We start from the raw sequence: 72,089 nt of genomic DNA, 5'->3' as shown, positions 1-72,089 counted from the left end.
ACGGTTTGTTCGAAAAATTAGCGGTTGGAGATCCCCCAATGGCTAGTTTCAACATTTTAGGGGGGGTTTAGAAAAATACCACCCCAACAGCTATAAACAGCTATATATAGGGGTATTTATATATTTTGACTTTGAAAAGATATAAAATGATAATAATGTCCCCAACAACTATATTATTTGCTAGTGTAGGGGGTATTTAGGTAAAGTTATAAATGACATTATAATGACCAAAATACTCCTCCCAACAACTAAAAAATAGCTAGTTTTTAAGGTATTTGTGGAATTAAATTATTTTCAATTCCTATAAATAGCCTTATCCTCTATTATTCTCATCACACAAATTCTCATAATCTCTTATAATCTCTCAAATCTCAATCTCTTCTCATACATCATACTCTCACATATACTCTCATACTCTCTCTACTCTCCAATTCTCAACTTGATTCAAGTTTCAACAAGAAAAAGGCTTGCTCGAGTATCTCAAATTAGTAATTTGGGAGACATGGAGGCTTCAACCAATAAAACCAAGTTGAAATTCTGAACTCACAATCCAGGTAAATGCAATTAAATTACTTTTTATTGTTTTATAATTAAAAAATGATCGGTTCCTCCTCTCACTCTCGACACCTATTCCTCAACATGGTCAATGTCGACGATGTCGATGTTCAGTCGCAATATGATTGTGTTAGTGTCAATATGGATGTTGTTGAACACTAGGTTGACTAGCCTGGTTTGGAGATTATTTAAAATAGAGGAGTTTGAGGCCGGGGAAAGGAAAGAGAGCCATTTGTCAACATTGTAAATCTGACTCTAGCTACTGCAATAGTAGTGTTACTGGTCACTTGTGCAGACATTTGAGATGCCATATGATGAAAGAAGAAGAAGGAAAACAAAAATCACAAGCACAAATAGGAAGTAAGATTTTTGTTACTTTTAAATATTCCCAAGAAAAAATGAGGCAATAATTAGCAAAATATATCGTGCATACTGAATATTAATTTTATTAGTTAAAGATACTAAACTTGAAAATTTTTTACGTATAAATACTATTAGAACAGATGCTTTAAAAATGTTTTATTCATATAAAAATGATTTGATTTCTATGTTATCAAATCATAATTCTAAAATTTCAATTAATTTTGATATTTGGGCATCTAGATTTAACATAAGTCATATTTGTGTTACCGGTCATTTTATTGATGAAAAATGGCTTTTACATAAATGAATTTTAAGTTTTACTAGGCTTGAATGGCCATATATTGGCCCAATTATTGCTGCAAGTATTTTAAATATTTTACATATTTATGGAATTGAAAATAATTTTTTTTCTATTAGTTTTGATAATGCTAGTAATAACGGTTCAACAATAAATATTTTAAAATCTCAATTAAAACCATGTTTAAATGGTAAATTATTTCATATTATTAGATGCCCATGTCACATCCTAAATTTTTGTATTTAAGATGCTTTAAATATTATTTTTCTTCATATTTCTAAAATTAGAAATTGTATAGTATATGTTAAAAGTTCTTGAGCAAGAAAATAAGAATTTAAATATTTATATCAAAATTATGGTTTAAAATATAAATATTTTGTATTAGATGTTCAACATAGATGAATCTCTACATATTCTATGTTAGAAAATTGTATTGGTTACAAACAAATTCTTAGTGATTTTTATAATGCAAAAATGCCACACGATCTTATACTTGAGGAAGATTGGGAAATAACAATTTCTATAAAAGATTTTTTACAATATTTTTATAATGCAACTAATGAATTTTCAGGTGTTTATTACTCAACTAGTTGTCTTTTAGTTAATCAATTATTTATAATTAGTGAATGTTTTGCAAAATATAGGAAAATTCACAATTTCAAAGTATTATTGAAATTTGAAATAATGGAAAATAAATTTAAAATATATTGAGAGAAAATCTCTTCCCTTCATTGCTTAGCTATAATATTATACCCTAGTATTAGGAAAGATGGTTTAAAAATTTTACTTGAATCATATTGTGAAAATATGAATATTGAAATTGGAAATAAAATACAAGTTAATAATTTATTATTTGAAATGTATAATTTATATGAATCTCAAGTGGTAGAGCATAGAAAATCTTGTACAGGTGCAAGTTCCACTTTTGAAACAACTAGTTCCAATAGTGGAATAGACAAAATTTAGTCTCTAATACATAAGAGGCAGAAACCTAATACTAGTTCATCAACAAGTTCATTTACTAAACTTAATTTTTATTTACAAGCAAGTATTTCTACTTCAACCGATTCCCGCGATGAGGGATAGGATAATTTTGATATTTTAGCATGGTGGAGAGGACATGAAAAAAACTATTTAGTCCTTGCCTCCATGGCACGTGATGTACTAACCCCTCCGATGTCTACAGTTCCATGAGAGTGTTGTTTTAGTGCATGTATTAGAGTATTGAACGACAAGAGAAGTTGTATGAATGATGAAAGTTTTGAGATGTGCACCTGCCTTAAAGATTGATTGGTTGATGAGGATTGATTACAAGACAAAGGAGGGCATGACATTACACCTGATGTTTCACCTGAAGCAGATGATGCCAATGAAGGAGGTGATTAGATGAAGATGCAGGTGGAGGTAGAACTTAAAGAAAAATGATGAAGTCAATATTTTTTTATTTTTTTGTATACTCAATATTTCATTATTTCAATTATTGTATTTTTTTTTAATTTTTAAAATTATTGTAGTTTTTTCAATTTTATTTAAATTAGTTGTTATTTTTTTCAATAATATATTGTTTTTTATATTTTATTCCATTGTCTATATTTCATTCATCCTTTGTCCATCGACCATTTTATTGTTCAAATTCAAGAAATAAAATTCGTACCTTTGTTAGATTTTATTTTTCCAATTTGTTTCCGAAGCTCAAAGGAATTATTGAATTAAGGAAAGTAAAATATTTTAGCAAAAAAAAATAAAATAAAATAAAATGTCAAAAAAAAAACAGTTTGGCTCAGGCCCAATGCCCAGCCCATAGTTCGACTTAACATAGGCCAAGCCCAAGGCATGACCTGCAACCCACCTAGCCTGGCACGGGCCCGCATGGGCTCGGGCCATGGGCCATACTGGGCCAACCGTCTAAAGTATCCCAAGGGAGGGAAGCACGGCTTAGTGTAGCCTGCGGGCTGACACGGCCAGCCAACAGTTTGCATAGGCCGCAAGCGGGTTGTACCGTACCGGCCCAATACAACCCAATTTACACCTCTAGCAATACCAATGGGTTGGATTTAACATTGGTTCACTTCATCTCAAACCAGGCCAACTCCAAAACCAATTCAATGTAGGTTTACGGTTTGCCTCTTAACCCAACCCACTAACATCCCTAGAGATGGTTTGTAGGATAAATCTATGACGCTAGAAAGATATGATAATATACCTGTTTCATGGGCCAAGTAGCCAGTCTGACCCATTCTACATCAGGCTTGGACAAATTTTTAAGCCCACAGACTCAGGCTTGAGCTCCAAACACCATACACAACTAACTATTTTTTAGGCCAGGCTCGGGCTTCCCAAATAAGCCCAGCCCAATAGTATTATATATAATAAAAAAAATATAAGATGTATTATATAATATTATGTAATAGTATTATTAGTAGAGAAAAAGTATTATATATTATAAAACTGTTGTTTAGATCAGGCTTAGCCTTTGGGCTTTATATAGGGTCGGGCTTGGGCTTAAGATCTAAGTCCAATGGTCAAACTAGGTCATTGTTTGTTTATAAAGAGGCAAAGCCGAACCAGGACCTAACCTACCTTGGCCCATGAATAGGTCTATATGATACCATAATAGCTTTGATGAATCAAAGTCCTCAATGAATTATCAAGTTTTTGATTGGTTATAGAATTTTCTCATATCATGTTTGTCTAGTATTTGAAGAGCAATGACCAATCAAAATTCTCCATGATTTTGATGAAAAACACTTAATTGGTTACCACTTCTATGATACCGGTTCATTGGTTATAAAATTTTTCGATCATTGTCAAATCCATATATATAACCTTGGCCAATGTAGGGCCCATTTGGGAGGGCTTCAACGTTAATTTAGTTGCATTGACTAAGTAAACCAGGATTATATTTACACCGAATCTATTTGCACTCCTATATATTTACACCAATGAAAATGAAATCCACGGTGCAAACAAATAGAGCCTGAAGAAATTAACAGTCACATTAAGAATAAAATTAAGCTTAATTACCCTTTCTTTCAATATATACCTGATCCTGTATGTTGGTAACATCAGATTGCCACCATAGAAGTCCTGCTAGTATGGCGACAACCACTATTTGAATCACTTTTAGATAAGAAAAGTACGCGTGTCTTCTTTCCTTCATTCCTCTTTTGACCAACACAGAGAATTGTTCTCCCCAAGTTGTGTTCCATTTGGGAGATTCCCCATCTCGTGCACTGTCTACACAATGATTTTCAGTACTCTACATCTCTGCTTTCAACTTTCCAACGATGTTCCTCTTATAAGCAGAGACCAAAGCTTGCTTCAGAGCTATCGGATCTTCCTCTTTATAATTTGAAAATGTACCCATATAAACTTGCTTCAGACCAAAGCTTGCTTCAGAGCTGGTCCACAGCTCGGCCTGGCCCAAGGCTTGGACCACAGGCCAACCTGGCCCGCGGAACAACATGATACGGAACAGGTCCGCATGGGCTAGGGCCATGGGCCTTGTCAGGCCAATCCCCCATGTTATTCCAGGGGTGGGTGGCAAGGCTCGGGATGGCCTACAAGCCGACATGGCATGGCTCACACTTTGCGTGGGCCATACACTCGTTATGGCGTGCAGGCCTGGCACAACCCATTTTACACCTCTAATTATGAATACATAGTTATCCTAACTAATGGGACTTGGAGAGTATTTTTGTTGCAGAACTCCACTTACAAGAGTATTTTTGTTGCAGAACTCCACTTAGAAGCATGCACAAAATCATTGTTCATTCTTTGACTAAGAACGCAAGAAGGGTTTGAGGAGGCATAGAATCTCGAAATCGTTGAAATACAAGTTCAGAGAAGCATAGGAAAGCTCCTTGCATGCATGAATCGATCGATTAGGAGAGGGGAGGATTCCTTTCAACGATTGGGAGAAGTACCCCGGGACCACTAATACTATTTCCATGCAGTTCGACCGACCATGTAGCAGACCGACATCCGAACTGCCTTCCAAATAGGAGCGTTCAGATCACCCATCATCAAGTACTGTCATCATTTGGAATTTGTTCTATTTTCAATTGATTTATTTTTACTACTATCTAAACAATGGGACTTGGAGATGCCATTAATAAGACATTTACGCATCCTAAAGGTTGTTAATAATGGAAGTTTTTATAATAATATATAGTAACATCATATGTAAATTTCCTATAAGAAGAAGGTCAATTTAAAACTAGGATTCAACTATGATGCAGGAAAGACATGACACTGTAGGAAAAACTTCCAGCCAATCAACCAGCAAAATTCAGGGGGACTCCTCTTCCTCAACGGTGCTACCTCCCTTGTCCGTGTGGGACTCTCCTTTTTGGTCACGCTTATCTATTCTGCATGATGTCGACATGGCTGGGGAGATAAGATGATCGTGGAGGCTACCATGTGGCATCTATGGCCAGCTTAATTATAACCCAAACACCACTCCCCCAGTTCTAAAGTCGAGGACTATAGTGCTCGGCCGCGGTTTGGCATAGAAGAGTTTTGTGGTCCTCGGTTGAAGAACTTCAACTTTTCAGTTGATTTCGAGTTTCCGAGTTGAATGGCCAGGGTGAAGTCAGTTTGCTAGGTGAACCAGTTGGATCGATGCCCATGTCATTTTCAATACAGGGTAGATGCATCATTTCGTCTTCCTGAGGCTACACGCGTACAAAGTGCAGATGCATCATTTCGTCTTCCCAAGCTGTTGTGCGTGCGGAGTGCAGCATTGAATCGACACTATTGATCTAACTTGATTCGGGCCATTGGTTGGCCTATAAAAGAGGGGTGAAGAGCCATTTCACTGTCATTTGCGAAGAGTTTGCTCCTTGGAGTTCGACGAGAAGTAGTCCTCGGCTAGTGCTTTCGCTTTCTGCGTTGTAGTCTTCATTTCGTTTGGTAAGATGTCCTCCCCTTCCTCGTATTCTAGTTCTTCTTGTTTGTCTTATTCTTTTAGTTTGTCGAGTAGTGAGTCTAAGAAGGGGTCTCATGTCGAGGCTATCACACTCATGGTCCATGAGGCCGATGGCCAAGGGGCCAAGGTTGACGGGCTCGAGTGTGAGGTTGAGGCGGTGGAGGAGGCCATGGTCTGGGAGACCGAGGTTGAAGCCAAGGTAGAAATTGTGTTAGAGGGGTCCAGCGCCCCTATGCAGCTCGACAACCGCTTTGCATCTACTCCTTATTGTTTGACTTTAGAAGATTTGGCTCGAATCAATGCCATGTATTGTATCCTTGCGGATTACGAACTTAGTTGTCCGAGTGCCAGTGAGTGGGCCACTTCAACTCGGCCTAGTGAACCTTGCATCTACGAGCACAACTTGATGGCTAGGATGAAGTTCCCATTGAGCAAGGGTATAGCCACGGTATTGTGGTGGTACCACATCCAACTACTCCAATTAATGCCCAATTCCTTTAGATACCTGGTCAACCTTCTCTACTACTATTTGGTCCATGACGTCAACATCACCCTGCCAATATTTACCCACTTCCTGCACTTGAAGAAGCACCGATAAGGCTACTATTGGCTCGGTAGCATAACAAAGTGTTTGTCAGGGCTTCCTCTTTGGTGAAGCACTAATAAGAGAGATTCTTCTTCGTGCGTTGTCTAGGAGGCGGGTCGTTCCCCGCCGAGCTTCTTGTTCTGAGGACTAAAGTGAAGGCACTGGCCAAGGCCGAGCTTTCTAGGGAGGAGTTGGCATCCATAAGGCGGATAGAGAGGATACACGTGCAAAGGAGTACACGTCGTTCTCGATGTTGAGCACTACTTGTCCAGTCCGTGGGTTATACTAGGTCTTCCTTTCCATTACTTTCCAAGCTCTTTACTTTGAATTGATTCTGTGGTGACTTATGCCGGAATGAACATGGCTAGTGTTGAGGAGATGACTCGGCGTACGAGGGTCATAGTGGAGAGGAGAGCGCAAGCAACTAGGACTCCAAGCACGCAACCCAGGGTCGTCAAGCAACATGGGTGTTTGGCGGAGCGCATGCCTCGACAAGGGAAGAGGCCAAGGCTCCTAGAGGAGGTTGTCATGGTTGACCCTGAAGTGGCCATGGCTCAAATCGATTGCCCATCGCTGTCGAGGGGGGAGATGCCAGAGCATGCCAGGGATGAGAGCTCAGCTGGGTTGTACATGCCGTAGTGGACTATCCCGCTGGAGGACACCCTTGAGATGGAAGGGGTGCCCGAGCAGATTGCCTAGGGTCTGATGCTCCTCAGCATTAGGCAAGAAGCCAGTAGTTTGACTAGCGGTTCCTTGGAGAGCGCAGCCATGCATTAGGCCATGGCGGTGACTTCAGTTTCTTTTGTTGTGGCTTATTGCTTTTTGTTTTTGGTACTAATAGTTTGTTGTCTTGTAGTTTGTCCGCTCGGTTGTCAGTCTCGTCGATCACCTTCGTGCACTGCGACGCCTATGTGCGGGAGGTAGAATACGAGCAGTTGAAGGTGGAGGCATCCGAGTTGAAGCGTGGTGTCGAGGAGAGGGACGACATCGTTCAGAAATTGAAGAGTTGTGTCCACGATCTGAAGGAGACGTGGGACACATTGAGGAAGGAGCTTGGGGACGTCGAGGCGAGGGTTCCTTGGGTAAAGGAAGAAGGCGTCTTCGAGTACAAGGCCTTGGAGGCTTATCAGAACGACCTGGATGACTTTGCCATTGAGTCTGTGCTGCTACGCTACCATCCTAAGGTGTGCTCGGTTCTGAGCCTCCTCTACCAGGTTGAGCTTTGTGTGGAGATCTTCACTATTTGTCTCGTCGTTGTAGAGCTCGATTCGGAGAGTGGGAGAACCAATCTCCACGAGGATCATCGCTTCGGCCCCATACACTAGGCTAAAAGGAGTCTCTCTGGTGGCTATCTGTGGTGTGGCTCTGTAAGCCTAGAGGATGCTGAGCAGTTCCTTGATCCATCTACCCTTGGCCTTGTCAAGTCTAGTCTCCAGGCCATGGAGTACAGTTCGGTTGGTCACTTCGATCTTTTTATTGCTTTGTGGCCGGTGGATGACTTTGGTCCGCTGGTTTATCTTCACCTATGCATAGAAGGCCTCTAACTTTTGATTGGTGAATTGGGAGCCGTTGTTGGTGGTGAAGACCTGAGGGATTCTGAAATGACAAATGATGTTCTACCATAAGAAGCTCTTAGCTTCTGCATAGTGATGCGTGCCTAGGGCTCAACTTCCACCCACTTTGTGAAATAGTCCACCATGATGAGAAGGAACTTCTTCTGCCCGGCCGGTGGGGAAGGCCCCAAGGATGTCCATCCCCCATTGGGTGAAGGGCCACGGACTGGTAATGGATGTTAGGGGAGATGTTGGCTGGTGATGAAGGTTTAAGTGCCTCTGACAATGGTCACACTTCTTGACAAGCTGAGTTGCATCCTTTTTCATGGTGGGTCAGAAGTAGCCTTGCTGAAGTGCCTTATAATCCAAGGTTCGGGCACTGGGGTGATCTCTACAAATACCCTTGTGCATCTCCTTGAGGACGTAGTTGGCCTCTACTGCCTATTGGAGGGAGACACCTCAGTTAGGGGAGAGTATGTGACCAGCGATAAAGTTGTCCTCGGATAAGGCCTAGGCTGACCTGTGGTCTTAACTTTTTTCTTTAGTTTGGTCGGTTGGGAGAGTGCCAACCTGTAGATACTGCAATATGGGGTCCATCCATGATGGCTCTTGCTGAACAGGGAGGATAAGTATATCTGTCTCTAAGATGTTGGGTTGTGCACGGGTGTCCATCCAAACAGTGGTGTTGAGGTCTATTCAGGGCCAGTTAGTAAGCTTTGAGAGTGCATTAGCTCGGATCTTCTTAGCTTTGGGATTTGTTGTATCGTGAAGTGTTTGAGCCATTGAATGAGCTCCTGCTCTTTTTGTAGGTAGCTCACCATAATTGGCATCCTTGCTACGAATTGGTTGGTGATCTGATTAACCACTAGTTGGGAGTCGCTAAAGGCCTCAACTCGTCTAGCTCCGAGGTCTAGGACGAACCAAAGTCCAGCTATTAGAGTCTCATACTCAGCCCCATTGTTGGACTCTTTGAACTCAATCCCGAAGGCGTCATCTAGGATGGTGTTGTTTGGACCGAGGAGAATGAACCCGACTCCATTGCCTTGCTTGTTCGATGACCCATCTACATGAAGAGTCCATGTTGGTGGGACCTCAACTGGATCCTGTGTTAAGATGGAGTACTCGGCTAGGAGGACGGCCAAGGCATGGGCTTTGATGGCGGGCCGAGGTGCATAGTCAATAATAAACTCGCTTAGCTCCACACTCCATTTGACCAGGTAGTTAGACGCCTCCTGCCTCTGTAAGACTTGCTTGAGAGGTTGGTTGGTTAGCACTCGGATGCTATACACCTGGAAGTATGGTCTGAGCTTTCTTGTCGAGGTGACTAGGGCCAAGGTGACCTTCTCTTGGTTTGAGTTCCACGTTTCTGTACCTGTGAGGGCTTTGCTGGTGTAGTAGATCAGCCTTTGGGTCTAACCTTGAAGGGATGAGAGATCCATCCTATGGACGCCCAAAGATTGCGGAATAAGGGGCGAATTTCAAAAATTTATCTCTCCCTTCAACTGGGAATCGTATTCCCTATTTAGAAAATCATATTTTCAAGGATCAATCTTGAACCATAAACTGAACCAGATCTGAACCAAAAGGAGTGGGAGAGGATTATACCTGATACGGAGAAATACTATCTCCCAATAGAGGTGTTCACGCCCAAGGAATGATCCAAAATCTGCTCCCACTAAAGATGGCGCAGTGAAGGATGGAGCAGAATCAACAACGTTCTTCAAAAGAACTTGACCCTTCGCAAGAATCAACTGGACGGCTTGTGAGTACAGCTCCAACCAATCTTTTCCCAAAAGATTGAGATCAAGATCAAATCTTGATTGCTCCCAAGAACTGGAGATCGAACTGAAGGAATGGCAATGGCAGGAAGGTGGCGGCAGGAGAGAATTCGTAGTATGTAGGAAATCTCTCAATCTCTCTTTCTTTAAGAGAAGAATCCTATTGATGATCTAAAAGGCTGCCGGCCCCTTCCCCTTTTATAATCTCAAAGGGATAAGCTCCTAATCAGATTAGGAGTTGCTAATCCAAATCATATTTGGGTTAGAAGTCCCTTAGTGATAAGGGATAATCCTTATCTTACCTGCAGATCAGATCAGCTGTCTCCTAATCTAATTAGGAGGTTTCCAGATCTAAATCTTATTTAGATCTTGGACTCTCTGAGTGGATAGGGTGTAAGCCCAATCCTTTTAGCTGACCCACTTCAGAATTCGCCCCCTTTAAATGACTGATCAAATCAGCCCAGTTTGAAATGGGCTTAAGGCCCATTTAAGGTTATGTACTCAAAAACCTTCCAAATTGCTGCCCAGTTGGGCTTCCTGGTATGGCGTGGGACCCAAGCATTGATCTACACATCAGCCACATGGGTTCAGCCCAGCCTTTGTTACAAGGCCTGGCCGAATGCACTGCTGAAGACAGTGTACCCCCTGAAACCCATCAAATGGGCTCTACGGGCCCAACACTTACCCTAAGAGGTCCCTGGGCCAAGCCACCTTGTAACACCCAGGGACTGTGGGCAGATGCAAGATTAGCCCATCAGGTATTATCCTCAATGGTCTTACACTTAACTTCTCAGCCCATAATGATCATACACTGCCCGACAAGAGAGGACCTCTCCCTCGGCTGCAAAGAACAGTGTTGCACTCTCCACTCATATGGATCCCGGGAATTAAAACCTTCTTGCAAACATTTTAGAAACCATATATATATTCTTTTATATCTTATATAAAATATATTTTGCAAAACAAATCTCAACGGTTGAAATCGGCTGCCGGCAGTCTTGGTTTCCATCAGTGAGAGTGCATCCCCGATCATAACCTTTGTCCGACAAAGGGGCTGATCCTGTCACTATGATCACCCACTCAGATGAATTCTCGGACTGTCCCAACATACCCAGGTTTTGACCCCCGCTAAGGATCTCACTGATTGGTACATCAAAGATAGCCCAATCCGACACCTAGTGCAGTATCATAATCGAGTCAAGGGGTCAGGTGTAACTTTCCAGTTTTGCCCATCAATCTCCAAGGTCCAGGGCAATACTGGAAATCTGGTCCAGTTCAAATATTCAATGAATCCTACACTGTATGTGCCTAGGGTCTCACCCTGGCAGCTGAGGCAAGCCACCCCAACCGACTTGGTGGTACTACAGTGTCAACCTTGTCAGGATAGGTCTCCCCAGACCGACCCACTGGCTGTGAACATTCTAAACTAACACGAGTCTCATTAAGTGTCTAGTTTAAGGGTATTACACAGAAACATACCAAGGGAACATGAATCAAATATGTATCTTTATTCATTTACAATAAACTCATAAAGTACATCATTCTGATTGAAGCTAAGGGCATACAAAACTGTCTAACAGCTCCCACTTGCACTTAGGTCTAATCAGGTACTAGCTGGAGTCCCATGCTTTCCACGTGTTTCTCAAACACTTTCTGTGATAGTGGCTTTGTCAATGGGTCTGCTACATTTTCCGCTGACGCTACCTTCTGAATCAGGACGTCCCCTCTACCAACAATCTCCCGTAGTACATGGTACTTCCTCTCGATGTGCTTCGACTTCGAGTGGGCTCATGGCTCCTTAGCCTGAGCAATGGCTCCATTGTTGTCACACAACAATGGGATGGGTGATGTGCTGGACGGAACAACTCCCAACTTGTGAACGAACTTCTTCATCCACACAGCTTCTTTGGCAACCTCACTTGCGGCAATGTATTCGGCCTCGGTCGTGGAGTCTGTAGTGGACCCCTATTTGCTGCTTTTCCAGCAAACAGCACACGATCCTATCGTGAAAACATATCCAGATGTAGACTTTCTATCATCTGGGTCTAACTGGAAATCGGCATCTGTATACCCTTGGATCTGTAGTGAGCTACCGTCGAACACCAGACAAAACTCTTTTGTCCTTCGAAGGTACTTAAGTATGTTTTTCACAGCAGTCCAATGCTCCTGCCCTGGGTTGGCCTGAAATCTACTTACTACACTCACTGCCTGAGCAATGTTAGGACGAGTGCACAGCATGGCGTACATGATGCTCCCTACGGCTGAGGCATAGGGTACGTCTTTCATGCCATCAATCTCCTCATAAGTCTTGGGAGACATCTTCTTGGAGAGAGTGACTCCGTGCTTGAAAGGAACATTTCCTTTCTTGGAGTTTTCCATGCTGTATCTTTTGACTATTTTGTCAATATAAGCAGATTGGGATAATCCAATTATCCGCTTCGATCTATCTCTATAGAGTCGAAGACCCAGTATATAGGAGGCTTCTCCAAGATCTTTCATGGAGAATTGCTGCGAAAGCCATACTCTCACTGTATTTAACATTCCTACATCATTCCCAATGAGTAGAATGTCATCTACATATAGAACCAAGAAGGTAACCTTATCCCCACTGTACTTCCTGTAGACACAGGGTTCATCTGGATTCTACTCGAAGTCAAACGATTTGACAGCAGAGTTAAAACGAATGTTCCAACTTCTAGAAACTTGCTTAAACCCATATATGGATCTGTTAAGTTTACATACCATGTTTTCCTGACCTGCAGCAATGAAGCCTTGCGACTGCTGCATATAGATATCTTCAGTAAGATCTCCATTTAGGAATGCAGTTTTGACATCCATCTGCCAAATCTCATAATCATGGTATGCTGCTACAGCTAGCAGGATCCTAATGGATTTAAGCATGGCCACAGGCGAAAAGGTTTCCTCATAATCGATGCCCTCTTTCTGAGTGTACCCTTTCGCCACCAGACGAGCCTTGAAGGTCTCAACTTTACCATCGGGGCCCTTCTTCCTCTTGTAAATCCATTTGCAACCGATTGCCTTTACCCCGGAGGGCGGATCTACTAGAGTCCAGACTCCATTAGTCTCCATTGAGTCCATCTTTGCTCTCATGGCCTCCACCCACTTCTGAGAATCTATGTCCAACATAGCTTCCGCGTAAGTCACGGGATCCTCCTCACTAGTCAAGGTTTCCACCAGGTAACTATCCTGATCATAACCATAACGGACTGGTGGCCTGGATGCCCGAGTGGATCTTCTAACTTGGTCACTACCTGGAACTTATGGGACATCTCCCACTGCTCCTGAGCTCTCCTCATCAAGAACAACTTCCTGACGATGGGTGTCCAAGATATAGTCGGTTTCCAAGAATTGCGCATTTCGACTGCAGAACACTTTCTGCTCACTTGGGTCATAGAAAAGGTAACCTACAGAGCCTTTTGGGTAGCCTACAAATAGGCAACGGCTGGTCTTAGATTCCAACTTGTCTGCACTCGTTCTTTTAACGTGTGCTGGACAACCCCAAATCTTCAAGTGTCTGACACTTGGTTTCTTTCCGGTCCAAAGTTCATATGGAGTATTCGGAACCAATTTGGTTGGAACCCGATTCAGCACGTAAATCGCAGTCTCTAATGCGTAACCCCAAAAGGATGTGGGTAACTCTGAGTGTATGAGAAGTGACCGGACCATATCTAATAAGGTCCTATTCCTCCTCTCTGAAACACCGTTAAGTTGTGGTGTAGCAGGAGGAGCTAATTGTGACACTATCCCATTGTCCTTTAAGTAGTCCCTGAATTCGTCAGAGAGATATTCGCCACCTCGATCTGATCGAAGGCCTTTAATTTCTCTCCCTAACTGTTTCTCGACCTCTTGTTTAAACTCTTTGAACTTTTCAAAGGATTCAGACTTGTGTCTCATTAGGTACACGTAACCATATCGTGAAAAATCATCTGTGAAGGTGATGAAATACACGTGTTGATTTCGTGTCCTAACACTCAGGGGACCACATACATCAGTATGTATTAGGTCAAGTGTGTCTGTACATCTTTCAGGCTTACCGTTAAATGGCCGTTTCGTCATCTTGCCTTGTAGACAAGGCTCACAGGTGGGAAGATCTTCTACAGCTAGAAAATCCAAAGGACCATCCTTTACCAACCTTGTGATTCGGTCAACACCGATGTGGCCAAGTCGGTAATGCCACAAACATGTGGGATTAACTGTATCACGGGCTCTCTTCTTGGGGATTTCAGCCGATGTAATTTCGGTTATGTTAGTTTCTAGAGAAGGATGTAGAACATAGAGACCGTTCTCTAGTTCCCCGTATGCGATGAATCTGTTATTTCTTTTAATAGTAATCGTATTACTAAAGAAGACAGAATAACCATCTGCACACAGTTTTGAGACAGAAATCAAATTTCTTCTTAAATTTTGTACATAAAGACAATCTTTCAGTACAATTATTCCTTCTCTAAAATATAATTCCACGGTTCCTATGGTCGTGGCTACAACAGTTGCAGTAGTCCCCAAGTAGAGTGTGACTTCTCCTTCACTCAGCCTTCTGCTTATCTTGAACCCCTGCAGTGAGTTACACGCATGAGTTGAAGCCCCGGAGTCAATACACCAGGACGCAGAAGCTACCAACAAATTGGTTTCTATAACACAAGTTTCGAAGTTACCTTTCTTGGATTCCAGGTAGGCAGGACAATTCCTTTTCCAGTGGCCGGTCTTCTTGCAAAAATGACAGGCATCTGATGCCTTGTCCTTCCTCTGTTTCTTGGGTTTGGCAGCCTTTTTCTGGGGCTTTCTCTTCGCCTTCCTTTTCTTGCCCGATTTGCCAGTTTCAACAAGCATGGCAATGGGCTCATCCTTTTTAATCAATTCTTCGGCCCTCTGCAACATATTGCTGAGTTCCTGCAAGCTGACGTTCAGCTTGTTCATGTTGTAGTTCATGATGAATGTATTAAAGGATGGAGGCAGAGAGTTGAGAATAGCATCGATCTGAGTTACCAGATCCAGCCCGGATCCAAGAGCCTCTAGTTCATTGATATAGCCCATCATCCGAAGACAATGGTCGTGAACTTGTTGGCCCTTGGACATCTGCACGATCATGAACTGTTTCAAGACCTTCTGCCGAGTAGAACGATTCTGCTCTTCGTACATTGTCCTAAGACTGTCCAATACGTCCTTAGCAAGTTCGATCTGATCGAACTGCCTCTGAATTGGATTGTCTAAGGAGGCAATGATATAGCAGCGGGCAAGGGAGTTTTTCTCCTCCCATTCTTGGTATTCTCTTCTTCGGGCCTCAGAAGCCCTATCTCCCAGACGATCCGGGGCAGGATTCTTTGCTACCTTGTCCAATTTCTCAGAGGTTAAGACCAACATAAGGTTCCTATACCAGTCAGCATAGTTTGGGCCCTTCAACTTGTTGTCATCAAGTAGCTTTGCAAATGATCCGTTTGCCATTTTCTGATAAAAAAGCAAACATCAGTCCACGACCTAATTCGATTCATGTTCATTTCATAGATATGGATTTTAATCTACGATCCATTTCCATTTATTCATCTCTGAGATTTCCCTCCTTTCTCAGTGACGGAGACTACGGGTTGTCTCTGGAAATGTGGGAAATCACATAGGGTGCATGAAGCCAACTGTTTCAGCTGCATAACCCCACCACCTTTCTGTGAAGGATCATATCCACTCATCATATGAGTTTTCCCTTTGGCCTCTGTCAGACAAGGTTCAGAGCCGTTTTCAGGTAAACCTTTCTGTCCAGTGAGTGCTTACCCATCATATTCGTGAACGCCAAGGTACCGTGAGAGAGTTCCCATTTTCTGGTGAAGTCCCTCCCACATCGGTCTATGACGCCCCTATCATCTTATGAAACACTTAGACAAGCCCAACAGCAAATGGATAGCCCATTTTCTGGTGCGTTTCCTCATTACTGAAGGACCCATCCTCGTGCTAATGATGGAAGGCCTTTAGAGAGTTCATCATATGAATCTCCCTATCACATGCACTCATATTATCCGGAGGGAACAGATAATTACGCCCCAGTTCTATCTTTAGGTCAAACCAAAGTGGCTCCCACTGACTTTCATAAAGCTAGATTTTGGTGGGCCTAAATCGGCTAGGGTTCCGCACGAGACCTCATGATGAGGTGTGGGGCCCACCACTGAGGGAGGTCATCCAATGACCAAAAGGGACACCATGGCAATGATGTGAACATTCTAAACTAACACAAGTCTCATTAAGTGTCCAGTTTAAGGGTATTACACAGAAACATACCAAGGGAACATGAATCAAATATGTATCTTTATTCATTTACAATAAACTCATAAAGTACATCATTCTGATTGATATGGATTTGGTCCAATCCAATCCTATCCAGCCCAATATGAATTCATTACAGATGGATCAGGTCTAATCCAAACCTATGAATACTTTGGATCATTTTAGATCGATCCAATTTAATGTATGGACTGTCTAATCTATTCAAATTGGTTTCTATTGAGATTGGTTCCAATGCAAACGGAGCCTTAGTAATGAAAAGCATTGCTATATCTCTCATACTGGTAAAAGGTCGGGTCAGGTTAAGGGCATGGACCATATATATATATGCTCCCCATCCCCAACCCCAATCCCCATATCCGAATCTGTAATTCTTTCTTATTTTTTAATTAAAAGTTTGTTTTGAAAATAGTATTTAAAAAAAATAATATTAATTTAAATTGGTTTGACACTTGACTAATATCTACTTAAGAACATATAATACCAATAATATCTACTTAATTCTTCTAACTTAAACTAATATCTACTTAATTCTTCTAACTTGACTAATATCTACTTAATTCTTCTAACTTAAACTACTTTCAATAAGTGGCCTACTAAAGGCCCATTAGTGGGTATGTGACATTCCCACCCATCGTTCAGTTATTCCACTTCGTCGTTCTACCCGTATCTTAGACCTCCTGACCGCTATAGTTTTCCTTCAAACCATAGTTCCTTTTTTGTTGTACTTTCGTCTACAGATATCCCTAGATCTTATTAGCAAGCCATTAGAAGTTCTCAGTAGAAAAAAGCTATGGATGCTGAAATTCAAGCTCTCCATGAGAACGACACTCGGGATCTTGTGCCAGCTCCTCCAAATGCTTCTATTGTTGGAAGTCATTGGGTCTATACTATCAAACTGAAATCAGATGGCTCTCTTGATCGATATAAGGCCCGATTAGTTGCCCAAGGATACAGTCAGGAATATGAGATTGATTATGAAGAAACATTTGCTCCGGTCGCTAAGATCACCACAGTTCAGACTCTTATGGCCATTTATGTTGTTTATTCCTGGACTAGATATCAATTAGATGTGAAGAATGCGTTCCTTCATGGCGAATTAAAGGAGACAGTCTACATAAAACCTCCACCTGGATATTGCAGCGATCCTTCACGTGTCAGTCTCTTGAAAAAGTTTTTATATGGTCTAAAGCAAGCACCCAGGGCTTGGTTTGAGTGCTTCCGGGATGTTGTTGTTGCAGCTAGGTATAATCAGAGTTCCTCTAACTACTCCCTCTTTGTTAAGAGAAGAACCTAGGGTATTATTATTCTTCTATTATATGTTGATGACATACTCCTAATGGGGGATGACTATGATGGCATTTGTGAGCTGAAGTCCTTATTTCATAACTCATTTCATATGAAGGACTTGGGTCCTCTCACTTACTTCTTGGGTTTGGAGGTTCATCGTAGCAGTCAAGGGTATTTTATTTGTCAACAAAAATACGCCTCTGATCTTGTCAAACTAGCTAGAATTACTAATGAGAAATATGTTGATACCCTCTAGAGCTGAATGTCAAGCTATCCAAATCCGAAGGCCTCATCCTTCCTGATGCCACCCTGTACTGTCAGCTTGTTGGCTCTTTGATCTATCTTACTTTGACCATGCCTGATATTTCACATGTTGTTTAGGTCATCAGTCAATTTGTCTCTGCCCCAAGACAACCTCATATGACTGCAGTTCGCTGCATCATCCGTTATGTTTGAGACACAACCTCTCAGGGACTGTTTTTCTCTTCTTCATAATCCATACAATTGAGGCTTTATGCTGATGCTGATTGGGCTGGTTGCCCTGACACTTGCTGATCCACCACTGGGTGGTGCATCTTCATGGGTGACTCTCTCATCTCCAGGAAGTGCAAGAAATAGCAAACTGTCTCTAAGTCTTCCACTGAAGCCGAGTACAGAGATATGTCTTTTGCATGTAGCGAGATTGTTTGGCTGAAGTCACTTTTCATTGATCTTGGGATTTCTCTTCCTACTCCTATCCCTCTATGTGTTGACAACACCAGCGCTATCAAGATCGTGTCTAATCCAATCTTTCATGAGAGGACTAAGCATATCGAGGTGGATTGTCACTTTATTAGAGACCTCCTTGTTGCAGGCTCTATATCTCTTCCTTATGTTGCCTCTCACATGCAGATTGCCGACATCTTCACCAAGGCCATGATTAAGAGTCGACATCTCATTCTTATGGGCAAACTAATGCTGATGTCTACGCATCAGTTTGAGGGGGAGTGTGAAGATATATCTTGTTGTAAATTACTAGATTAGTCCTAGTTATACAGTATCATAGTTCTTATTATTTTATTTGTTCTTTATATCTTTCAGCCCTATAAGGGCATTCTTGTAACTGTACATACGTTTTATCTCTTTAATATAAAAGAGGCTCTTTGGGGTGGGGGTTGACTATTCTGGACACCCCTAATTTTGTTTTCTCCTAGATCTGAATTTAGTTTACACACGTGGCGGCCTCAGCGGTCATCTTATCTCCTCAACCTATTGGTATCATGCGGAACAGATAAGTGCGACCAAGAAGGAGAGTCCCCCATGAACAAGGGAAGTAACTTCATTAGGGAAGAGGAGTCACCCCAAAGACCTCGGCGAACAACTTCATCTTGACTGCCCCAGAAGCCTCTTCTGAATACGACATGGATCTCTGGCTATAAATAGGTGATCTCCGCTCAAGGTAGGGGACTTTTGGACCTTTATACTTCTACTTTGCTTCTTGGGCCTAGACCAACACTACTCTTCCCTGCTCAGCCCGACCTCATACCCTTCCGCTCAACTAACTTGAGTGTGAGAGTGTATACCCGGGGAACAACTCCCCGGGCCTCTGATCTTCTTTCTTGATTACAGATCCCAGTGCGTGGCTTCATCCTTCCACCTTGGTTTCACCCAGTTGGCAAGATTATCTGATTGCGATCTTGGTTCGAGACACCTCAGATCGGACAACATCAAATTGGCATTATCTGTGCACCGGTGTTTTCCCTTCTTCAAGGCATTGAAAAAAGTAACAAACTTCTAGTGGACCAAAGAATGTGAACAGTCCTTCTAGGAATTGAAACGATACTTGAGTTTTCCACCATTTCTCACAAAGCCAAGCCCAGGAGATGTACTCCTACTCTACTTATTGGCTGGAGATGAGTTGGTCAGCTCAGTCTTGGTAAAGGAGGAAGGTTAGACCCAAAGGCTGATCTACTACACCAGCAAAGCCCTCACAGGTGTAGAAATGTGGTACTCAAACCTAGAGAAGATCACATTGGCCCTAGTCACCTCGACAAGAAAGCTCAGACCGTACTTCTAGGTGCATAGCGTCCGAGTGCTCACCAACCAACCTCTCAAGCAAGTCCTACATAGGCAGGAGGCATCTAACTACCTGGTCAAATGGAGTGTGGAGCTAAGCATATTCAATATTGACTATGTGCCTCGGCCCGCCATAAAAGCCCAGGCCTTGGACGTCCTCCTAGCCGAGTACACCATCTCAACACAGGATCCAGTCAAGGTCCCACCAACCTGGACTCTTCATGTAGATGGCTCATCGAACAAGCAATGCAATGGAGTTGGGTTCATTCTCCTCGGTCCAAACAACACCATCCTAGAGGACGCCCTCGAGTTCGAGTTCAAAGCATCCAATAATGAGGCTGAGTATGAGGCTCTAATAGCTGGACTTCAGCTCGTCCTAGACCTCAGAGCTAGACAAGGCCTCCAGTGACTCCCAACTAGTGGTTAATCAGATCACCAGCCAATTCGAAGCAAGGATGCCAACTATGGTGAGCTACCTACAAAAAGTGCAGGAGATCATTCAATGGCTCAATCACTTCACAATATAGAAAATCCCGAAGCTAAGAAGATCCAAGCCAATGCACACTCTCAAAGCTTGCCAACTAGCCCCGAATAGACCTCAGCACCGCTGTTAGGATGGACACCCACGCACAACCCAACATCTTAGAGACAACCCAACTAAACCTCCCTGTTCAGCAAGAGCCAACTTGGATGGACCCCTTCACTTAGGTCTCATCACCAACAACGACCAAACCAAACTGTGCTCCACGGCCTGAAGACCAGACTTGACAAGGCCAAGGGTAGATGGATTGAGGAATCGCCCAACATCCTCTAGGCCTACAGAGCCACACTACAGATAGCCACCAGAGAGACTCCTTTCAGCCTAGTGTATTGGGCTGAAGCGATGATCCTCGTGGAGATTGGTTCTCCCACTCTTCGAACCGAGCTCTACAACGATGAGACAAATAGTGAAGATCTCTGTGCAAAGCTCAACCTGGAAGAGGATGCTCGCAACCAAGCACACCTTAGGATGGTAGCATAGCAGCACAGGATGGCCAAGTATTATGACTCTAAGGTTCAGAGGAGGGAGTTCAAAACAGGAGACATCATCCTCTACAAAGTCATAGTACAGCACCAGGAGAAGGGAAGCTTAGGCCGAATTGGGAAAGTCCATATAGGGTGACTAGAGTCCTCGGCCCAAGCACCTACAAATGAGAGGATCTCAACAAGAAGCCAGTGCCGAGGAGTTGGAACAAAAAGAACCTAAGGATGTACTACCAGTAGCTCAGTTAATAAAGTTCTCTATTTTTCATCCAACTAGCAAGCGCACACTACACACACCTGCCCAGCAGAACTTTGACGGCTAAAGAGCTCAAACCGTCAACACACATCGCCCAACCGAACTCTATTGGCTAAAGAATCTAAGCACAACACACACTCGTCACTGCACACATCTTCACACAATGGCAACGCAAAGCTGACCTTGACCAACCTCAAACAGCCGAAGCCCAAGAGGAAATGATGTCCCCGCCCAAGGGGCAAGAGGACGGCCACCGAACTCCGCATACTCAGCTGACAGATTGTCAGAGCAAAGCCAGTTGAGGAACACAGCTTGCCCAAAAAGAGCATAAGGCTCCCCGAGACCAAGTGCCACCGAGCTCCCCAAAGGTATCAAGGGCTCGAAAGCACTTCGGCCAATGCAAAACCAAGGCCATGGAACCTAGGACTTCGGCTACTTGATACCTCGACCAACACAAGACCGAGGCACACAATAAACTTATTCACTAAGCATAACAATAAAAGTAAAGGAAGGACACAATGCTCAACAAAAGTTTGATTTTCCATTAATTGCAAGAATAATTACATGAGTTAAAAGCTCAGCATACCGAATCGTGTACACTATAACAAAAAAAAAAAAAAAAGAGAGAAAGTAAGGCACTTCAGTAGTTGGTAGGGGGATCCTCAACTTGCTCCTAGACCTTAGCAGCGGCATCCTCCCTGTCAAGCGTAGGGGGGTCAAATTGAATTCTCCAATTTGAAGTGATTCTTTAATAACCCAAATACATGATCAATGGGTGATAACAATGCAGCAGACACCCTTATTGACTTATTTTGAAACAGTCGTCCAATTACTACACAACATTTTGAATTATGTTTCAAGATTGAAACAGTCTTCCAATTCCCTACAGGCCCTTGTTGAATTATGCTTTGAAATTGAAATAGCAATCCAATAATATCATATTACTTGTTCATGTTTGCATGGTCAAATGCATGTGTGGTGAATGATGATATTCAAAAAGATAAGGTTTAAATTAAAGGATCGATATATTTGATGCTCAAAAACAGGTGTATCGGATCTTTCGATACCTAATATTTTTTTTTCAAAATTACTTCAGGGGGTTGGTTTTAGATTTACTTACCCCTAAAACCGGTTAAAATCCAAAATATTTCTTATTTGGAGTTTTCGGGAGTTATGATACAATACGATACGACCAATATGAAGAGTATCACGAAAATTTTAAGCTTCCAAAAAAGAATTTCTTTTAATTATATATATGAATAACTCCATTCAGATGCTAATACAGTTGATGTAAGAATCTCTAGTCCTTTTGACTACAAAATCCAAAATAAAAGAAATGGATTTTTAGGTCATGCATGTTGTCTGAATCAAAGATGGAGAACCACTAGGTCATTATTTTTCTACAACAAATTAATCAACTAAGAAAGAGTCAAGATAGAGGAAAATTAATGCTATGCTAAAGATAAAGTGAACTTGATCAATAAGAAGCAATGATAAAAATTAGTCATCAGTCAGATATATACGTGTGTTTGGAACCGTGGGTGTTTATTGAATAAATGCTGCTACATAGGCATCACTTCAACATTTCCTATATTATGTGAATCTGTACATATAAGGACTTGCAAAAGTTGCAAAAGTAAACTTCGGTTTATGTGTGCGTCTACCATTGGGGGAAGTTTTATTTTAACGCTTCCTCCAATGGATAGGCGTTTATTCACTGTTTTGCTGATGTGGCGTCTAATGGCACCTAAGTGTCAATAAACGAATTCATCATTACTTTTCTCGGTTTTCTAAACAAATTAAGTATAAAATGTTTAGTCAATAAACATCCATGGTTCCAAACACATACTATGTATTCATACTTATTTAAAGACATATAACATTCTGGTTCTACATCTAAAAGCCAAGTATATACATGGGCCTTGATCAAAATCTCCAAGGGGCTGCCTTATTTGGAACTCCCTTCCTGTTGGTTGCTCTATATATTATTTGAATTCAAGAGCTAGCTCCTAAACCCTTTAACTTTGAGATGCAACTTGAGCGGACCCAGTCCGCATTTTTTCATGGATTGGGTTTAGACTTTCAGTCTTTTGGCTGAGACTGAGCCCAAAACTCAGGCTGGGTTCACGCCTGGACCTCAAACCCCGCCCAATCCGTCCAACTTGCACCCCTGCTTTAACTGGTGACATACAAAGACAAAAATGCCCACACCTCAGGCAGTATTTCCTATACTCTAAATTCCCAATTAACCTACTCTTTATTTTGGACTTTCGGTTCAGTTTGGAAAGAGTACAAAATCAAATATATGCATTACAAATACATAAAAAATAGCACTAAACACAAAGTTTTGTACTCTACATGTTTGAATTTGTACTCCTTCCAAACCTATTTTGCTTTACGCAATTCTGTTCATGACTTAAAAGTTCAAATATGCTGGTTTTTTAACCCCAAAAATACTACCAATTACCCAATAAAAGTAAATATTGCCCATTTGTCTATAGCAACCTCGACTTACAATTCTTGATTAATTAGCTAACAAGAGTATATGTTTCCTATGATTTTCGTATTAATAATTAGTTTCGTTAAATTTTAGAGGTGTTAATATTTGCTTAGAAATTGTTTGGTACCCATAGGCCACAATGGGAATGCTGGTTACAATATTTGTTGAGGTGGTGAATTTCATTGATGATATGAATGTTATGTTGGTTTGAAGGAAAAGGTATGGAAAGGAAGGAAATGGTAGTGAAACCTATACAAGGTTTGTAAAGGTTTCCTTACTTTCCCTACTTTTTCCTTCAAACCAAACACACCTAAAGGAAAAAAAAGGAAAAGATGTTGGTTGTGGTGGAGAAAGTAGTTGTTATTGGCTGACACTTGATCAACAAAGCACTACCAAGAGTGCACCCAGAAGGGCTAAAGAAGTCCATATGCATTCCCCATTTGATCCCAATGTATGAAGAAGTTTGATCAATAAGAATTAAAATGAAATGATCTTCTTATAAGAGCTTGCAAATAAATAGAAGTGGAGAAAATGTGATAAATATTAATATTAGTTATATTGCAAATTGAAGGGACTAGAATTATTTGAAGTGGAGAAAATATGATAAACATTAATATTAGCTATGTTGCAAATTGAAGGGACTAGAAGTAGGGCTTGCAATTTTGACCCTGACCCACCCAACCAATCCATTATCACTCATTCTAGTAATGGGTCATATGGGTCAAGTGACTCATTAGGGTTAGGGTAGGTTGGGTCAAGGGTACCCATTGGATCGTAAAGGCTCAATATCATTTGGGTTGAGAGAGAACACAACAAGCTAGAAACGATCGAACGAAGTTACGGTTTCAACACCATTGAATTTGTTAGGGTCGAAAGCTATTAGGGCTTGCAATCTATTCCACCATTGAAGATGAAGCCATAAGTCTTTTCTAATTTCTCTGTTCCACCGGTCACCAAATCAAGGGCAGGGTCGAAAACTATTAGGGTTTCAATGTCGATGTTTCACTGTTGAAGTTGTTAGGGTTGAAGTTTTTTCTCAATTCTCTCAACTCTCTTTTGTTTTGCCATTAAAGCAAGTTTATTCTATTAGCTTTAACACCATTGTTTCCTGTAATGCCATTGTTTTCATCGTTGTTGTTTCTCAGAGTTATCAAGTCATGTATAGGTCGGGGCTTTGGATAGGTAAATCTTACATTGATCACCTTCTTTAATATTTGATGCTACTCAATCTGATGTGGTGCACGAACTGAGGAGAGCAACCAGATAGTCCCTGCCAACAGAGCGGTGCCGAGCTATAAGGACAAGGACACACTTCAAGACCTGTGATCAAGAAAGGAGAAATCAGAGGCCCAAGGTGTTATCCCCGAGTAGGCACTCTGACGCTCAAGTCAGCAGGAGGTGGTGGATGGTTAGGCCGAGCAATAAGGGTGCTAGTACGAGCAGAGTAACAGTGTAGGTGTCCGAAGTTGGATCCCTTACCTCGAGAGGGGAATACCATTTTATAGCGAAAGACTCGTGTCTGGGTTGGATTAGGCTTCCAGGGTCGCCAAGATGAGGTTGACCGCCAAGGTCCTCAGGATAGAGTCATATTCCCTGATGGAGTTGCCCTCCTCTCTCTTATCCGCAGTTGTGCTTATCCATGTGACGTGTGACCAATGTAGTTGAGGGGCTAGGATGAGGGGCCACAATAATAGCGTAGCTTGGCCGAGCTATGCCGACGTGACCGAGCTATGTTGACGTTGTTGAGCTATGCCGATGTGACCGAGCTATGCCAACGTGGCTGGGCTGACTGGGCGAGGACTGGGCGGCCACATGTCTCTTAGGACGAGCTCGGCCATGACCCGAACACCACTCCCCCAATTCTGAAGTCGAGGAATGAAGCATTCCTCAGCTGAGGAACTTTCAAGTTGAAGTCTGGTTGAGCGTCTGGTCCACTTGGTGTTACTCGGTGCTTGCCATGACTTGGGATCCGAGCAATGTGGAGTGTGACCTAGGAGTCCTTCAATCGTCGGCTACAGAACTCCCAGAGTTCTAACTTCGGAATCCGAACACCACTCCCACAGTTTTGGAGCTAAGAAGGGGGGGAGTGCTCGGCCGAGGTATTGCGCAGTGTCATACATAGCTTGGATCCGAGCATTGAGGTGTTGAGTCAAGCTTCGTCTGAGTCTCTCTGATGCTCGGTAGCACCATGCCGAGGAAGGTTTCTAAGCTTCATCAGAGTCTCCCTGATGCCTGGTGGCGTTGTGCCAAGGAAGGGGCCGAGCTCCAAGGTCTAGGCCTCTCTAATGCTCAGTTGTGTTGTACTAAGGAAGGTGTCGAGCTTCAAGGTCTGGTCCTCTCTATTCTTCGGCTGAGGAACTTGTTCTTGAAATTTCAGAATCCGAACACCACTCCCCCAGTTCCAAAGTCGAAGAGTGGAGTGCCCGACTGAGGCACAGCACGACCTCCCTTGGTTGGTGTATTCTACTGCTAGGCGCCCCGAGGAGACCCGAGAGCCTGATTGGACCGGTGGTCCTGGGCGGACCTCAAACATCCACGGTGTTGGTTGAACTGGTGCCACAGGGTGAATCGGGGCAATTAAGGCCTTAACCGTTGCTTGTCGAGATCGTCGCTTCAGTTCCCGAGGCTTTGCACATGCGGTAACAATCGCGTCGATCGGTCTTCCCGAGCTTCATCAAAGCGGCGTTTGATCCCCACTGTTGATCTGGCTTTGATTCGCGCTTCTGAGGGTTATAAGAAGGGGTGGACGGGCATCTCTCCTTTGTCATTTGTTAGAGGAGTTTCTTGGATTGCTCTACAAGGTGTTGTTGGTGTTGCTCGGCCTTTGCTCTTATTCCTCGGCTTCAAGTTCGATAAGATGTCTTCCTCATCCCCCCAAACTTCTTCTGTTGATTCCTCTTCGAGTTCTAGTTATTCTGACTATGAGTCGATGGTCGGGGATTTTGAGGCTGTCGGGGTTGGTCCCTACGTTTTGACCCCCGGGGATATGGCTCGGATCTGAGCTATGTATGACATCCCTGAGGAATTCAGGATGAGGTGCTCGCAGCCCGGTGAGATGGCAATAGATGCTCAGCCAGGTGAGGTATGCGTGTATAAGAATAGTTTGGAACCCAGATTGAGGTTTCCTCTAAATGAAGGGATCGTCGGGGTGCTTGGGTGGTACCAAGTATTACTGGTGCAGCTGATGCCGAACTCCTTTAGATTTTTGTTCGGCCTTATGCCAAACTGTGCGGTCCGTGACATCGAGCTGACCCTGGGCATGTTGAGCTACCTCCTTCAATTGAAACCCCATCAGTAGGACTACAATTACTTCTCGACTAGGAAGAGCATCAAACTATTGGTCGGTGCCCCCTCTTCCATGAAACATTGGAAGGAGACTTTCTTCTTCATGCATTGTCCCGGGGGTCTCCCCTTCCCAACTATGATGCAGGTGCCAAGGACGAGAGTGATGCAGCCTCTGTGGTCTGCACTCACCTGGGAGAAGAGGTCATCCCTGAGCATGATTCATGAGATAGACGTGATGGCGTACACATGCTCGGAGATGTTGATGCTTGTCGGGCTGATGCGCAGGGTTGTCGGTCAGTTCGTCGAATCCTTTTTTTTTTTGATATCGTACTTATCATTATGGTTCCACGGTGCAGGTGTGGAGATGGCCAATGAGGAGGAGATTGTGCACTAAATGTGGGAGAATCGGCAAAGGCAAAACCGGGCTAGTGTGCAGCCGTAGGTCCGCCCAAAGGTAGTTCCTCCACTAAGGTCTTCTGAGAGGGCGTCCCGTCGCCAAAAAAGGGCTTGGTAGTGAGGAAATGATGACGAGGACATCGTAGTCGTGGACCCTGAGGACGTTCGTCGGACTTTCGGTCCTCCGTAGAGTGAAGTCGAAGGCAACAACTCGAACATCCATATGCCGCATTGATCAGTCCGTAGCTGGGATGGGCTAGAGATTCCTGGAGTTCCTGAGCAGCTGCTCCGTGAAATGATGACGACGTACATTACTGAGGAGGCCGAGAGTACTTGAAAGAGCACTCCGAGTATCTGCAGATGAAGGCTCAATTGGTCAAGCTTCGGGCAGCCGGGGAGCGGTCAGCCGCGCTAGAGAAGGAGGTGGCCGAGTTGAAGGCTCAGTTGGATGAGCAAGCGAACGTGGTACATAGCCTGAAGCAGGAGATTGCCGAGTTGAAGGCGGAGGAGCAGCTGAGGCAGGAGAACGCTGAGGCAGTGGTAGATCAGTACAAGGCCTCGATGCAGTACCAGCGAGAGATGGATCAGTATGCCTCAGCTTCCTTTGAGGTTGGATTCAACATCTTTTGTAGGAGGACACTGTGTCACTGTCCGGAGTTGGGGGAGATTGCATTGAGAGGCGTACGACTTGGACACCCCACTTGCTTCATATAACCTTAATGAGGAGGTTGACGGGGACGAGGATGGCGAGGATGGTGATGAGGCCACTGATACCCCCACCGAGGATCGAATAGCCGCGGGGTTTTCCTTTGTCTTTCTTGTTCTTGTAATGGCTCGGTATGCCGAGATTTGAATGTTGTACTGATTGTTAATCTAATGAAGATACTTTTTTTTATTTTGAACTTGCATGTTGTCTCTCTCTTTCTTTTTTTTTTCTTCTTTTTTTTTCTAGGTTCCTCGGCCATGCCTCGGTCAAGGTCTAAGGTTGGCCAAGATCTTCAGTCTCTAGCTAGTGGAGTCGGAGTATATTCTGAGCTCTCATCTCTAGGATACTCAGTTTCTGGTCTTGGAAGCTTTTTGGGGCTCTTCAAGGGCTGGCCATTGTTCGACTAGCTCTAACCAACTGTTAGTCAATGGGCGTGTGGAGTTTAATGACCGCCCTCAGGCCTTGATGGGCAGGGGCATTCTTCTCCACCTTAGGCTTGGGTCGTCGACAGCCGAGTCAAATTATTTGGTCGGTGATACGTTGTCGAGCTATGCGTCATAAGCTCAGGTTGTTCGAAGATCAACTAAGTCAGTGGGGTGTGCTGAGCTTCGCATGTGTTGCGCGACATGTGATGAGTGTTGTGCGGTTGTGTAGTGTGGCTTACATGATGTGTGTGTGGTGTTGTGTCGTGTGCAGTGTGTGTGTTGTGTGTTGGATGATCAAACATGTGGCATTTGGCTTGATAAAGAATTCTTCATTAATCACCAAATTACATATAATACATTTTGAAGATTCCTTGTGTTCTAACTCCTCGGTATTGGTCGGTCATCGAGGTCTTTGAGCCTATAGGTGTTGGGTCCTAGAACTCTAGTAATTCTATATGGTCATTCCCAGTTTGGTCCGAGCTTGCCTTCTCCTAGCGCGGGCATGGTGACTTTGTAGAGGACGATGTCGCCTATCTTGAACTCGCATCTTCTGACTTTGAAGTCATAATATTTTTCCGTCCTCTGCTGTCGTGCTACCATCTTGACATGCGCTCGGTCCCATGCTTCTACCAGGTCTAGCTCTGCGCAGAGGCCTTCCTCATTCTAGTCTTTGTCATAAAAGCTCGATCTAGAGAGTTGGGGAGCCTATTTCCATAGGTACCATGGCCTCGGCCCCATAGGTCAGGCTGAAAGGTGTCTCTCCGATAGTCATCTGCGGAGTAGTCTTGTATGCCTAGAGAATGCTCAGTAGTTCCTCGACCCACCTTCCCTTAGCCTGATCTAGTCGGGTTTTCAGGTCATGCAATAAGGTTCGGTTGGTCACCTCGGTCTACCCATTGCTCTAGGGCCAATGCACGGTGGTGGTTTGGTGGTTAATCCTTAAGTCAGCGCAGAGAGCCTCAAACTTTCGGTCGGTGAACTGCATCCGGTTGTTAGTGATGAGGACCTGTGGAATACCGAACCGATAGACAATACCTTGCCAGAAAAAGTTTTGAGCATTGTGCATGGTAATGTGTTCTAGTACTTCGGCTTCCACCCATTTGGTGAAGTAGTCTACTGCCATTAGGAGGAACTTCTTCTGCACAACTGTGATGGAGAAGGGGCCAAGGATGTCCATGCCCCACTGTGCGAATGGCCACGGGCTGGTGATCGACTTCGAGGGGACTGTAGGCTGATGATGGAGATTAGAGTGTCACTGACAACTGTCACATTTCCGAACGAGCTAGGCTGCATCCTGCTTCATCGTCAGCCAAAAGTAACCTTGCCGGAGTGCCTTGTGTGCTAGGGTGCGTGCGCTGGGGTGGTCTCTGTAGATACATTCATGGATTTCCCTGAGAACGTAATCTGCCTCAACTAGGGAGAGACACTTCAAGTAGGGAAGAGTGTGCGAAAGGCGGTAGAGATGACCTTGGGTAAGGTAGTACCAGGCTGATCTATGCTGGAGCTTCCTTGCTTCTGTCTGATCTTCTAAAAGTGTGCCCTCTCGGAGGTACTACGTGATGGGGTCCATCCAGGATAAACAATGTTGTACTGAGAGGATGAGTAAGGTTGTCAATGCAATGCTCGGCTGAGCCAACATGTTTAACCGCACTGTTGTTTTGAGGTCAACAATGCATCAGCTCATGTGTTTCCGGCTCAAGGAATCTATTGGATGTTGAAATACTCAAGCCGGCGAATGAGCTCTTGCACCTTCTGTAGATAGCTCGTCATTATAGGTGTCTGCATCTCGAATTGGCCGAGGATCTGGTTGACTACCAGTTGGGAGCCGCTGAAGGCTTCAATTCTCTGAGCTCCCAGGTTTAAGGTGAGGCGAAATCTGACGATTAGGGCCTCATACTCAGCCCCGTTGTTGGATGCTTTAAACTCAAACCTAAGAGTGTGCTCTAACACCGTGTCATCTGGGCCGAGGAGAATGAGGTCGACCTCGCTGCCTTGTGGATTCGCTGAGTCATCCACATGTAGAGTCCATACTTGTGGCAGCGAGGCAGGATCCTCGGTGGTGAATGTACATTCAGCAATGAAGTCGGCCAGGGACTGAGCTTTGATCGCGGGTCGAGGTGCATGATCAATGTCAAACTTACCTAGCTCTATGTTCCATTTGATCAAGTGGACAAATGTTTTCGGCCTTTAGAAGACCTGCTTTAGTAGCTAGTTAGTGAGCACTCAAATGTTGTGGGCCTGGAAGTATGGCTTGAGCTTTCTGGCCAAAGTAACCAATGCCAGGGCCATTTTTTCCAAGTTGGAGTATCGGGTTTTTGCCCTGTTGATGACTTTGCTAGTATAATAGATTGGTCTTTGTACCCAGTCTTCCTCCTTAACCAGCACCAAGCTAACGACCTCATCCCCGTCGAGATGTAGAGCAATAGCTCATCCTCTGAGCTCATTTTGGTGAGGAGAGGCGGCGAGCTCAAGTACTGCTTCAATTCTTAAAAGGACCCTTCGCATTCCTCGGTCCACTAGAAGTCCTTCAGTCGCTTGAGGGCTTTGAAGAAGGGCAAACACCGGTCAGTGGATTTGGAAATGAATTTGCTAAGGATGGCTACTCTACCAGTGAGTCGTTGCACTTCTTTGTGAGTCCAGGGTGATTGCATGTCGAGGATGGCTTCAATCCCCCTTTGTGTCACCATGAACCCCAAGAATTTACCAAAGCCGACCCCGAAAGCACATTTGGTTGGGTTCAACTTCATCTTATACTTCCTGAGGGTGTCGAAGACTTCCTTTAGGTCGGCAAGGTGGTGCTCAGCCTTCTTGCTTTTTATGAGCATGTTGTCGATGTATGCTTTCACGTTTTGACCAAGTTGGTCCTTGAATACTTCATTCACCAGTTGCTGATAGGTTGCGCCGGCATTCTTGAGGCCGAAGGGCATCACCTTGTAGTAGTACAAGCTACGTCGATGATGGAAGCCATTTTCTCCTGGTCATCAGGGTGCATTCGAATCTGGTTGTACCCTAAGAAGGCATCCATGAAGCTCAGGAGTTCATGCCCTATCGTCGTGTCAACAAGCTGATCGATACTTGATAGAGGGAAGCTGTCTTTAGGGCAGGCTTTGTTTAAGTCAGTGAAGTCAATGCATATCCTCAACTTTCCATTGGCCTTCTTCACCATCACCACATTGGCTAGCCAACCGGGGTATTTGACTTCCCAAATGAAGCCGAAGTTGAGCAACTTCTGCACTTCATCAGCGATAACTTGCTAGTTGTCACCGTTCTATAGCAAAGCTTCTCTTCTTTTGCTTGATGGGTCGGTAGTGAGGGTCGTCATTCAGGTGGTGTGTGATGACTTTGGGGTCAATCTCCAACATATCCACCGCCAACCAAGAGAACATGTCAACGTGATCCCATAGCAACTGCACAAGTTCTTCCCAGAGGTGGTCATCTAGGAGAGAACCAACCTGGACCGTCCTCTCGGGGTCTTTCTCATTGAGTAGCACATGGATGAGGTCTTCGACAGGTTGGCCACGTTGTGTTCTCACCTTGTCCCGTAGATCATAGGCTTCAGCCATCAATGTTTCTACGGTCGGGCGTGGTCCTCGGCAGGAGAGCAAGTAGCAATGTCGCGTAGTTCTTTGGTCTCCACATGCTACCCCTATGCTATATTCGGTAGGGAACTTCATGGCGAGGTGGAATGTGGAGACTGTAGCCTACAAAGCATTAAGGGTCGGCCTGCTAAGGATGGCATTGTACGATGAGGGGTAACGAACCACAATGAAGTCCACCATGGTCATCGCAGTGATGTTGCCGTCTCCAATCAGGAAGGGAAGGATTATCCTTCCAGTGGGCAAGAGGGACTCCCCAAAGAAGTCCATTAGGGGAGTGTTGACGGGGGTGAGATGCTCTTTGTTGATGCCGAGCTTCTCGAATGCGTCCTCGAAGAGCACATCAGCGGAGCTACCTGTGTCGACCAAAATCCACCACATCTCAAAGTTAAAAACCTTGGTTGTGATTACAAAGGCATCGTCGTGTGGGGTTTGAACCCCTCGAAGATCGTTGCCGGTGAAGGTGATTGTCTGGTTGCACTTCTTCTTGTGTCCCCGATTGTCGATTTCGCACAGCCATGCATACTTCTTGCGCCTTGAGCTGCTCTCTCCTCTTGTAGCGATCCTTCCTAATATCACATGGATCACACCGGCAAGAGGGGCTCGGGGCAGTGGCCGAGCATTCTCCGCGCATTGTTCTTCCTGTGCCGGCTTCTCACTTTTGTCGGTGAACCCGCCGAGGTACCCGCGCCTGATCAGGTCTTCGATGTGGTGTGGTCCCTATGGAACCCTCCAAGGTACCCGTGCCTGATCAGGTCTTCGATGTGGTGTGGTCCCTATGGAACCCGTCGAGGTACCCGCGCCTGATCAGGTCTTCGATGTAGTGTGGTCCCTATGGAACCTGCCGAGGTACCCGGCAAGAGGGGCTTGTGGCTGTGGTCCCTATGGAACTTGCAATACTTGTCGTGGTTCCTCTTGTTTCCTTGTTTTTTAATTTTCTCGGGCCATCAAACATAATTGTGATCCCGGATTTGCATCAGAACTTCAGACCGCGGCATGTTCAACACCGTGAAGTTCCGATAGGTCGGCGGTGGTGTTTGTGGTCTGTGATCGGGTCAGTGGTCCCAATCTGATCTTTCTGACTTCCACTCCTCGGTGTATCTCCTCTTTTTGTCGGGCCTTTCTTCCTCGTCCCGCAGTTGTGCCTGCGCTTCTTCTGCGTTGATGTACTTCTGGGCATGAGTCATCAGGTCGGCTAATGTTTGCAGAAGGTGCTCGGAGATGGATAAGTTGAACAGTGAGGCGCGAAGTACATGTTGAATGGCAGTAGAGCTTCCGTGTTGAAACTTGCCAACTAGTCTCTGAGAGATTCGTTCTTCCTCTGTCGCACCTGCATGACGCTAGCCGAGGTTTTCTTTTGCTTCTGGCTAGTCGTAAATTGCACCCAGAACAGGGTCTCCAACTGACTCGACGATGCTATGGAGCGCAGGGGTAGTGAGGAGTACCAGGTCAGGGTTGGGCCGTTCAGCGTGGCCACAAGAGTCTTGCACATTAGGCCCTCGAAAGATCCATGCAGCATCATCTGAGCTTTCAAGACCTCGACGTGGTCGGTAGAATCAGTGTTCCCGTGTATTTGTCCAGTTGAGGTGCCCGCCATCCTGCGGGAGGCACCTCATCCACGATCTCTTGGATGAACGGTGGTTCTCTGACAAGTTGAGTGGTTGGTTGCACGAGCTGATCTACAGCCGGTGGTGTGCTTCTTTGGGCTTGGTTGCGCTCCAACTCTTCTAAGTGTTGTCGGAGTTCCCGGATTTCAGCATCCCTATTGTTCGGTGTCGCGGTGTGTGCTGCCCTTTCTTTCTTGGGGCACGTAGGGCGGTCTTTCACTGAACTATACTCGGCGATGGAGATCACACGAGGCGGCATTCGCCTACTAAGTCTTTCTTTGGCGGGGATTTGTGTAGTCTAGTGTGTCCTGCTATGGTTGCCAGGTTCACAAGAGCGAGCGGAGGGGGCGGACTTTCTTGTCGTGTCCCGCTTTTCTTGATTGGACCGCGTTGCCCCTTGTCTGCTCGACATGCTTTGGGGTCCTCGGGGCGAGGATCATCCTTCGTACGCGTCGGGGCATGAGGCGGAGTGGCCCTATTGAGCAGTGTCATGGATCCTAGGTTCTGTATAAGCTCAAAGTTCTTGTCAACCTTCTCTTGCATTGCCTGGAATTGTGCAGGGTCGACCACGGTTGGGTGTTGCTGAGTTTCTTGGTGTGGAGGACTATGGTAGCAAGATTCCCGAGATAGGGATCGGCCTGTTGATCGCCCAAAATGGTTTCTCGACATCTTGACCACTTTCTTGATTGTACGAAGAGAGAAATTTCGGGAAAGGCTTTTTGTGTGCTCCCCACAGATGACGCCAATCTGATGCTACTCAATCCGAGGTGGTGCACGAACTGAGGAGAGCAACCAAATAGTCCTTGCCAACAGGGCGGTGTCGAGCTACAAGGATGAGGCCACGCTTCAAGACCTATGATCAAGAAAGAAGAAGTCAGAGGCCCGAGGTGTTATCCCCGGGTAGGCACTCCGACGCTCAAATCAATAGGAGGTGGTGGATGGTCGGGCTGAGCAATAAGCATGCTGATCCGAGCAAAGTAATAGTGTGGGTGTCTGAAGTTGGATCCCTTACCTCGAGCAGGGAATACCTTTTTATAGCCGAAGACCCGTGTCTGGGTTGGATTAGGCTTCTGGGATCGCCGGGATGAGGTTGACCGTCGAGGTCCTTGGGATAGAGTCCTATTCCTCGGCAGAGTTGTCCTCCTCTCTCTTATCCGCGGTTGTGCTTATCCATATGGCATGTGACCAGTGTAGTTGAGGGGCTAGGATGAGGAGCCACAGTTCCGAGCTACGCCGACATAGCCGGGCGATGACTGAGCGGCCACGTGTCTCCTAGGACCAACTCATCCATAACCCAAACAATATCGTAATTGTTATATAGTGATTGGCATATTGAAGTAGGAAATCAAGATGGAATCATCTTCTTTAATCTCAAATTGTTGTTTCTTAGTGTACGGTTTTTAGTTTCTACCTGCCATTTGATTTCAAATTGAAGAACATAAAATTTCAGTTTATATTCACTTAACGTAGACATTGTGATAGAGGATTTATTTGTAATAGTCCTAATCTGTTACATATCAACTCCTAATTCATTGTGGTTCTTTAGATAATGATCTATAATCATCATATTCTGTTACATATCAATTCAAATCTATTGTTCTGTTTATAAAGAGGAAGGAAAAAAATCATGGTGTTTAAAAATTATGTAATGCCAACAAATTGTAGAATGCTACTATGAAAAAAAAAAGTATGTAATCTTTGTAAGAGCTACAAAAAAATTTAAAATTGATCCCAGAGTCAATACTAGTTGTGTTGGTAGCAATGCTATCACTTTGAAAGATTCCTAGAATCCCAACATCTCTTGGACTAGTTTGTCCTAGTAGTGATGCTCTAGTCATTTTGACATATTCCGAGAGTTCATGACATCTCTCAGAAGACCCATCCCGTCGATACTAGTTTGTGCTAGTAGCAGTGCTCTAATCATTTTGATAGATTCCCATAGTCCAGAACTTCTCTCGGATTCATCTTGTCAACACTAGTTTGTGCTGGTAGGGATGGTCTAGTCATTTTTATAGATTCCCAAAGTCTAGAACATCTCTGAGACTCATCCCCAAAGTCTAGAATCCACCAAACGGTCGATTCTGGGGAGCGGGAAGCAGTCTTTCGAGCAAGCCCGATTCAGGTCGGTGTAGTCGACGCACATGCGCCACTTGCCATTGGCCTTCTTTACCAGGACGGGGTTAGCTACCCAGCTCGGGTAGTGGACTTCTCTTATGAAGTCCGCCGCGAGGAGCTTCTCGACTTCCTCGTCGACCGCTCTCCACCATTCTGGGGCTAGGTTGCGTTTCTTCTATCTAACGAGCCTAACTACAGGATCAGTGTTCAGCTTGTGAGTTATGAGTTTGGGGTCTATACCGGGCATTTCTGCCACGGATCATGCAAAAATATCTAAATTTTTAAGTAAAAAACTTACCAGTTCGGATCGTAGGGGCTCCTGGACGGAAGCGCCGATCTGGAGCGTCCGAGCTGGGTTTGCTGTTGAGGTCGGGACCGCGGCTGTTTCTTCCATGGGCGCGGCTTGTTCTTCGCCTTGCTCTGTGGGTCGTTCCAGTTCAAGGTTATCGGCCACCTTAGTTTTCCCCTTTAGGGCGGCAACGTAGCACTTGCGGGACTCGAGTTGGTTGCCCCGCGCTACTCCCACACCAAAGTCTGTTGGGAACTTCATAGCCAAGTGGTAAGTGGAGACCACCGCCCGTAGGACATGGGTGATTGGTCGACCTACTATGGCATTGTAGGGAGAGGGGGTCGCTACCACCAGGAAGTTGTGTTCGAATCTAACCACACAAGGCCATGTGCCGATCTCTACAGGTATTGTTATTTTCCCAAAGGGCCAGACTTCTTCTCCGCTGAAGCCTACTAAAGGAGTGTCTGCGGGCTTCAGGTCACTTCTCTGCATCTGGAGCTGGTCAAACGCAGCTTTGAAGAGTATGTCGGCCGAGCTGCCTGAGTCGACGAGTATGCGCTTGACCTCGAAGTCGTTGATTCTCAGCTTTATTACGAGCGCATCGTCATGGGGGTAATGTACCCCTCGCGCATCATCTTCTGTGAAGAAAATTGGCTCTTCCATTCTCGGCCGCTTTGGGGGGTTCTGCTCCTCTCGGGTGACCTCACGAACCGACGTCCAAGCTGCTGCTGAGGTGCAACCCGCAACGATCGAACCTCCCACTATCATGTGGATGGTCCCCCGAACTGGCCTCTCCTCTGGAGGCTGCCTTTGCGGTTGTTAGGCCGGCCTGCTACTGGACTCGGGAGCGTCTTTACCGTGCTCCCCTTGCCGACCTGTTCTATTACTATTATTATTATTATTATTTTGTACAAAGTTTCTCAAATATTCGCGATGGATGAGATCCTCTATCTCGTCGCGGAGGTTTTACAACTCTTGGTACTGTGACCGTGGTCTTTGTGAAAACTGCAATATAGACTCTTATTTCTTTCATTGGGATTCCCCCTCAGACGGGGTGGCCACTTCACGTATGGGGCGTCCTTGATTGCCATCAGGATTTCGGCCCGCTTTGCGTTCAGTGAGGTGTAATCAGCTCGGTCTGGTGCAGGAGCTCGGAACAGCTGACCCGGATTTGCACCCCGAGTTGTTTCCTTTTTTCTTCGGGTGTCCTCTTGACTGGAAGGCTCTCCTCTCTTTCTTTTTTCGGGTGTGCCCTCACCCTTCTGGTTGATCTCCTCTTCAGTGGCTATGAACTTATCCGCAAGCTTTAGGAACTCGGTTATGGTCACCGGTTGGTTGACGACCATGTGCCACTTGAACTCTTTGTGCTTCACGCCCTTCTTGGCTGCTACAAGGCGTATGGCGGGGTCCAGGCGTGGTATTTGCATACAAGCGTCGTTGAACCGCTTGATATAGCTTCGGATGGACTCTCCCTCTCTTTGTGCTACGTTGAAGATGCTTTCTTCAGTCCGCGGGCACCGTTTGCTAGTGACAAAGTGGGACGTGAAAGCTTGTGTGAACTGCGCCCAACTTTTATCGACCCGGGTACCAAGTTCTGGTACCACGTGCGGGCTGCTCCCCTGAAAGTAGTGGAGAAGGCCACGCACATTCATGACTCACTGGCTCGCGCTAGGTGCATCTGTGACTGAAAGGCATCTACATGATCATTTGGGTCGAACGACCCGTCATACTTGTCAAGAGAGGGAAGCTTGAAATCCTTGGGCATCGGGACTGCCAAGAGTTCGGAAGACAGGGGGGACGGAACCGAGAGGAGGGGAGCCTTGGCTTCGGCCAAGCCTACCTCTTCTTTGACCATGAACTCGGGCAAATCGCGGGTGACAGATCGGCAAGCTCGGCGGTGGCGTTTCTGCTTCTTGGTGGGCTCGGCGTTCGTGCTGCTCACCTCCACGTTGTCCAGAATGGTTTGCACTGGGAGTAGCCCGATCTGCTAATGATGGTTGCGGACAGAAGAGGCCTGCTTGGAGTCTGTTGCCAGGATCTCAAACCGGATTTCAAGGATCGGGGTTCCGAACTTTAACTGTCGAGGCGACGTTGACCTACCGAGCCGGGGTCCTCCGACCTGTCCACCCGCGGCGAGATCGGGGTAGCCGGTCTCTCCCGTCTGCCGTGGGAGGAGGCCTGGTTTTTTGAGAAATTTTGGGGGGCCTCTCCTCGGCCGGAGTGCTCGCTCTGGCGACGAGATTTTGCTTGCTGCGAGGCCAGGTCCTGAGGCTGGAGCTATGGCTGTTAAAGCTGGGGTTGGGGCAGCTGGGGGAACTGCTGCTGATACTGGTACTGGGAGACCTGGTGCAGCACGTGCTGTTGATAGAGCTAAAGTTGTTGGAACTGTTGCATTTGGGCCTGCATGGCCTTCATGCACTGCATCAGGTCCTCCAGCTGGTTCGGGCTGGCCGCTGGGGGCACGACCGAAGGTTCGGTGAACGTCATTCTGACTGTAGCATGGAGTGGGGCAATGACAGGTGCCATTGTGAGGAGGCACGTTCAAGCTGGGGATTTTGTCCGCTGAGAGGGGGACGGTGAACTGTCCGATACAGATAGTAGGAAGCTGGGGTTGTTCCCTGGAGTTACCCATTTTCGTGCTTCGTCTGACGTTGCTAGAGGAAGCCATGAGCGTTGGATTGTTTCAAGAAAGAAGAAGGAACTGAAAGAGTTTAGAGGGAAAGGCCTTTTGAAGCAATCCCACAGACGGCGCCAAATGATGCGGCACAATCCGGGCACTCCTAGTTGGCTGCTGACTGGCTCCTTGTTGGCAACGAGCGGCACTTGAGAAGATGAAAGGAAGGATTCCCGGGGATTTTCCCGGTGAGAATACTCCGATGCTTAAGTTAGTACTGTGTATGGGAAGTAAAGAGAGAAACGAAGGCTAAGAGTGGAGGTCGCACTTTATCACTATACTCGAGAGATTAGAGGTCTCCAGAACCGTTTCTCCTCTGCCGTGAGGTCTTTTATAGGAGCACTCTTGCTTGATCGGGCATAACCGCAACTAGGTCCCTGCCACAGCCGTTACCTGCCAGGGCTACGCAGGTGGCCGTTGGGACGTACTCCTTACTCGGGCGAGTGACACGTCCCCAAAGTGATAGGCACGCCTCCGCCTACTAAGAGACGTGGGCGCAGACTGTCGAAAGGACAGGGACTGCGCCGTCAGTTAGGGATGTGGCCCAGTCTGACTGGTACGGCTTGTTAAATAGAAGCTTCCTAAGGAATGCTCGTGCGGCCCATTCGCGAGCTACTTTGCAACGAGCTTCGAATACTTCAAAAGTACCCTTAGTAGAATTGGTCCTCGGGAAGACTTGTCTTGTTCGGGAGCTCGGGCGAGCTGGTTTTCTTAGCTCGCAAGTTAAGGTTTGCCTCGGAATATCCCTTTAGAGGTAGCTCGGGGAACCCGGAGCTCGCGTTGTGGCGAGCCCCTCCTTTAGCCCGCTACCATGTAGCGAGCTGCTTTATGGGCCCATTACTTAGTTGTACTGGACCACAATGTTGAGTTGTCGCTTACGCTGAGTCAACATCCACGTGTCGTCGTTTTATAGGTCGGGTCAAATCATCCTTCATCAATTATAATATAAATAATTACCATTAAATATTTATTTTCAAAATAACTAATATGAGTTAATATAAATATAAAATGATTATTTCTGAATTACTAATTACCATTATGAAAATATTTATTATTAATTATAACTACTTATAATAATATAGTTAATTATTGCATATAAATGTATGAATTATAATTTCTGATAATAATTATAGTATAAATAATTACCATTAAATATTTATTTTCAAAATAATTAATGTGAGTTAATATAAATATAAAATGATTATTTCCGAATAATTAATAGCTAGAATTAATTAATTATAAGTAGTTAACAGTAATTAATTTATTAAAATCTGAATGGTGGGCTCCACTCTGCATGTTAGTGGGCTTTTTTCTTGAACTACCACTAATCAGAATTTGACACATGTCTAATCGGCTCTATTCTTAAACTACCACCATTCAGATTTTGACATGTGTCCATTTTTTAAATGTTTGAAATGAGAGGTGTCTGAATGTAAGTGGGCCACATGGGGAGACTTTGGCCTGATTTCATTATTTGAATATTTGTCCATTGGCAAGTTCACGCTTCCCGTGAAGCCATGGGTTCATAGGATGCAAGCTGGCGAGAATTGCATTACATGAGAATTGATGTTTTTTTGGGTATTCAGTGCCATGCACCGGTTAAGAACTTCCCCCTTGGCCCATTTTTCCCCATAAGTGCTGGTTGCGGGATTCGATTCCGCATTAACACTGGAACAAACCAGTTAATACACCAAAGAGCCAGCTCTTGATTGGTAGAAAACCATTAAATTTAAAACATTAGATTACTTGAATTGTTCTTTAACAAGTCTAGCACACTAATCATTTGTATGGCCCTTTCAGCTGGTATATATTTTTTATTTAGGAAAAATTTTAATTTAGTACCTGAACTTTGGGGGTAATGTCAAGGTATTACCCAAACTTCAAAACATGTCATTACAGTATCTAAATTTTTAAAAATTGTCAATTTAGTACCTACCATTAGTAGTGACAGATGCATGTGATGTACTTATGATTTATAACATTCTAAAATTCTAAAATTACCCCTGTTCATTTGAAAATTAAACCAGAGCAAAAATGAACAATGACTGAATGATCAAGTGTTCTTCTATAATTTAATTAAGAAACAGAAAATAAAAAGAGTCAAGAGAGAGAGATGTGTTAATAAATCAAGAGAGAGAAAGAGAGAGAGAGACTGCTCACGAGTCACGACTACATGCTGTGTTAATGAATCAATAATGTATTACGATTTTGTTGTTATTTTCCCTAAGAATAAACCACACGAAACACTTTAATCAGCACTATTCCAGGCTTTCGCACCCCCACTTCCTGCTTGTAACGTTCCCCACTAGATGATGGTGGTTTTTTTTGTAAAGTCTTGGATCGTTTACCATTAAAGAGGTGTAAATCTGGAATGCATAAGCCTTTGTCCCCACCTCCGGTGTGGATGATATTCATCCACTAGGATCAGAGAGGAGAGAGAGAGATTGATTTTGGGAATAGCGAATACGAGGTGATCCATTAATTGTTTTCAAGATTTGATAACTAATAAAAATATATATGTAGCCCTGGCTGAGCTTTCAAAGTTGCGCTTTGCTTTGGTTCCGAACAAAGTTTTAAAAAACCATTCGAAAATGGAACCGTTCTGGGTATTGCTTTTTAAGTTGATCGTCCGACCGTCCGGTTTGAATGGATAGCCTGTTTTAATAGTAAAATTAAAAAATAAAAAACGGTCAAAAATCATTAAATAGGTTGACAAGTCAACGGTTTATCGATTTTTTCAGCAGTTTTTTACCAGATTCCGAGTTTGGAGTAAAACAAAACTGGTTGCCTAGATGGTTCCCAAGCCGAACAGTTCGAAAATATTGGTTTCAGAGATCAGTTACACAGGTGAAAGCATGGTTTGTAAAACCGACCCAGTGACCGACCGATCAGGGGTCCGATTACCGGGTCAAACAGTTCGACCATTCGAACCAAACTCTTGAACTGTTCTGACAAGAAAATAAAAAAATTCAAAAAAAAAATAAAAAACGGTCAAAATCAACAATTTTGGAGGGAAATCCGGTTACGTTTTTAAATTCGGGTAATAAATTTATACTATCCGTTCCGGATTCTAAACTGAAATTTTCCTTTATTTTACTATTATATATTGAAAGAAAGCTTATATTTGATTATTTGGTATGTTGATGTAGGCCATATGTTAAGTAAGAGGGATTCCCTTTGTCAATGGCTTAAATCAATTGGCTTATATAATTCATGTCGGTACTGCAACTACCCTTTACTATTAGATGTGGCAAGGGCTTATTGGTGAAAAGCTTTAACAAAGAATACAAGATGATGGTCGAAAGAACGAGTGGAACTATCTATTGGCTTGTGATATTGCCACGTGTAAAGATGATGAAAATAATGCACTTCAAATATGTTAATAGTGCTGGAATAGCTCGGTTGGTTAGAGTTAGATTTGGCAAAAAGTTGACCCAATCTATAAATCCGATCCAACCCAACCTAAAAAAATAGGGCTAAGGTCTTATATTTAGCTACCTGAATGTGAAAATGACCCGATACGATCCGATCCAATCCGAAAAAAACTAGGTTAGGTTGGGTCATGGGTCAATTTACTGACCTGATTGTCAAGTCTAATTGGGACTATTTGTGCATTGTTAGAAGTTTCCACTCTTTAATTTTTTCTATTTACTCTTTACTCTTTATAGTTTACTCTTTAAATTGTTAAATGTTCAAGTTTTTTTATTTTATATTTGAAATTTTAAGGTTAATTCCTTTCATTTTGGCATTTTTCATGTAGTTTTTCTTTCTTTTTTTTTAATGTCAGCTATTTTTTGGGATGACCCGAATTGACCCATTGGCTAACCCTAATCCAAACATTTAAGGTTAAGGTCTAGCATTTGATAACCCAACCCAAAATTCAACCTAACCCGAATCAATCCGAAGTATCTTGACCCAACCCAAACCCAACCCACCCAACCCAATTGCTAGGTTTAGTTAGAGTGGTTGTTAATCACAAGGTTAGAGATTCAAGCCTTTCTTCTAGCGTTTGCGTTGAAAATCTTTTTGAAGTCGTCTATTATTGCAGTTTCCAATTAATTAAGTCTATATTTGGTTTGATTCCTTCAAATCAAACATAGCATAATTGTGTGACGTCATTATAAACGGTGCTGGAATAGCTCAGTTGGTTAGAGCGTGTGGCTGTTAACCACAAGGTCGGAGGTTCAAGCCCTCCTTCTAGCGTTTGCGTTAAAATATTTTTTAAAGAAGTCTATTATTAATTTCAATTAATAAAGTGTGTGACATCATTATAAATCGTGCTGGAATAGCTCAGTTGGTTAGAGCGTGTGGCTGTTAACCACAAGGTCGGAGGTTCAAGCCCTTCTTCTAGCGTTTGTATTGAAAAATTTTTGAATTCGTCTATAACGTAATTGGCTAATTAATAAGAAATGTAGCATTGTGCTGGAATAGCTCAGTTGGTTAGAGCGTGTGGCTGTTAACCACAAGGTCGGAGGTTCAAACCCTCCTTCTAGCGTCTATATGAAAAACTTTTGAACTCGTCTACTACTACAACTGGTAAATAATTTAGGTACGTGGCCCTATTATCAACTGGAATGGTTCAGTTGGTTAGAGCATGTGGCTATTAACCACAAGGTCGGAGGTTCAAACCCTCCTTCTAGCGTTTTTGCATTGAAAAATTTTTGAACGTGTTGGAATAGCTCAGTTGGTATGTGGCATTATTATCAACAGTGCTGGAATAGCTCAGTGCTGTTAATCACAAGGTCGGAGGTTCAAGCCCTCCTTCTTGCGTTTGTGTTGAATATAGTCGTTACTGTTTGAGTAATAAATGAGTTATGTGGGATCATTATTGACCCGATATATTATATAACATATAATTGGTAATATATGCTAATATATATTAACATATATATGTTATTACATAATATAAAATAATTTTAGGTAGATTTAAAAAACAAAAAATAAATTTACAAGTATACAAGTAAGAATGATTGGGGTGGGGTGGGGCAAAGTTAGGGATCCTTGTTCCCTACGGGGATAGGGTTAGGATTTTTAGCCCACTCAAGTTTGGGGTGGGGAATTTGAATTTGGGGTCGGGTACAAGGCATGAAGAACCCAACCCCGCCCTGCCCCATTGCCATTCCTATATATGCCTAGTTAGTGGTGTTAATTGTTGTACGAATACACGCCTCCTCAAATGGATGGATACCGAGTCACAAACCAAACTGTTGTGACAATGAAAAAAGCTTAGGAAAGAAGAAATGTAGTAGAAAGATATTTAATTTAGAAGAAAATATTTGGTAGTATTTTCGAACCAGTCAGAACATTCGACTTGGGAACCGTCCAGGCAACTGATTCCATTTCACCCTTAGCCCAGTCCTTGACCAAAAACCATTGACTTTATCAACGACATGTTGACCTAAACAGACAAGTTGTCAAACCATTCGACCTAGACAATGGTTTTTAGCCATTTTTTATTTTAATTATTTTTTTTATTCTTTCTATTTTTTTTAAATAGAAAAGGCCATCCATCCGAACCAGACAGCCGAACCACTAACCTGGAAACCGGTGGCAAAGCAATTCCAGTCTCGGGTCAATTTTTAAAACCCTGATATTTGGACGATGGATCAAAATTTCCATTTTAGGCTCCTTTAAATATGCCAAAATGAAATATAAATCATAATCCATCCATGGCCTAGAACGCATACACATCAAATCATCATGCTGGTTGGTTTTTGTGTAGAGCCCCATCTTGGGTGGAACTAGACTTGTTCATAGGCCGGGCCGGACTTTTACTCTTCATGAATAGAAATTTGTTAGGCCCGAGCCTGAGCCTGAGCCTGAGCCCGGCCCGACCAATGGGCCTACAACTTGGGCCCGAGCCTGGCCCTGATAAAAAGCCTGAAGCCCGAGCTCGGGCTTTTACTCACTGCCGGTGACTATGTTCGCCAGAGCTAAGTTCGTGGTAAGCTGCGATTTTAACAGTGAAAGTGTGTCAGTTCGCGTCTGAGAGAGAGAGAGAGAGAGAACACACCGCTGCTGCCAGTACCTATATTCGCCGCCTCGCCGATGTTTGAGATTTGAAAGAGAAGTGAAAAGAGGAACGAGAGAGAGAGAGAGAGAGAGAGAGAGAAGACTCACCGCCAGAGTTGTTGCGCCGGTGAATGTTCGCCGCCTCGCCGGTTGTGTGGCTGCCTAAGAGTGAAGACTGAGGAGGATGTGAAGAGAAGAGAGGTTCGACTAAAGGGAAAGAGGTGAAAGAGGTGAAAAAGAAAAGAAATTCAACTTAAGGTTTTTTAAGTTTAGTCTATAGGTGGGGTCGGGCTGGGCTTAGGGTGGGTTATTTTGGCAAATCCTAAGCCTGACTTGAATTTATTGCAAGCCAGGCTTTTGGCCCGAGGTTAAACCCGCAAACTCATTTGCATGTTCAAGCCCGTCCGGGGGGCAGGCCGACCTGTCAGGCCACCCGGCCCATGAACAGGTCTAGGTGGAACCCACCACTGAACCTTTAGGTTGCTTTTTGTTTATCAGGAAATAAGACAGAAAGTAAGTCGAGGGAAACCACTCAATGAGTTTTGTCAATAGGCTTGACTCAATCTTAACTGTCCATCAAGCTTTCATCCAGATTACAGATTTTATGTTAGAACTCGGGGAAAGCAACATGTCAAGGCTAAAGTGAAAAACCAATCCCAAAGTCGAAAATCGAACTATTGCCAGCAGATTCGAAACAAATTCCCTTTTGATTTTTGGTTTGGTTTTTTCTTTATTTCATCCTGAAGTTGTACAGTTCCAAGCTTCCCATCTCGACAACACGAGTTTGGGTTGGCATGCCCATCCGAACTGCCGAACTGGTTGCAAGCCTGCAACCGACAACGGCTGATTGCAGTTGGAACCCCTAATCAAAAAACGTTCATAGCAATTTTCCTTACTCGATGCATGTACATGTATATTTGAAATAAGCAGGATTCATGGCATTTCTGATGCCCTTCATTGAGCAGTACAACAACCAATCTAGTTCATTACTTATTGAAGATCACAATTGCAATAGTTGGACAAACAATATTGCCAGGAGACCCACAGCAGATCATTTATCCACCCAACCAAAACTAATCAAGAGATTCCTTCCCCATGTACCTTCACGATCTCTTCTGAGTAGAGTGATAGGGGAAAAAGATGAAAGACAGCAAATATAAGGATCCGCAATGAACTTAAAACACAAATCTTAGAAATCAGCCCTCCAGTGCTGATGCTCCTGAAATAATTTCGATCAACTCTGTTGTAATAGATGCTTGGCGGGTCCTAGTATATGACAAAACAGCGGGGAGATGATCAGTCACTACATGTAAATAAGATTTTATGCATATATTGGTCACAAAATGTGTCTGTGTAGAGAGAGAGAGAGAGACCTGTTGTATGTAAGAGTAAGCCTATCGAGCATCTCCCCAGCATTTCTGCTGGAACTGTCCATCGCAGACATCCTTGCCCCCTGCTCACTGCATGCATTTTCTAGTACTGCATTGAACAGAACCTGCCATGGTGCAAAAAAAATATTTAAAAAGAAAAAAGCAAGAATGTAAACGAGAAAATGCATAAAATTTAACTCAAATAATCTGGCGTTTCTTTTTTATTTCGTTGTGTGCAGGGCGGGGGCAGAATATCATCACTTCTGCCATCATCAAGTTGAACCAAAAACAGACCTACCAATAGTTGGGACTAAAATAAAACAAAAAAAAAAAGTTGCAAATTAAGAACAACAATTCTTTCAAATACTGTCTAATATCTGGCTAATATTTTATCCAAAACCTCAAGATTTTGAACATGCTACTGATCAAAAAAAGATTTTGAACACGCATACCGGTAGAGATGGATCTCAGACTGAACACTTAAAAGCTTTTAACAAATGGAATATCTCAAATTTTCGATATTTTTTTTCTTTATCATTTGAAATGATCAAATGAGCATCATTAATGATGATGATAATGAAGGAACCTTGCATCCAAGAGACTCCTGGAATAGAGAAACAAAATATAATATAAAAGTACAACAAACTCTCAAAACAGTAATACAGTACTATATATATATATATATATATATAACAATTATCCTCCCACCCACCCCCACCCCAAACAGCCACCCGCTACAATTCTGATGTCCTTATTACCTCCCTTTCTAGATTACCAGTAAGAGCATTGACCAAAGGGATCCACTTCAAACTGTTCAATGTGGATGCCAATGCTCTCACTTCTTTCTTGCCTGAGTCTGGGGACCATCTGTGCTAAAAGTACCCACTCAAATTCCCGCCCCCCCCCCCTAGTCAGTATAAAAATCAAAAGGGAAATAGTTCATTGCTAAAAGTGAGAGTACAAACCTCCACACCCCATGGTGTCAGGGATAAGACCAAATGCTCTAAAGGCTGAGAATACATATATAGGGGTTAGGGACATAGTTTTCAAGGCACCAAGGCGAGGCTAGGCGACAGGAGGGCGCTTTGTCACCTAGTCGCCTGGGTGATTGATTTTTTTAAGTAAAAATCACATATCCTAGGGTAGTTCCCTAGGTTCCATAACCAACTTTCTTTAATAACTATCCATAATTTTCATAAGAAAATTATAAACATTATAAACTTCATGTTTAAGTCTAGAAAATCAACATTTTTATGAGAAGAAAAAGAAGAAAGGAAAGAAAATTCAAAAAATATGGGGGCTGAACCCCTATTTTTGTTATAGGAAAAGAAGAAAAGAAGAAGAAGATGTGGAAGAAGAAATGTGTTTTTTTTTTTATGAATATGGAAGAAGAAATGCGTTGATTAAACAAAAATTTTAAGTTCTTCCCTTATTGGTTCAGATTTTGAAGTCATTGAGAGTTCAATACAGCAGTTAGCAATGTTTGTGTTGATTAAACCCTAACAAATAAGAAAATAATAAAAAGAAATTAGTTTATAAACACAAAAAATGAATATTTTTCTTTAATAATATCTATTTTATAATATTATAATCTCAAAAGAATAACAATATAAAAGAATTTTATTACACAGTATGCAAAACTGCTTGGCGACTGGGCGAGGCGAGCCTCTAAGGGCGCCTTGTCGCCTTGACAACTATGGTTAGGGAGATACAAAGAGATACATATCTGAGATTTTTTTATAGATAAAATTCAATTGATTTCATTAGAAGCAAATGATAAATAGTTCGTTACAAGCATCCCAATATGAGGCGCGAGGTGCAGCCTCACTCATTGATACAGAAGCATCATAAAGTTACAATTGGGCCCAGTACAACTATTCCCTAGTTACCCCTTGTTTAGCTAGAGAATCAGCAAAAGCATTTGCCTCCCTCCCCACCCACTATATAGTTACCTCCATCTGCTGAGTTGACCATTTGAATTTCTTCAATTCATTTCTGTAAACCCAAATCACTGAATCTGGGTTTTTTAGCCAACCCACCACCACCTTGGAGTCCCCCTCTATCACCAAATTTTCCAATCCTAACTCTCTTGCAATCTGTACACCTTGTAGGGCTGCTAAGAAGAGTGCTCTTAAGTTTCCTTGCTTGTCTCTGATGACCCCTCCTATTCCAGCTGGGCCTGGGTTGCCTTGACTACTCCCATCGAAGTTTAATTTCAAAAATCCTTCAATGAGAGGAGCCCAAGCCAACCTTGCCATAACCTTCTGCATTGAACTAGAAGCCACTAAAGACCAATTCCTCCAAATATCATCAAATGTGAAATTTTTGAATAGTTCCACCATTTGTAGCCAGTGTATAACCCTAGTCATTACACACTCCACAATTTGTTGTTTGCTCCTTTCTTTCTCTTGGAAGATTCTGAAATTTCTCTCTTTCCACAAGGTCCACACCACTGCTGCTCTAGTGTACCTCTAAATTACTCTTCCCCTCTTCTTCGGTAACACAAAGGTAGATGGGTCAAACAGCATTTTTAACTCTGTTGGCATATTCCACCTGCACCCAAACAAAGAGAAAAACCAATCCCATATATCTGTAGCAAAAGAACAGGAAATTAGTAAATGATAACAAGATTCACCATCAGATTTGCATAGAGTGCACCAATTCGGGGAAATACACAGAAAATGCCTCTTCTTTTGCAAATAATCCAGAGTATTAATTTTCCCAAGAGCCAATTCCCAACAGAAGGACTGAATTTTAGGGGGAATCACCGAAAACCACACTTCTTTCCAAGGAAAGGACAGAGAGGAAGAGAACCGACAAAGAGCTTTAAAAAAGAAGGCACAAGAAAAGGAACCTTTAGAGCTTGGGAACCAAATTCTTCTATCTGGACAAGAAAGCTCTAAGCAAACACTATCAAGGAGAAGGAGAAACTCTCACAGACAAGTTGCTTCCTCATCCCTCAAACCCCTACGAAATCCGAGATCCCAATTAAGACTTAAAGGCAAAGAAGGAAGAACCAAAAAATTTGAAATGACCTTATTTTTATACAACAAAATAGAATACAAAGATGGAAAAAACTCCTTTAAAGGCCGATCACCAAACCAAGTGTTTTCTCATAAACGAATTAAATTCCCTGAGCCAACATCATACCTGATGTACCTGAGAAACTGAGGGAGGAGGCTATGAATTGCTTTCCAAGGTGCTGCCAAGGTAGCCCTACGCGATACACTAGCATCCCAACCATTCTCCAATCTACCATGTATACTTGCCACTACTTACAACCCACAAGTTTTCTCTCTGAAGAGGCCATCTCCATAACCATTTCACTAACAGAGCTGTATTCTTCTTCCTTACATTCCCTAGACCTAAACCACCTTCTTCCTTTCTTTTACACACAACCTCCCATTTTATCAAGTGGTCCTTTCTAGTCTCTCCGGGCTCCCAAAGGAAATCCTTCATAATTTTTTCTAATTTCTTTTCTTCTCTTGGTGGAATCCTAAAGACAGATAGAAAGTAGATGAGTAGGTTAGCCAAAGTTGATTTTATCAGCGTGATCCTACCTCCCAAAGAGATGTAACTTCTCTTCTAAGCAGCCAATCTCTTTTTTACATCTTTCTATAACTGGATTCCATAACCTACTTTCCTTTGGGTTTGCATCTAGGGGAAGCCCTAGGTAGGTCAAAGGCCACAGGGTGTTATGACATTCTAAGCAATCTGCTATCCTATGTAGGACCATCCCCTCCAAATTAATCCCTGCTATGCAACTCTTGTCCAAATTGATTTTCATGTTTAACACTTTTTCAAACTTCTTGATTAGATTTTTCAATCTCCCGACTTTCCTAATGTCTCCTCCTTCACAAAAAATAATGATATCATCTGCAAATTGGAGATGAGTAAATGGGACATTGTCTCTACCCACTCTCCAACCCCTAAAATTATCTTCTCTGTCTGCCTTAGAGAGAAGTTTACTGAAGAAATCTGCCACTAAAGTAAAAAGGAAGGGTGATAGGGGATCACCTTGCCTTAACCCTCTACAAGTTGGGAATAAATCTTTTACCACTCCATTAACAAAGATAGAAAAATGACAAGATTGTACACACCCAAGCATCCAATTGCACCATCTCTCCCCAAACCCCCGTTGATGCAGAACTTTCAAAAAACCCCAATCAACCATATCATAGGCCTTTTCTAAATCCAATTTGCACACAAAACCTTCCTTCCTAGACCTCTTCATCTCCTCTACACATTCATTGGCTATTAGAATTTGATCAACTATTTGTCTCCCTTGAACAAAAGCTCCTTGATACTGACTAATGAAGGAGGGGAGAATTACTTTGATCCTCAATGATAGGACTTTAGCAATTATCTTGTAAACACTAGTCACTAGACTAATGGGTCGGAAATCCTTTGGATGGCTAGCATCACCTTTCTTTGGAATCAAGAACAAGAAAGTTGGGGCTAACAATATGTGTATTTGAGAATTCCTTAAAGACTTTCATTAAATCGTCTTTCAGCACTTCCCAACAATCCTGATAGAAAGCCATTGTGAATCCATCTGGGCCCGGTGCTTTAGACCCATTCATGGAGAACACTGCCTTTCTTATTTCTTCTTCCTCAAAATCTCTTTCCAGCCAATTTGCTGCCTCCTCATCTGGTAAAGGCCACTCCAGACCTTCTAAGCTTAATCTATCCTCTAGAGGTCTCCTGTAAAGGGATTTAAAGTGGTCCACAAAGATTCTAGCAATTTCATCTTGATTTGATATTAGCTCTCCATTGATTTCCAGCCTAGCCACAAAGTTTTTGCACCTTCTTCCATTTGCAATCACATGAAAGAATTGTGTATTCCCATCTCCTTCCTTTATCCATTTTTTCTTGACTTTTGTCTCCAAGATATTTCCTCTCTCTTAAAGACTTCTTCCAATTCTTTTTTTGATTTGCATCTTAAATCCCTCTCTTCCGCACGGAGATTTCTCTCAATTTCCACATTGTCCAACTCTTCAATCTGGGAAATTAGGGTCAGTTTCCTTTCTTCTAACCTTCCAAAATGATCCTTATTCCACTCCTTTATTTTAGATCTTAATCTTTGCAATTTCTTATGGAATTTGATTCCTTCCCACCTTATTCCTCTTGGTTCCTCCTTCCACTAATCCTCCACTTTCTGAATAAAATCTGGATGCGTCAACCACATGTTTTCATATTTGAAAGGAGCAGGGCCATGTAAGAAGATTTTTGTTCCTAATCTAATGGGGTGGTGGTCTAAAGTGACTCTAGGCAACGCCTTGGAAACCAAACCTTCCCAATGATTTTCCCATCCTCTATTGAACAGAAATCTATCCAGCTTTGAGCATAGTGGGTTTTCCTGAAAATTGGACCAAGTGAAATTGGATTGCAACAGGGAGATCACCTTCAATTCACACAAGTCTATGAATTCATTAAATTTCCTCATACTAGTGGTGATAAACTGATTGGGCTTAGAAGTTTCATTAGAAAATCTTATCACATTGAAGTCCCCTCCCAAACACCAAGCACCTTCCCACAAACCCCAAATTGCATACAGTTCCTCCCACATATCACTTCTCTCTCTACAAGTATTTGGTCCATAGACATTAGTTAACCCCAATTGAATCCATTCTCCACACTCTTGAATTTTACTAATACAGTATACCTACCTATCAATTCTTCCATTGCTTCAAGCACTTCATCCTTCCACAAAATCACTATACCCCCTGAAGCCCCCCAAGATGGAGCCTCAACCCGTCTTATTCCTCTCGCTCTCCACAAACTACTGATCACCCTTCGATCCAATTATGTTAATTTGGTCTCTTACAGCATTACCACATCAAGATCCTCTCTTTTTATTAGGTCTTTTATCACACTCCTTTTCCTTGCACTTCCCAAACCTCTCACATTCCAACTAATTAATTTCATGTTTTCACTTCTTAAATTGAAACCCTCTTTTTATTTTTCCTCCCTACTTTTGTTGCTTCCGTCTATCTCCTCTCCCACTAAATTTGATATCACCCTCTACATCAAGGATCAGCCTTTCCACTTCTGTCTTTTTCCTCTTCCACTTTTTGTTTTTTTCTTCACTCTTTCTAGAAAGCTTCTTTGTCTTCTGAACTCCTTTATCTTTTGTATTCTCCCTTAAGATTGAGTCACCCTTTTCTTGCACACCCTCCTGACTTGTCTCTTCCCTTTTTTTCAAATCCTCAAGAAGCTCAATTATTAGGCCCTCCTTTCCACTTCCTCTCCCCCCCCCTTCTATCTTCTACCTCTCCCTCTTCTAATCTCACAATCCCATCTCCACCCTCTCTCCTTAACCAATCAGGCTGGTTAGCTGGTGTACCTGTTTCAGGCAAAGCACACATATCAGTGGCCAAAACTGAAAGGACACACTACTTGGAGACATTGGATGAGGATCGAAGACAAGTGTGGTTGGGAAGTCCTGTTTGGAGCCCAGAAAATCAGAATCAGCCCCTGAAAATTGCCTGTGTTGAGTGGGAGTGGGATTATTAACAATTCTGGTTGCGCCTAAAACCTTTTCAAATGCACCCCTCTCTATTGCCTTCATACTCATCTTCAAAGTTTCCTCCTGTCTCACTTCCTGTGCATCCTGTTTTTGCTGGAAACAGGAGGTAGTCTCTCTAATTTAGGGGAAGGTGTCATCTGCTCAACTTCGACTGCATGTACTGCCTGCCCAAATTCCTTTGTTTCTTTCGTATTGGTCGATTTTTCCTTTTATTCTCCCAAGAATAGTTCTTCAGTGTTGAAACTCTCTGCTTTGTGCATATCAACCTGCACTGTTTGATCTATACTGCCCAAGCTTGAGTATTCACTCAAGTCTGACTCGTCCTCGCTGGAACTCTCTTCAAATTCTGAGTCTGGTTCCTGCACTTTCTCCTTACCTTTACCACCACATCTATTAAATTTTGGGTTTCGCTTTTCAGGGGAAACCAGAGTTTTCCCTTTGCTCTGTACCCAGATCATTGCCGAACACCGTCTCTGGTATTTTCGGTTTCCTTTGTCACTGACTTGATCGAAGAGGAAGAAGATGGACCAATATTATCATCCATCAAAGGGCTTTCCTTCTGACCCAACAGCTGGGCCCAGAGTAAGTTTTAAGTTACCCAGCCCCTGTTTCACCAACCCAGGCCCATCTTTCTTAATACCCATCATGTGGTTACTTAAAGTGCCACGTGATGGGTTAATAGCCTTTGACCCTAATGGCTCAGTTCTATTCAAACCTGATCCACCAGCTGGCTGACCCACCCCTTCTTTTCAAATTTGAAATTGGGACTGATTCACACGTCTAGGTCCATTGGTCAGCACCTCAGCATAAGACCAGCCGTATGTCTCATCCCTTTCTTTCCTTGCCTTATACACTTCTTCCTCTTTTAATTCACCTTTTCCTCTCCCCAGATTTTGCTTTGTCATTTCAGTGTAATTTCCTTTCTCTTTTCCTGCATCCAATTGACTTCTTCCACGTAGCCATTCTTCTTCTACCTTCTCATCTTCTTCCCTTCTTCCCTCCCTCCAAAGCTCAGCTTCAATGGCTGTTACTAGCCAGGCTGAATAAATGATTCCATCAACCAGTACCTTTACCGAACGCGGGATATCTTCCAACTTTACATTACTCAAACATACTGCAGCTGAGTGGAGGTCTTTAACAAAAAAAACCTTCTAACCTTGCTTTTTACACAAAGTAGCTATTGAGACAAAAACATCTGAAATCCATAGATGAAACGGTAGCTATTGAGACAAAAACGAACAATTACTTTGTCCCTCGCATGCAGATCCTTAGAGTTAGAATGAGGAGTCATTTTGAGCAGTCACAGAGGCTGACTCCAATTGACAACACATAGCCTGGAGTTCCATTTTCTCTTCTACTAACTCTAGAAGGGCCTTACACTTTTCAAAGGGGGCTAAAATAACCGTACTGTTTAACTTCAGCTTCTTTAGTAGCTCTTCAGCAATTCTCTTCCAGTCCTTCGGTGGGGCTGTTAAGGTAACAATAAATTTCTTCTCCCAGTCATTCTTGTGCTTGTTGCAAACCATTCTACAGTCCTTTGTTGCTTGAGCCATAAGCTGCATTTCTGTTACCTCTACTGGCAGTTCCTTCTGCTCCCTCACTTTAGAGTCTCCATAAACCCCCTGTGTTTCTTCTACTAGCTCCCTTCTACTTTCTTCTCTAGCTTTCTCCCATGTAATGAAGTCCTTCAAAATCCCTGAAACTTCTTCCCAGTCATTCCACTTCTTACCTTCAGGGAAGCAGACCATCTGCTTTTTTCCTTCTCCAAAGAATTCCATAAGCACCACGTACCTTCCTTCAGGATTCTCCCTTCTTTCTGCTATATACCTTCCGCCATTAATCTCAATTGAATCTTTGTCTTCAGACTTCCTACTCACCTGAACAGCATCTTCGATGAAAGTCTGAAACCACACTAATGCTTCTACCCCTACCAGCAACACCATGGCCATATTAATTTCTCTGATTTTTAAAGCTTTCTTCCCTTTCACCCTGTAACTTTCAAATAGGAACTGCTTTGCTTCCAACCTTAGAGATCTTCTTCGAGCCTCAGTCTGCTGAAACCTCCCTTCCTCCATGGTTTTCCACTAGGCCCTCTTCTAAAGAGCAAGTTTGTGGATCAGATGATGACTTATTGATGAGATGAGCAAAAAACAACGTTGATCAACGTATTCCTGGTAGCATTGCTTGGGGCATTAGTAATCAGGTCCGTGAACCAACAGAAGGACATTCAATCCCTCGAAGCCGAGGACTCCCTCCTCAGGATCAACAAAGCCATGAAGAAGGCCATGTGGGATTATTATCAAAAAAAAAATATATCAAAGAGATTCATGTCATCCTGGCATTTGCAAACCACAAAACAATGCTTCCCCCTCCTTTAGCTAGACTATCCACTCAATTATGACCATAAAATGTCCATCCACTTGCAGCCAAACCAAGCTCAAGAAAACTAATTTTAGGCCCTGTAACAGGGAGAGAGCTTTTAGGGAATTCTATTCCCCCGTTGGTCTAGAACAGACCATTATCATTTCTCCTGCATCTCCCCTGAAGCCCCCATGATAATCATGAGAGCCATTTTCAACAAAAGGCTTTAATTTTCAATAGATCAAGACCATTGCAAAGAGCTTTTAACAGAACAAGATTAGGACAAGGATAGATTAATAATTTTGAGGAGAAACAACCCAAGGATTCAGCCATCCACACTGAAATATCACACTCATTAGGTCAAAGGAAAATGTTACAGACTTCAAGAATCACCTTCTCACTCATGGTCATGAAGTCCTCATAACCCAGAATCCAAACAGATTTCCAAGAGAGTAAAGCACCAAATCTGAGACTGGTTTTAACTTTTGGAGAGATGGAATAAACTCATAAAACATATTGAATTAAGTTGAAGGGACTGAATTTCTTCTTCTACAAAGCAAGTCCTTACAAGATTATACCCTTCGGTCAGAGATAAGCATACACCTGGTTGTAGCAGAGACTTGGCATCAAATCCCGCTGTCACCAGGGTTTGGGGGTTATGAGTATGGGGGATGGGTTACCCCCTGTTGTGTAGCCCACATATAGGTTAAAATGCCAGTGTCGGAGGAAATATCGGGTTGTCCAAATATAGGAAACATGTCAAAAATGTCAGAAATATCAGATGGAAATTTAGTAAAAACTATAGAAATGGTGGAAACATTGTAAAATATGCAAAAATATAGAATGATATTTTATGAAATAATAAAATAAGCATAGGCACACCTTTTCAAATTATTATCTTGTTCTAAATCATTAAACATAGCTAAGAAACTAAGGTTATAGGCAAAAGAATATGTTTTAAAGTTGTCCTGTAAATCCTAAGATTCAAAATTACATGATAGAATGAGTTAAAGAAAAATTTTAAACTCATAGAAAATGCAAATGGTTCTAATAGATCAATGAAATAATCTTTCCTAGCAAAAAAAAAAACTAAATAATCTATTACACAAAAAAAAACTAATATTTAATTTCATGCTTGAAATGCATATCAAGCTAGCTCAAAGCGGTAATCATGCAAGTTAAGTAGGCAATAACATTGCTACTCTACATATCTACAATATTTTTTTATAGGAAATGGTTACTTTCATTGAAGATTTGAAAAATTACAGATTTACCACCCACAAGATGGATGGAATATAAAAAAAACAAAACCTTCCAAACAAGCCCAAAACAAAGACTCCCTAGTAACTCCTAGCTTAGCTAACATGTCAGCCATTCCTTGCTGACATTCTTACCCATTTAAATTGCAACCCAATCTCCCTATCTAAGCTAATAATCTCTCTTAGAGGCTGCCTAAGTGACCAAACTCACAAGTTTCCAGATTGCATCCACCCTATTACCAGCTTGGAGTCTCCTTCCACTTCTAATTGCTGCATTCCCCATTGTTTCGCCAATCTCAGGCCTTGAAGTAAGGCCATGACTTCTGCCCTCAAGGAATCTCCCATCCCAATCAGGCCCAAGTAAAGGGCCAAGACTTTTCCTTCCTCATTTCTGAATACACCCCCAACTCCCGACTGACCTGGATTACCCAAGGAGCTTCCATCAAAGATTAACATCATCCTGAACTGAGGCGGTGGTACCCAACTTTCTTGAACCACAGGGGAGGGAGAGGAAACATATCTACAATATTGTCACCAGTTTATATTATAATACTATCTCTTGCACTATGCATAGTACTGGTAGCGTTCACTAGGGAATATGTTATTCCAGTAAAATTTCATGTTACTACCCATGGAAATGGAAACATGTGAAAATATAAGGAAATTAAGGGGCATTTTAAACCATGCACACATCAAAGAGGGGGTGATTGGCATCTATAGCTTCCACAGCATCTCAATGTTTCTCAAGATGACTTTCAGCAGCATCAATTGCATGACACCACAGTTCTGGCAGCACCCAATTGCTTAACACAATAAAGGTTAAAAGGTACTAGAATATGAACTTCAGAGGGAGGGCTGCACACCTAATCTTTTTCTGCTTCTAAATACAGCCAAATCCCAATTATGTTTTGAGCAGCACAAACTGTATAGAAAAATAGATTTCTACAACATAAACTATTTTAACACATGCAATAACCACACCAGAAATAAGAAATTGCTACAGTGTTACCTTATAAGTTGTAACAAGTGTTGCATTTCAAGGCCAATAAGGTTTGACCCTACCTACTGCCAGGAAAGAAAAGGAAACAAAAGAGTAATAATGTCCTACTTTCCAGAGGGAGAGTACATACGCACGAAAACTGAAACTCTGCAAGATTCTGAAGAATTTCGCCTTTTGTCTCACCACCTTCAATTTCATAATTGTCCAGGTCACCAAGCTTCCCCCCAGCTTCAGCCTCTCTCTCCACAACCTGACCCAAACAAAACAAAGTTCAGAAAGTATCCAGGAAATTGAAAACACACTTTTCTAAGCAAACAAGATAAGTAACAATAAACATTTATCAAAAAACAAAAAGATAAGTAACAATAAACTAGTCACCTCGGGAGACAATACAGTTGCTAAAGTTGGCATAAAAGAGACAACCGAATGGAACTTGTTGAAGACAATCCTCAAAGCATCATACTCAACATTCTTCAAAATGTCATCAGCAAGAACTGAAACCTAGAAGAACAAGAACCTGAATTATTCACAAAGCCTGTTGAGTGTGCATGTGCATTTGGGACAGGGAAGAGAGTAGTTACTTGGATTAACAATTCATTTAGAGATAAATGATTGTCACTTTTTCAATTCATAAATTTTTGATAATGCACGTGAAAGATGTCTTTGTTGAAGAATCTGACTATTTCTTATAAGCTTTGATATTTATCAACCATAATTTAAGGTGTACTTCACTGATTCTACAGCCAGAATTAGTAATCTATGACCAAAAGCTTGGTTCACCCATTCTTTGAGTTTGAACATTGAACACAATAAAAAGTAGCTACCTAGAAAAATGTCAAAGTGGAATGACAAAGAAGAAGTTCTAATATACAGAAGCAAGCCAGTGGGTCAATGCTCCATTAACACAGCAGAAGCATGGACTGCCTTAGAAGCTCGCGAGGACGCAAATTGTATAGAAATTTTAACATTATCATTGAAGGGGGTTTCAAAGCTGGTAATCGACTGTCTTAGGGATCGGGATGCTATTTGGTGGAGTATCAATGCTATCATCAAAGAGTGCTACTACATCCGCGAATCTTGGAGACTAAACATTCAATATAAGCATGTATTTTGGGAAGCAACCAAGCTCCTGATTGTCTGGCTGCCACGGGTCATAGCGAAAGTTCAGGCTTACAAGTGAGGACAAAATATGTATTCTCTTCTATTTGTTTAGCTGATGTAGGAGGGAGGGCAGCCTCCTGGGTCATTTAGGCTGAGCGGTTTTTTTTTTTTTTGTGTGTGGTTCTTTTTTTTTTTTTTTGCAAAAGAGGAGTGAAATAAAGTATACCAAAATTTAAAAGAATAGATGAATACGAGATGGCAATCAGCTAGCTGGCCTCCAACAAAGATAGAACCAGCCTAAACAAGCACTTGTTCAAATTAAGCTTGCTAATAAGCAGTTCAGAAGGATCCCAAAAATGAATATCCATCCACTTAGAAAATTGGATCTGGCTATGTCAAAGTGATACCCAAAAATATAACCCCATAAATATTTCTATGGGCATATCTACAATAGAAATCCAATATGAAACTATAAGGTTCTTTTTTTTTTGTTTTCTTGAAAAGGTAGTGTAATGTACTCCTATATATGCATATAGTACGCTCCTGTACAACCAGTTGAATGGTGGTATGTACAAATTCAAAGTTAAAGAGGCTGTTATTTTGTCAATGATAAAAGAACATCTCAACATGCTGATTAAAAAACAAAAAGAACATCTCAATATAAAATTTGATGTTCTGATTCTGAGGTTAACATGATTGCTTCTTATAGCCTCAAACATCTCGTACAGGCAGAACCACTTTGTCCCTAAATGAAATCAGAAAATGAATCCAGACTAAGGTAGATGATTTCCTATCATGAAAATTTTCCGTTATTGATCATGAGAGGAAAGCATCTACCCATCCTGTCATCTTCTCTGAACATGTGATGATAGGTGCCCGCCTTCTGAATAATCTCATAACCAAAAGCTTGTTTGTTTATCTTCATGGCAAAGAGGAAATGTGTTACCAGGACCAAGAGCAGTATGTACAACATGTACAACAGGTATATGAGTAGAGACTGACTAAGAGAACAAAAACAAATGATTTGTGGATACAATAATATAACTTAACTATAGGCAACCAAAAGACAAAAAATCACAAACCCACATAAACGACCTAGGCATCACCAGATCAAAGCACACAAAAGAGACCCCAACCAGACCAAAACTAAAGCTCCAAACCTCCAACAAGTAAAAAGCGCCAGATATATGATGCACCACACTCAGAAAATACTGATAATAATAGCATAAAAAAAAAAACATGGCGCTACCCAGAAAAATTAATTAAAACAAAAGCCCCAAATGACACCAGCTACCTTCCATAGGCCCATAGTTGTCAAGGCGATGCCTAGGTGACAAGGCACCTACGGATGGTCACCGCACCTAATCACCTACCTATTTTGTACATGCTACTATGAAACACTCATATTCTTTGTTTTTTTATATTATAATAATTAAATAGATATTATTAAACTAAAACTTGTACTTTGTGGGTTTATATACTAGTTTCTTTTTATTATTTTCTTGTTTTTCAGGGTTCAATCAACACATATGTTAGTGTATGCTGTCTTGAACCCTCAAAGACTTCAAAACCTGAACCAATAAGCAAGTAAGAACTAAGAACTTAAAAGTCTATCCAATAAACACATTCATTATCTTTATCATCAGCAGCACATTCTTCATCCACCTTTTTTTCCTTTTCCTAAAAAAAGTAGCAGCTCAGTTCTACATTTTCTGAATTTTCTTTTCTTTTTTATTTTTCTTCTCATAACTATGTTGATGTTTGAGAGAAAGAGTAACTGAAATTATTAAGAAACAAAAGAAAGGTTCATGAGGTGAGGTGCAAGAGGAAACCCAAAACAGAAATTACAAAGACAGGTTTCTGTCACTGTAAAAAATTTCCCTAACAATGCCACTTTTGGCCCAACTATCAGCTAAATGGTTAAATTCCCTAGGAATCCAGATGAGCTTCACAGTCATGGAACTCAAGATATCTCTTGCCTCCATCAGAAAGTGAGCAAGCCTCCAAGGACCACTATCTTTCTCTCCTAGATAGTTTATGGTGTTGACAGAATCTCCTTTGATAGCTAGACTAAACAATCCATGTACCTTTGCCATATGAAGCCCAATAAGAGCAGCTAGAACCTCAGCTTTGTGGAATCAGTAAGCCCAATGGGTCCACTGAAAGCCCACCGAATGCTTCCATCTCTTCTTCTTAACACACATCCAATTCCAGCTATGTCAGGATTTCCCTATCTAGGAGTTTGGGAAATCTTCGAGGGATGGGGGAAGAAAACAAGATCTCCACTACATTCAGCTGTAGATTATTCAAAGAAATCCCATTGAACTCTGTAAAATTCAGCACCACAAGTTACACAAGTAAGATATATGAGAGATCAAATCACCCACAGATCTACCTTTTTCTCTCTTCCACAAAATCAACTATGTTGATCTTATATGTTTTAACATGAACTGTATACTCTTTTATCATTTAAAGATAATTATCAATGAAAGATGGTTGCTAGTTACCATGGAACCTAGGAAATTACCCTAGGAATCAGGGTTCCTATGTAAAAAATTACATTGCCTAGGTGACATCTAGGAGGGTGCCTAGGCAACTAGGTGACAAGGCACCCACTATTGCCTAGCACCTTGGTGCCTTGAAAACTATGTATGGGCCTACCTTACTGAGGCATTATCAAAAAGACCTCTATATCTTTTTCTCATCACTTTTTTTTTTATTGTCAACAGAATAAAGTATATTCATTATCAGAAAATCTTTCTATCCAAAAGATAAGAAGAGAAAATACAAAACAGCTTAAAGCTGACTCAACAATTGTTCTCTTTTTCCAGCAGTACCAATTACAATTCATTCTCAGCTCCCAGGTCTTGGACACCCCCAAACTAAGTTTTGCCTTCATACCCCAGATTTTGCTAGAGAACCTGCTAGTTCATCTGCAGACCTTGGAATCCACCTGAACAAGCAGTTCAGATTTGTTTCTGCTGCTTGAGCTTCTGTTACTGAAAGTCTGACACACCAAGGAACATCTTCAGAAAACACCCATGAAATTACTACTTGGCAGTCTCCCTCTACAGTAATGTTCATCCAATTATTTAGAACCACAAGTTTTAAGCCTTGCATTAGTACCATTAGTTCATCCCTTTAAGCATTTTAAGTCTTGTGCTTCTTCCTCCTCACTTTCAACATCTAGATGATATCGCTGATGCATAGACTTATCAAAAACAGAAAACAGATGATGCACAGAACAAGCACATCACATCCATCCCAGACATTGCCCCAAAGGTTCACGCAATCCATACCCAGCACTAGTATTCCCCTTCCACCTGCACTATTCTTTACATGATGATCATCTGGCACCAAGAACCTGCCTAAGAAACAACACCCGGCTAGGTGCGAAAAAGTTACATGAGATGCACTTTATTGTAATATTTATTACAACGGGTCCAAGTTATCAGTTTTTGTGCTCATAGACTGATACATCCTATCATTTATATTACTTATGTTTCATTGTAGTGTTTTATCATTGAAACACAAAAGATTCAAGGATTTTGTGAAAAGAGAAAGAAAGAAAGAAAAAGAGAGAGATAGAAGAAAAGATGAAATCAGAATAACCTGGGTATAGTTTAATGGATTCTTCTGCAATTCAGTTATGGATATCTCAATATCTTTCTTTGAGTCACGTACAAGCTGTGCTTTTGCCTTTTCCCCCAAAATGACATATTTAGTTTCCTTATCAGGACCTGATGTCAGTTGATCAAAAGGTAAGTTTACAACGGTTTGCTTATCATTGCTGACATTACAAAAAATAAACAATAATTGTCTGTGTTTTCATATCCTACCAGAAGTCCACTTGTAAAGCGACTTGCTGACCTTGACTGATGTAGAATTAATTCCGCCACAAAGACCCTTGTCAGATGAAATAGTAACAATAACATTCTTCTTGACATCAACACCTAGCATTTTTTTTTTATGAATGAGTAATCAATTTTATTATAGAGAAAAAGGGAGAGTCAATCAGCCTTGGAGGAGAGAAAGAACAAAATACAGTGTGTAGGCGAGAAAGAACATGTAGAGATGCATGAACACATCCATCCATCCAAATACTTTCAGTTCAAAGCACTACTATAGGTAAATAGAAGAACTAGAAAATAGAAAAGGAAAGACAAGATCAAATGAAAAATAAAAGAAAATAAAGATGATAAGGAAGAAATAGAATTATTCTTTTAGTACGAATGCTTTAACTTTTTCAAAATTTTGTTCGAAGTTTGCTTTATTGCCAAACTTCAAGTCAAAATTTCAGTTTGACCCAGGTAAAAAACTGCTCCAAAGTCAAAATTTAAATCCTCAAAGTTTAGCATAACCATTACCATGTTCGGAAGTTGGAATTAAATAGAATGAATTGCTTGTACTAGAAGCAATATTATTCTTTTATAATATGAGAAAATCTTTCATAACACTTCCATTTCTAGGATGCCCAGGCACTGAACAAATTGCATTCTACTGCAAGCATCCCCAAATTCCGGGCCTCAAAAATCATTCCATCTAAAGGAAGAACTAAATTTTCAACTCTACCATTCTTATTGCCATAAAGGACACAAACTGATGCAAGAGCTAACAAGTCAGATCTTTGATATTTTAAATTTTAAGTATTTTTGGCGCTTTTAGATGGTAAAGGTATTGTTACAATTTTTCAGTAGCTATTTTCAAATTATTAGAGTCATCAGTAATTTTCTGATGGATGTAAGATTTTGTTTTCCTAATTGGATATAGAGTTATTTTAGCAATGCAAAGTTATTCTAGTAGTTAAGTAGCATTTGTCTTGTTCCTAGTTGTAAGTCAAAAAGGATGTCTTATTTAAGCTCTACAATGGATCCTCATTTAATATAGCATTCACCAAAACCCCTTTTCTGGAGTATAAACTTCAGAACACCCATTTCTTTCTCTTGAAAAATGTTTTCAATTGTTATTTAGAGAGAGACTTCAACCACCAGACCCAGGGCAAAAGAACGAGATGTTCCAATAGTATGGGAGAGATTAGACAAGTAAAGAAAGGAATAGCATTAAAAATGATGCAGAACTTTGAAGAATTAAGAAATAAAAAAAAAAAAAAAACATTTTTAAGGAAATGTGTAAAGTAACCACATGTTCTCAGATTCCATAAAAAAATGGAATAAGCAAACTTGACAATAGAAAATGTATAATGAAGGTTAATATTTAATAAACATACTAGGAGTATCCCCAAGAAGTGCCGTAAATGGCTGCCATAGGCCACGTGAATTTTCAGCTCTAACTTGAATTGCTCGTAGCTTTGAAGCTGCCACCATTTTCATTGCCTTTGTGATTTTCTGAATATTTTTTACACTCTTCATCCGATTCCTAACTGCATGAGGAAAAAAGAGAACCATAAATTAACTAGTTTAGTTGTCAAGTTTTACTTAATAAAAGTCACCCTATCTTGCAAAGAGAAATGAAGCAAGATAATGATTCCTACCTACTTGAGTCGAAATAGCACGTGCACCCTGAGGGGCCAAATCTCTGCACATTCCAATATTCAATTAATTGACTAAACAATAAATAGAGGCACTAATACTTGGAGGAAGTAGTTAAAGAAGGCAAATGGTAATCTGCATCCAACACAGTCTCAATTAAAATAAGCAGCTATAAATCATTAAAAACTCCACCGAAGTCCCAAAATTGTCTGTGGATAGACTATCTTTTAACGCAATTTTTATGAGATCAAAGCAGTATGTGGATATATTATAGGACAAGGAACAGGAATCATCAGCTTCAGTGATTAATCCTCAGTATATACCTTTAGAATAATCAGTGCAAAACTGAAAACCATCTCTTAACATTAATTGCATGACAAACTGGTTATTTATGGAGCTCTTCAACCGTCCCCGCCCCCTTCCCCCTTGAGAGGCGGACTAAAGAACATTTACCAGTTGAACTTAGAATTCTTTGATTTAGTTTTACCCCCGATCAGTGAACTTTACAAGTTGGACGCCCGTTCAAGACTAATTTTTTGTTCTTTTCTTCTAAACTATAAACCATCAAAGATCTTAACATGATTACCACGTTATTTTGAGTTCAAATCGTGATAATTTTTTCCAAATATTCTCTTTAAGAAAACGCGGGCAAATATCCCACCTCCACCAATGTCCAAACCCCTAATTGGTGTCCGAAAAACAAAAAAAAAAAAAAGAAAAGAAAGAAATCTCCTAATGAACATTATTTTCTCTGTATCCAAGGAAGGAAAAATAAGAAAACACAAGGGAACGAAAATGAGATCAAAATGGGAAAAGCAGTGTTAGGAAAACTGAAGCCATAAAAAAGGATGTATACATATATATATTATCGACATTGACAAATTGGGACGATATGAAATGGCTTAGGGTTAGCTTACTCAGAAACAATCGAAGATCGAGCGGCATTAATGGAGTTGGAAGACATCAGTGGCAGGAAACGCCTCCCTTCTCGTCTCAACGCAGCCATCGCCATTGTTGATCAGCTTCTTCTTCTTCTTCTTCTTCCACGAATTTGGGGCTTTCTCTCGTTTACAGCGGTCGAGCGTCTGAACCAGGTCAGAAGGCAGAAAGAATCCTGCGATTAGGACTTTGGAGAGCAAATGAACACCTACGGCGATTATTGATAGACAAAATGCGCCGAGAGCGTACTGCGCACTAAACCAACCCTGCGATCCGGCTTTTGGTGAGTTAAAGTAGATTCCCATCTGACGTAAGTAAGGGCTGAGAACAGAGGGAATCATGCGATTTTGAGTTAGTGTAACAGGCCCAACCCGAGCCTGAACCAACCTGGTACACGGGCTGGGCTTGCGCCAAAAAAGTTCAAGTTTTTTTAAGTTTTCGGTAACGAGTAAATATGCACTTCTTTTTTTTTGTAAGCAGTAAATATCCACTTCTTTCTGCGGCCCCGTTCGTTTGTAAACAGTGCAGCTTACCTTTTCTTTTGATTTTTAAGATTTTCAGGTGAATAATAAAATTATATCTCTATCCATCAAAAGTAACTCTTAAAATATGTAAAATGGTCTCATCAGGTTTTGTGAAAATTTTTAAGTAGTAAAGCTACCACTTGAGATGGATAAGTTTTACCTAGGAAAGTAAAGATAAATTTACTGTGGGGCCTATTGCTTAATGCAAAAAGAACATAAAAAAGTTGGTTAATAGGAAAAAGTTACCCATTGACCAACTTTACCATGCATATTTACCTATAAAGGAATGAGGCCTATGTGGCAATGTCAAATGAATTATATATGTATTGATAATTTATTGCCTTTCAACTTATTCTATAGTTTATACTAATATTTTTAATTTATTGTGCTAATTGAACCATTGCTTGCCCAGAGACCAATTAGACTAATTGAATTGTTATTTGACTTAGGTTTTAGCTTATACCCTCAATCTTTTTGAGGGTATGTTTATTTGAATAACATTTGAAATAGAAGAATTGCATTTTCTTTTTTCTGTTTTTTTTTTGGCTTCACGGGTGTGAACATCCCGTTTGAATCGAGCATCACTTAATGGCCATGAGAGGAGCCGCCACCCATCAACCATTTGAACAAGGGAGTGATGGGCCTCCCTTGTTTTGAGAAAAATGACTCCCAATCCCTATAACAAAGACTTTAGGCACCAAAGGGAAGGAGAGAGAAGGTGTTAGGCACCCCTCTCCCTTTCTTATCTTGTGAATGCCAATCAAGATAAAAAAAAAAAAAAAAAAAAAAAAAAAAAAAAAAAACATTCTTAATGAAAAGTTAAATGGCTTCCTCCAATTCAATGAGGGTTTGTCATAAAGAGAATGCTATCTTACATGGCTTGATCTTCTCTTTCCCTCTTCCCACGTGTGGGAAGCCCTTAAGGAGCAAAGGGGCAAAGTGTCTACACATTCTACCCCCTTTTTATCCAAGGCCTCCCACACTTCTACTCGAAGGAGAGAGATGATGAAGCCATGAATGATACAACCCACCATGAACTTCCCTCTAAGTCAAATTCATAATCCCCTAATCCAAATAGGATGCATGCGTTAGTTTATACAAAAAGAAAAACATAAATGACTAGTCAATAATAAGAGGACCGAATTCATACATAACATCCTCATTCATTCTTAAACAAAATTAACTATAAAAGTAAGATGAAAGTAACAAAAGTCAAATAAAAACGCAGATATTTTCAATGAGAAAAGTTCGAAAAAGAGACCAAAATAATATAAAGAAAAAAAATCTGCATATTCATTCATGTTCAAACAAACTAACCAATTGAAATTTTTCTATTGGCCAAAAAAACAAAAAATAAAGAAAATAAAGAAAATAAAAAGTGAAAAGAAAAGAAGTTGTAAATTCTATTGAAAAGTTACCTCACTTGTGGCTTTTCTCTAGGACTATTGGGAATGTTATGTAAAGGCTTTGATGGGTGGACCGAAATAGGACTTCCCCTCTTCCTTCTTAGACGAATATGATGGACTGAGATAGGTTGACCTTAGAAATATAAAGGAGGAATATAACGAGAAAGATGGAGGGAGCTTGAGAGAGAGGTGTAGAGGAAGAAGAAGATTAGAATAGGGAGATGGGTAGGAGAAGGTGGTTCGGTGATGGGAAGAGTGAATGTAGAGAAGAGTCTTCAGTTGAAGATGAGTGGTGTTTAAGGCTGGGAGAGAGTCAATGGAGTGAAGAACCTTTGGGTGAAGATGTGTGAGGGTCGAATCTTGGGAAAGAGAGAAGTAGAGAGAGACCATAGCCCTTTTTAATGAAGTGGACTTTTAATTTTGGTCAAGAAAAAGCAACTCATTGGGAGCTACCTATGATGGATTCAAAGGAGGAGGGTGAGCACCTAGAGACCCTTTGGGCTATTTAGGAACCCCCCCCCATATTGATCTCATACAAATGGATCTTCTTTCCTTTCTTTTCCAAAAAATCTCCATATTTCTTAAAGAACAAGAAACATACCTTCTTTGTACCTGGCTTTGCTTAAAAGGAAAAGCTGCATGCCTTTTTTAGGAAGCAAACAGAGCTCTTCCAAAAATGGTAAGGGCACCTAGATCTTGCCAAAAGGTAAGCAAGCAATCTATGGTTGGCAAGGACCTCCCTGCAAATATTTTCAAACAAGATTACAAGCAGGGACTAGGCTATAATTGTCAAAAGCCAAGGAAGGACATGGACGTCCTTGATTGAATTTGGGAGTTTTTAGAGAGATCCAATGGCTAGGTAGGTGACAAGCATCAAGGGGGTTCTTGAAAACTTGAGAGGGGTGTAAACGACTAGACGTTTCGGATTTAACCCGATAGGTGAGATCGCAGAAACGTCCTTGATGGAAGGGTGAAACAGGCATTTTATGGCCTGTGTTTTCCAAACCACCGATTAAAAGATGACAATGGGTTTAACTGGGTTTGGCGGTGACGATCAGTGACGTTTTTCTCAGATGGAGGGTAAAATGGTCATTTCAAGGTTCAAAGTCGAACTGATCGTCAATCGAGAGGCTGATAAAGGTTTGGATAAGGTCTAATGGTGTTTTGTAGTGCCAATCTTGAATTCGGAAAGTATCAAGTGATAGGGGTTGTTGATTTAGAGTCCTTCTAGATGAAGGGTAATGTAGATCAGGGGGTTCAAAAAGGTTTAGATGAGGTTTGATGGTGGGGAATGGTGTTTCATAATGTGGATCTTGAGTTTGGCGGGTATTGGGCGATGTGAGTGGTTAATTCGGAATCTTTTTGGACGAAGGGTAAAATTATCATTTTGAGGTTCAAAATTGAAAGGATCATCGATCGGGGGGTTGATAAGGGTTTGGACGAGGTTTGGTGGTGTTTCATAGTGCAAATCTTGATTTCGAAGGATATTGTGCGATTGATTCGGAGTCTTTCTAGATGAAGGGTAAAATCATCATTTTAAGGTCCAAAATCGGATGGATCATTGATCAGGGGGTTGACAAAGGTTTAGATGAGGTTTGATGGTGGGGCATGGTGTTTCATAATGTAGATCTTGAATTTGGCGGATATCGGGCGATGTAGGTGGTTCATTTGGAATCTTTTTGGATAAAGGGTAAAATTGTCATTTTGACGTTCAAAATTGGACGGATCGTTGATCGGGGGTTAATAAGGGTTTGGATGAGGTTTGGTGGTGTTTCATAGTGTAAATCTTGATTTTGGAGGATATCGTGTGGTTGATTCGGAGTCTTTCTAGATGAAGGGTAAAATCATCATTTTAAGGTCTAAAATTGGACGGGATCGTCAATTAAGGGGTTGACAAAGGTTTAGTCGAGGTTTGATGGTGGGGAATGGTGTTTCATAGTATAAATCTTAAGTTTGGCGAGTATCGGGCAATGTGAGTGGTTCATTCAGAATCTTTCTGGATGAAGGGTAAAATTGTCATTTTGAGGTTCAAATTCGGATGGGTTGTCGATCAGGGGGTTAATAAGGGTTTGGATGAGGTTTGGTGGTGTTTTATAGTGCAAATCTTGATTTTGGAGGATATCGTGTGGTTGATGCGGAATCTTTCTAGATGAAGGGTAAAATTGTCATTTTAAGGTCCAAAATTGAACAGATCGTCGATCAAGGGGTTGACAAAGGTTTAAATGAGGTTTAATGATGGGGAATGGTGTTTCATAGTGTAGATCTTGAGTTTGGCTAGTATCGAGTGATGCGAGTGGTTCATTCAGAATCTTTTTGGATGAATGGCAAAATCAAAGAATTTATAGCTGAAATTTGGCGTGATTGGTTGTTTGAAGGTTTGGTTTCATGTAATGTGGCCTGATCGGGTAACAGGTATGGTGATGTGGCATAATCGGGACCATCAAAAGGGAATCTTATGGATTTAACGGTGAATTTGAGGGTATTTGAGTTAAATTTGGTTTATTGGGGTTTTGACATGTTTTGAGGAAGTTGGTGAGGTTTGATCAGGCATTTGGAATGTGAAAAGTGGGTTAGAGAGGGGACCGAGCAAAAATTGGGTGTTGACAACGGGCCTCACAAAATGGGTGGCCCATCCCTTAAACCCATAACCCCCTAATCCAGGTGCAGGTGGGATTTGATTCCAAGTTTCTTAGCTACAACCACCAAGTGACCTTACCAACTAGCTAGTTGGTGCCTTGTAATGTTATTCGAAGCCTTCTTATCAATTATGCCTTAAAAAATTGAGCACTCAAATATGTGATGCTCATAATCTTAGAAATCAATTTTTAAAATTTAGCTGACCTTTTGAAATGTATATTTCAGATGAGACCTTATCAAACATCTTGAGATTGGGCAAAAACTACTTATAAACCAATAGAAAAGCTAACCCAAAAACCATTGTTTTAAAAACCGGATTGGATTGGATGATCAGATCGTTAGATCTAGGAATCGGTCATACTTTTGTGTCCGATTTTGGGTTGGACCACTTTTTATGAAAAAACATTAACTTTGTCAAACAACCACTCACCCGAGCGGTTGAACAGCTAAACCATTCGACTTGGGCAGTGGTTTGTGGATTTTTGGTCAATTAATCTTTCTCCCTCTCTCTCTTATTATGCTATTCCGACACACTTTCTCTTTGTCACCTCTCACATCTCACCTTTTATCTCTCCCCCTAGTCCCCTATCTCCTAATACAATTAATGTGTCAGTATAGACTTAAAGTTTTAAATGTCGATTTTAATGAAACGAAATGAATAAATATTATAAATTAGAATATGAATCTAATGCGGGCATTATGAGATTTATTTCTCAAAAATTTAATGTTGCGGGTCAAACCGTTCGACCCAGATGCTTGAACTGCTAACCCAAAAACTGATAGTTAAAGTGGTTCCATTTCCAGGTAGATTTTTAAAACATTGCCAAAAGCCATAATCAAAATTGTGGAGCCACGCTCAAAATCCACATTTTTAAAACCATTAAATAATGACAATTGGACCTACTTTTAAAGATGATCAAATACCAATGGTTTTGATAAATATTAATTAAAAGAGAAAAATACATCTAGCTAAAACTCCATTAAATTTATGTTACAATTCATTATTAATTAAAAGGGAGATATATATAACCAACTAAACACTCCATGAAATTTGAGTTACAATTCATTTAAGTAACCCATTTAGTCATTTAAAACAATCAACAAAATATCAAATTTCTCCTCAAATTCAAGTATGAAAGCATTAAACACAAAGGGGCAAAATTTGTCCAACTAAAATTTTAGAAATCTTTAGGGCTATTGGTACTTTTTAAAGTAGTATAGATTGGATTAAATACTTAAATTACCCCTATGGTTTATCAAATAGATAAACTACCCCTATGATTTACCCTATTCTTTGCATAATCACTTAAAAGTACCCCTAACATTTCTTACAATGGACAAAACCGTTAAATATTAATGGAAAAGGTGAAATGACAATGCTGCCCTTATGTTAAGTACAGAGCTAAAGGTTCTTTTCATTGATGAGTAAAACACACTAGAGAAGGTGCTACAAATCTTGTCAAGATCTTTGGTGACCACTACAAATCCCGACAAGCACAATAGTCCACCAAGAGATTGTTGTAAATCCAACGAGTACAAAAAAATGAAGTCCACCCAAAGCGATACTTCGAACGTTATCAAGATTAGGGTTTGGAAGTGAGCAATGTATGTGATGTGCCATCAAACTTCAGAGCCTCTTCCTTATTTTCTAGGATGTCCCTTGAGGTTTAACCAAGGTTTAGGAAGAAGGAGATGATGCTCAGTAATGGATCGATTGAAGCTCAACCCACACCAAATTTACACAAACCCACCCCATATGTGATGGAATTGACTAACGATGGACACTCACTAAATATGAAATGAGAGCAAAACAGAGAACTCACTTGGATGATGATGATGCAGGATCTATGGAACACCCAACTTGGTTTCAGACCTTTAAAGTCTACTCCTTGTTCACTTGTTAATCCTTTAGGGTCACCAAAACTCGTCCGTAGTCCTTTCATGTCACTCACAAAGTTCCTATTGGAGATAATCCTTACATAAGGGCTAAAAATGTTCAAGCAAGTATATTATCTTTAAATTAGAAAGTTTCCATCTTCTAAACCCAAATGTCTATTCAAGATTGTTTGTTCCCAAGTTTTATGTACTCAATTTTATCTGATGAGAAAGCCTTTCTTTTCTAAATGTTTATGTGGATTAGTTGGTGGACAAGGACCTTGAGAGAGCAATTTCACTATTTTAAGCTGTAATTAATGTCAGAGATAGAGTTGGCAATTCTCTAAAAGACATGGCTAGTGTAACGAAAGCAAAGAAACAGGGTTGAAGAATCCATTGAGGCCATTAAGTTACTGAGGAATATTTGTTCAAATACATCCCAAGAGTCTCTATATAATATTCTTCTAGATCTTTACAAGGTTTCTATAATTTCTCATTCTTTCTTTTCTATCTTTTTAGGGTGTCTCAGACTAAGACTGTGGAGAAGAATTCTGACGGTGCACAATCTGGTGCTTGTAGCTGGATGGCAGCTCGGACGTCGGTTGGTTGGCTGGGAAGTCGAGCTGCAAGGAGAGAAGGCTTAGAGAACCCGGGGTGGATAACCCGGTGGGGTCACTCCGATGCCTAAGTCAGTAGCTAATTGTGTAGCAAGCTAACACTATGAATGTAAGAGAGCTAGTAAGCACAAAATCGTGTGTACCTGGGTCTCAGGGGTTGATGCCCTTATATAGATGGGTTGTCGTGGGTCTTACGAAACACCTATGAGATCCTTGGCCTGCGCCGTTAGGAGTCTGTTTTGCCCCAGGAGGTGGATAACGTACTAGCCGATAAGGCCTATCATGTCTGTCCGATCTGGGCGGGGTGAGGATAAGTTCTATAGTCGTCCAGCATGATCCCGAAGAGCTAGGAGATAGCTGGCATGCTTCTAGAAATCTGATACGTGTCACCTTGGTAAGTTAGGC

The 72,089-nt window shown here is 41.9% G+C and overlaps 1 protein-coding gene and 4 non-coding genes across 5 annotated transcripts; 4 read left to right on the top strand and 1 right to left on the bottom strand.

Annotated features, from left to right (window-relative positions):
- Positions 1-42,694: 42,694 nt before the first annotated feature.
- On the top strand, positions 42,695-42,768 carry TRNAN-GUU (transfer RNA asparagine (anticodon GUU)). The gene has a single exon. It is a non-coding gene; the product is annotated as a tRNA-Asn (tRNA).
- A 76-nt stretch (positions 42,769-42,844) lies between these two features.
- On the top strand, positions 42,845-42,918 carry TRNAN-GUU (transfer RNA asparagine (anticodon GUU)). The gene has a single exon. It is a non-coding gene; the product is annotated as a tRNA-Asn (tRNA).
- Positions 42,919-42,986: 68 nt separating this feature from the next.
- TRNAN-GUU (transfer RNA asparagine (anticodon GUU)) lies at positions 42,987-43,060 on the top strand. Its single transcript has one exon. It is a non-coding gene; the product is annotated as a tRNA-Asn (tRNA).
- Positions 43,061-43,133: 73 nt separating this feature from the next.
- Positions 43,134-43,207, top strand: TRNAN-AUU (transfer RNA asparagine (anticodon AUU)). Its single transcript has one exon. It is a non-coding gene; the product is annotated as a tRNA-Asn (tRNA).
- Positions 43,208-45,493: 2,286 nt separating this feature from the next.
- On the bottom strand, positions 45,494-64,855 carry LOC104611718 (ATP synthase subunit gamma, mitochondrial-like). Its single transcript, XM_010278904.3, has 9 exons — positions 64,604-64,855; positions 63,689-63,732; positions 63,425-63,577; positions 62,037-62,150; positions 61,810-61,937; positions 57,475-57,597; positions 57,227-57,346; positions 45,951-46,072; positions 45,494-45,843 (listed from the first exon to the last, which is right to left on the bottom strand). The coding sequence occupies exons 1-9, from the start codon at positions 64,696-64,698 to the stop codon at positions 45,774-45,776; spliced, it is 969 nt and encodes a 322-aa protein (XP_010277206.1). The 5' UTR covers positions 64,699-64,855; the 3' UTR covers positions 45,494-45,773.
- Between the last annotated feature and the right edge of the window lie 7,234 nt (positions 64,856-72,089).

The sequence above is a fragment of the Nelumbo nucifera genome, chromosome 8 (genome assembly GCF_055504915.1).
Source record: "Nelumbo nucifera cultivar China Antique chromosome 8, China Antique-T2T, whole genome shotgun sequence".
NCBI lineage: Eukaryota > Viridiplantae > Streptophyta > Magnoliopsida > Proteales > Nelumbonaceae > Nelumbo > Nelumbo nucifera.
This window is presented reverse-complemented; position numbering and strand designations above follow the sequence as displayed.

Coding starts and splice junctions, on each gene's coding strand:
- LOC104611718 (XM_010278904.3), bottom strand. CDS start 64,698: ATGGCGATGGCTGCGTTGAGACGAGAAGGGAGGCGTTTCCTGCCACTG. Junction 57,598..61,809: donor ATCCATTAAACTATACCCAG/GTTATTCTGATT, acceptor TTGTTCTTCTAG/GTTTCAGTTCTTGCTGATGA. Junction 46,073..57,226: donor CAGAGTTTCAGTTTTCGTGC/GTATGTACTCTC, acceptor GCACCATGGCAG/GTTCTGTTCAATGCAGTACT.